Here is a 72,089-nt window from a genome sequence, read left to right on the forward strand (position 1 = left end):
AGGTGCAAACGCTACGAGATATCCAAATGGTTATATCGTTGCAGGATGCAAGAGGGCACATCAATCATGACACATTATGTCAAGATGATTGGCTATATTACCAAACTTTCTAGTATTGGATTCGCGATGGATAACGAACTAAGTGTAGACTTAATTCTTCAATCCCTCCCAAAGAGTCATTCATAGTTCATCATGAACTATCAGATGAATGACTTGCAAACCTCTCTTGAAGAGCTTGCAAATATGCTCAAGTCAGTTGAGCCCAATATTCAGAAAGGCAAGGCAATACCGGCTATTGTCATATAGGGATCAAAGAAGAGGAAAGGGAATTTTCCCAATCCTAAACATCCCAAGAAAGGTAAGAAAGTTGTGTCCAAGGGAAAGGAAGTGAAGAAGCCCAAAGGAGAGTGCCACTTCTGTGGTAAAGATGGGCATTTGAAGAGAAACTGCAAGGAGTATCTAGCCACCCTCAAGAAGGGAAAGGGCGATGCTTCTACATCTGGTATGTTCTATATTGAAATAAATACAGTTTCATTGTCTGAATCTTGGGTACTTGATACCGGATGTGGATCTCATATTTGTACAAATATGCAGAAGCTAAAACAGACTAGGGAACTTAAGAAAGGAAGCATAAACTTGCGAGTGGGAAATGGAGCAAGAGTTGCCGCCATCGCAATTGGAGATTATGTTTTACTTTTGCCCTCTGGGCTTATAATAGAATTAAGGAATTGTTTATACGTTCCTGAGATGTCTCGTAACATTATTTCTATTAGCCATCTTGTTGACGACGGTTTTCATATTTCAATAAAGAACAATAGTTGCAATTTTTATAAAGATTCGATCTTTTATTTTTCAGGAATATCACAAAATGGGATTTATGTGTTAGATGATAAAACTCCTGTTTTTGCAATTGATACCAAAAGACATAAACTAGATAATTCAACTTACTTGTGGCATTGTCGTTTAGGCCATATAAACAAGAGACGCATGCTAAAGCTTCATTCAGATGGGCTTATAGATTCAATTGATTCGGAATCATTGGAAACATGCGAATCATGTTTAAAAGGTAAAATGACAAAGACACCCTTTAGCAATAAAGGTGAGTGTGTATCAGACACTCTAGGACTCATTCATTCGGATGTATGTGGTCCTATGTCAGTCCAAGCAAGAGGAGGATTCAGATACTTCATTAGCTTCATAGATGACCATACTCGATATGGTTATGTCTACTTGATGAAGCACAAGTCAGAAGCTTTTGACAAGTTCAAATGCTTCAAGAATGAAGTAGAAAATCAATTAGGAAAGAAAATAAAGACGCTTCGATCCGATCGAGGTGGCGAATATCTTTCTGATAATTTTCTGAATTATCTAACTGAATGTGGGATATGCTCGCAATGGACACCTCCCTATACACCACAACACAATGGTGTATCCGAGAGGAGAAACCGTACCCTATTAGATATGGTACGGTCCATGATGAGCATGGCCTTACTTCCAAAGATGTTCTGGGGCTATGCCTTAGAAACTGCCCTCTTCACCCTAAATCGAGTACCAACTAAATCCGCTAGTTCCACACCGTATGAATTGTTCGTTTGTAGGAAACCTGTGTTCTCATTTATGAGAGTATGGGGTTGTTCGGCATATGTCAAACGCATTGCGTCCGACAAATTAGATTCTAAATCTGATAAATGTTTCTTCATTGGATATTCCAAAGAAACCGTAGGGTATTACTTCTATCATCCAGATGATCAGAAAGTCATAGTATCCAGATACGCAACCTTCTTAGAGAAAGAGTTTCTCGAAGAAACACAAAAGGGAAGCGTGATTGAACTCGACGAAGTTCAAGAGGAAGAGACGCCGGCTGAAACAACAGAAGCGGTTGAAGTACCCGAAGAAGTCCCATTAGATGAGACTCCAGTGGCACCTATTCGTAGATCACGAAGAGTTCGTGAACTCCCAGTTAGATATGGTTTTCTAGTGGGAGATGATGACGAGGTTCCCGTGCTAGACGACGAACCCAAAAACTACGAAGAGGCTCTTACTAGTCCAGATTCTAAAGCATGGCTTGAGGCCATGGATTCTGAAATGGATTCCATGTGTACTAACCAAGTGTGGACTTTGGTTGATCCACCCGAAGGAATAAAACCCATCGGGTGCAGGTGGATCTTCAAAAGGAAGACTGACATGGATGGAAAGGCTAGCACCTACAAGGCTAGGTTGGTAGCGAAAGGATATCGTCAAAAACAAGGCGTTGATTATGACAAAACCTTCTCTCCCGTTGCTATGTCCAAATCAATCAGAATCATGCTTGCAATTGCCGCTCATTTTGATTATGAGATTTGGCAAATGGATGTGAAAACAGCTTTCCTAAACGGAAACCTGCTTGAGGATGTATACATGATGCAACCTGGAGGTTTCATATCAAATGATGCAAATAAAGTTTGCAAACTTCAGAGATCCATTTATGGACTCAAGCAAGCATCTAGAAGCTGGAATAAGCGTTTTGACGAAACCATAAAACAATTTGGTTTCGAACAAAATTGCGAGGAAGCTTGCATTTACAAGAAAGCAAGTGGGAGCTCTATAGCATTTCTCATACTATATGTGGACGATATACTATTAATGGGAAATGACATTGCTCTATTACAATCGGTAAAAGTATGGTTATCCGGTAACTTCTCAATGAAAGACCTTGGTGAAGCAGCTTATATACTTGGTATAAAGATCTATAGAGATAGATCGCGTAGACTGCTTGGTCTTTCACAGGCTACATACATTGAAAAGGTGCTAAATCGGTTTAGCATGCTTGAATCGAAACGAGGTAACTTACCCATGGTACATGGAGTGAAGTTAAACAATCATCAATGTCCTAAAACTGATGATGACAAACGACGCATGGCTGTAGTCCCGTATGCCAGCGCGATCGGTTCGATTATGTATGCTATGCTATGCACTAGACCTGACGTAGCGTTCGCGTTATCAGTAACGAGTCGTTACCAAGGGAATCCGGGAGACGAGCATTGGATTGCCGTCAAGAACATTCTTAAGTACTTGAGAAGGACTAAAGATATGTTCCTAGTGTACGGAGAAGGAGATCTGAAAATTGAAGGATTTTCAGACGCTAGTCATCTCACAGATGAGAATGATTTTAAATCCCAATCAGGATACCTGTTTATCTTGAATGGGGACGCGGTCAGTTGGAAGAGTTCCAAGCAGGGAAGTGTGGCTTTCTCTACGACCGAGTCAGAGTACATCGCTGCTGCGGAAGCGGCAAAGGAAGCGGTTTGGATTAGAAAGTTCATTACAGAACTAGGAGTGGTGCCTGACATTGTCAATCCCATTACTCTGTACTGTGATAACAATGGAGCCATTGCGCAAGCAAAGGAACCACGGTCTCATAATGCATCCAAACACTACCTAAAGCGATACCACATCATCAGAGAGATTGTGGCTAGAGGAGATTTGAGAATAGAAAGAGTACCTACCGAGGACAACGTTGCAGATCCGTTGACAAAGCCGTTAGCCCAGAAAGTACATGATCATCATTTGACTTCTACTGGGATAAGTTTTAGAAACAATTGGCTTTAGTCCAAGTGGGAGTATGTTGGGGTTTAGTGTCCTAAAGACAATGGTTGTAGGATGCAAACTTATTGTAAATGAATTGTTCTTTATATCATTTGTTTTAATAAGATATATGTTTGATAACTATATAAAGGCAAACCCTTTTACAGCACTAAATAAAGTCTAATAAAAGGAAATTCGTAAGTTTGTTTAAAGTGATTATAAAGTGTTCATACAAGCATGAAGTGAGACAAGACTTTATAATAAACTAATAAACTTAAAACCACCCCAAGTCAAGTGAGATGTTTAGGATTGACATATCACTGTTGAGACTTGTATGTAACAATGTCTTCTGTCCGACAGAAAGCTGATCTCACAAGCTTCACATATATAGATATCTGGACAGTTACATAGATCCGATGAAACGTCGTTCATTAGGATTGGGGATCCGATTTGAGATAACAGGATGGGTAGATTCGTCCTTGTCACCTGTTCATCTCATTGGTATTAATAGGTATAAATAATCCTCAGACTCAAAGGAATGTTAATTGGTCATCCTGAATTACTGAATGTGAGACTTTGATCGCGTGGTCCCACGATCCTTAACAGAGATGACTCTGGGGTGTGAACTGCAAAGGTTGGGTGTCACATGAGGTAATGTCAGGGTAGTTATACATTGGATTGAGCATTTATCACTCCCGACGAATGGGAGATACGTCCAAGGATCGCTTGTGGAAGACTCGACTCTAAATCCTTGCAAGGTGATAGCTTAAGAGTAGAAATACAGATTTCACTTAACCTATCTATTTGAGTTGACTCGGCCTGTACAAGTAAAACGAACGTCTCGCTATATATGACTTGACATTATCCATAGTCATAAGATTCAGTTCAAGGATGTAGTTGATAAAGGATCGAATTATACTGTAACTAATACGGAAGGGTTAACGGCAGAATCAACCTGTCTTCTTAACGGACTCTGGGGGAATGATTACGGACATGCCGATAACATGCTCTGTTCATCATTCCGTTATGCAAGGATTAAATATAATTCTTGGAGAAATTAATTTAATAGTTGCATACGGCCAGAAGTAGTAAGGACCTAATGGATCACACATAAGACTTAGAAACAAAAGAGAGATGGATCTGATTAATAGATGGAAGCCCAGTTGAGCCCAGTAAGGCCCATGGATAAGGGGGGTCGAAATTATGTGTATTAAAGGAAGGGAATTAATTTATTCCACTCTTCCTAATTGGATTAGGATTGTGAAATTAAATTAATTAAGAGATAATCAAGTTAGGAGTTATTAATTGGATTAATGTCCTCCTATTATTATCTAACTAGGTTACTTATTATTATCCTAATTATATTAGATATATAGTAAGATAATAATTAGAAATCCTATTCCGAATTGGATTGCTATTAAGTAACCTAATCCTATCTAACTAGGGTTTAGAGACAAGATAATATATATACCCCTTACCTAGTGAATTTCGACACACACTCTAGCCCCACCCCTTGTGATTTTCGAAATCTAGTAGCTAGAGAGAGAAAGTGAATTCCATCCCCAAGTTCGTGGACAAGAATTCATTCGGCATTCCATCGATTGATTAATCTAATTCATCCCTCTTTCTCCTTGATCTTGTGTTGGTTAATTAGAGGTAATCTATTTTGGTTACATCTCATAAGGGTTGATTCTAATTTAACCTCACCGTGTTCACGAAAGAAGAAAAACAATCAAAATGGAGAAATTCGTTTTTCTTCGCCTACATCAGGTCAGTTCACTATTTCGAGGATTTCCGGAGATTGAACCATCGGATCGTCGCGATTTTTGAACAGTAGCTTCTAGACACATTCTTCCACGTTTCCACCGAAGGGATCGTCGTTCGGAGGTCTGGAAGGTCTATTTCGAATAGGGGCAGATTGGTAAACAGTTTACATCTCCTTTGAAGTTGTGGGCACTTCGTTTGCAACGGTAGATTGATCATCGAAAGGTATATCTTCTTATCCCTCTTTATATGAAATAACGATTAACGGATCCTATGGTTAAAAGGAAGTAGGCTAAAATTTTTATATTTCCGCTGCTATACCTTAGCCCTATTTCCAACATGAGGGTCTAGATGTTCAAACTGATACGTCACCGCAAAAAACCAAGTCCCTCAGAAGAGTTAAGAAGAAGGCTAACAAACCTCTCCTTATCGATCTCTTGGCAGATTCTCCCTCTGAGCCAACTACGGATCCCTCCACTATCCAGTTTGAGTATTTTTCTCATCACACTGAGTCTCCTTCCACTAATATGGATAAAAATCAAGCCACTGTTACTCAGATTGAGGAACATGCCAAGACTCCACCCAATCCAAACTCTGCCGAGCAAGATCTCGAAGACCCAGTGACTCAACATGAGAAAACTGCTATGGAACCACCTGTGCACACTCCACACCCTCATCAAGACCAAACTCTACCACCATCCAGCTCCACCCCCATTCTTGTGTCTGAACCAGTTTCAGATAAGCACCAAGCCCATTTTACAGCAACTCAGGCTGGACGTCGCCTCGTGGACACGGCCCAATCTCTTCTGCAGGAGTTCACCACTTCTGATGCTGTTAAACCTGCCAATGCTGAGTCCACTCCCACCCCTTCCATTACTCAGCTTCTCACAGAACTTAAGGGCCTCAAAGATCTTATCAGTATTATGACAACTGTCCAATCCCAGCAGCCCACTCAAGAGCACATTACCAAGCTGACTGAACTATTCCTGCTCATGATCAATCATATCAACTCCATTGAAGACAAAATCAACAATATCTCTGTCCCTACTCCTGGTTATGCCACTTCGGCAGAGTTGAATCAACAATTTGCCAATCTCCAAGCAAATCTGCCCAACTTTGGGACACCGGCACATCCTGCATATGCCACATCTACTGAGTTGAAGGCATGCTTTGACAAGCTGACTACTGATTTCATCTGTACTCGAGAGCTTATTTCCTCCACCTCTCAATGTCAAATTGACCAACTCAGTGAAGCTGTGAGTCTTCTTAGTGTCCACAAAGCCCAGATGGAGATTGACCCAGTCAGTGACCACTCTTCACCAAGCACTCGCCAGGCTGTTCGTTATGACCTTGGTCAACGCATCTTCTATGATTCTGCTCTCTTGAAGATGTTTCATCAATCCTTTGCTCAAATAACCAGCTCCCTCACTTGGCTCAGCAAGTCCCATGAGTGTATAATCAACCTGATTACTGGATCTATCCCTGTACCTCGAACCGTTCGTGATGATTGTGTTCCTGTCATAGATGGCTTGAGTGAGAGCACGAAGCGCTTACAGCGTTATTCCAATGTTCTATCCTCAGCTGCACGCAATGACACCTTCATCTATAAGGGTGATGCCGGCAAAACGGGGGAGAGACCTCAAGATGGAACTCCAAAAGAGACAGGTGCATCTGGAAGCAGAGTAAAAGGAAAAGGTAAGGTTACACAGTGAAGACAAGAAGAAGAGGTTAAGGCTAGGGGAACTAGCACAAGTGACATCTGTTTCTTTTGGTGAAGGAAAAAGGTTAAGGCCAGTGGTTCTAGCACAACTGAAATCTAAGTTTTTGTTTAGGAAATCTATTTGGTAGGCACTGATATTTTACATTGTATTTGTATTTTGTGTATGCCTTAATGAACTATTTTTCTTTTCGAATGTCACACCTCTCAAAATTGAACAAACTGATACTCAGCATTTGCATATAAATGAATGAACCAATCTGAGTATTCAAATATTTCTAAAAACTGACTGAAACTCAAGATACACTAGAACTAAATCCAGTTAGCTACACATCCTGAGTCTATTTCAAAACTAAAACATGGAAAGTTCAAAAACAGTTGCAACCCTTACGGGGGAGTAATTTCCATATGAAAAATAATTCAATCATGGGGTAACTTATAACTGAGTTCCATAATTATGTATTTTGCCAACATCAAAATGGGAGAGTTTGTTGAAACACCTTTCCACAAGATTTTTATTTGAAAAAATCATCCATGATTAAGAGGCAATTAAATTTAGATGCTTTGATTTAATTGTACTAATATGTTTGTTAAATATTGAGTGCAAAAATATATAAAGAAAAGACAGGACAAAAGACAGCACAAACGAAGCTGAGTAGAAAGGAACTCAGCATGACAGAATAGAAGCTGAGTGGAGTTAAAATTCTGAAACAAAACGAAGCTGACTAAAGCTGAAGACTTCTTCAGGAGCGGTTAAACAAAACGGAGCTGACCTTGAAGGAACTCAGCATGAACCGTGAACATTTGAAAAGAACAAACGAAGCTGAGTAATAGTCAGGACAGCATGAAGGATTCGTTCAAAGACAAAGTCTGCAAATCTTCTGCACCAATAATTAGAACCTCGAAGACACCTAAAATACTAATTCTGAGAGTCATGGGACGTTGGATTATTGGAAACAGACAACTGGCACAAACAGACAAACCAGACGCTAGAAGACAAACCTGACGCCTGAAGAAAACAGAAATAGGGAATGGAGGTGCAGTCTAAAGCTTTCCAGAAATTGTTCCCCAAAAGAGCCGTTTTGATGTTAACGGTTAGGACAATTCAAAACGATCAAATCTACAGATTTCCCTCTATAAAAGGACAATCGAAAAACATGGATACACACTGAAGCATAAAAATAAAAAATACAAGAGAGAAAGTTTCAAAAGCACTCAAATACAAAAAGAATCTTACACCAACGTTTCTATTCTTTGTGTAAAAGCTAGATTAAGTTGTAATCATCTAAAGTGTTCTCTAGTTCAAAAAGGAACAAGTCTGTGATCAATAGGAATATTGAAAGTGTAAAGCTGAGTGCTTGGTTGTAAGCATTTCAGTGGTAGAGAAATCTAGGTGCTGGGTTGTAGCACTTAGTAGGAGTTGAGTAGACGAATAGAGGAAGGTACTCTTGCATATTCAACTGCCTTGTAATTGGTTTGTGCTCTACCTCTAAAGAGCCCAGTATTGGATTCAAAAAGCCCGGAGGACTCTGGGGACTGGACGTAGGCAGAGAGGCCGAACTAGGATAAGTGATACTGAGTAATCTCTAAACTCTCTCTTATAACTGCATGTGTTGTTTGCTTTATTTACTCAGCATATAAATTGCCTAATATGATCCTGAGTAAGTAAGTGGTGCTGAGTTAGAAGCTGACCTCGAAGAGTGTCAATTCCTAACTATCAAGGAAACAACTTTGGTCAACATCTGACTGAAGCTGTCCTGTGATATATCTCACCAAGCTGACCAAAGGCTGAATTAACAAACTCTCAAAAATAACTTCAGTCAGCCTAATTAAAAAGAAAAAAAGTTATATTAGTTCCTAACCCCCCCTTGGAACTAATTACCAGGGACCAACACCATGAAGCTCTACTAAGAACAAAGTCTACCCTAGATAAGTAATTGATGAAGTCAAATTATATAGTTTTACTAATAGTATGGAACTTCCCTCCCTCAGCTGTAAAACAGAGAACCATGAAAAAAAGAAACAATATATATAAATATATATATAAAACTTATGTTTATAAGTATCCATCCCAGAACTGCCACCCCTGAAAATAGAACTTAATGCCATCGGGCTACATAGAAGCATCATCCATAAGCGTTTGTCTGACCTTCGTTGGGCGAGTTTCATCCCTGCACCACCAATAATTGTTGAAAAAAAACTTATACTTCATGTATGCTTACAGAAATCCTCAAATCCCTTTACAAAGCACCAATATCAGTAATAACAAATAAAGCATATACGCATCCACTAGACAGCATCAGGATACAAATTTACTCTCCAATTAGATAGACAACACATGAATCACTTCTAATAGCTCAACCAACCCACAAATCAAGTTAGAAAAATCTAAAAAAAATAAAAAATCAACAAACGCAACTCTAGAACATGTTGTGACTAGGAATTGACGAGGTAGAGAAAAAACACGAATCTATAAAAGAGTTCAAATCTAAAAAAATTAAAGATCGGCTTACCAACAATTCCTTTACAAGAGCTACATTTCCAGCTGTAACGGTAGTTTAAACTCATAATAAACATGAACTTCAAAAGGAGATCCATCTCGTATAACAATCTCACTCTTCCTGCATTTCAAGGAAATCACTCCCAGAAAGGTAACATCGATATACTCATCCGTGATGCATTTTAGAGCTGATCTAAGATCGGCCGTAAGAGAAGCACTGGGAGACTTCAGCCTCTTGATCCAGCCGGACAACCTGCTTGACGGAGAAAACCGCCATGTTCGGCCACCGGACGAAGCCTCGGTGGGATAAAAACTTTGTTCTACAAGTTTCAGGTAAGATTCGACTCCTTGATTTTGTAATTCTCGAGAGGTAAGAGTCAGGGACGAGAAAGAAAAAGGAGGGCAATATGGTTTATTTATTGAAAAAGAAAAGGCAGCCATGGAAGGGAGCTAGTTCGGTCTCGTGAGAAGGAGAAGAGGGAGATCGGAGGCGTATGAAGATTCACAATACAAGCAATAGATTGACTAAAAAAAACTACTTACTTCAAATCCCTTTCGAGCGCCGTCAATGGAATGATTCCTGCTTGAAGAGAAAAAATGATCGACTGAGTCCTTAGGTTTTCATTTAAAAGTAATTTTTTAATTTGCATCGGCCTCATAAGAAGGCCGATGCAAATAATAAAAAAATAATTTTTCATTTGCATCGGCCTCGAGAAAAAGACCGATGCAAATGATAACCGTATTTTCGTATGGTCTTTTGCATCGGTCCTTAATAAGAGCCCGATGCAAATAACATAAGTATTTGCATCGGTCGTTGTTAAGTGGCCAATGCAAAAACATAAGTAGGCTTTTGCATCGGCCTATAATAAGCGGCCGATGCAAATGATAAACATATTTGCATCGGTCCCTTGTAAGGGACCGATGCAAATGTTTATCTCAGGACAATTGCATCAGCCTCTAGTAAAGGGTCGATGCAAATGTGTTATTTGCATCACGTGTCAAAAGGGGCCGATGCAAATGCAGCGATGCAAATAAACGTTTTTCTACTAGTGATTTCTCGTCTCACTCAGCCCACCAACATATCTAACCATTTCAAGAAGTGCACCAAATGTTTACCGATTAATATGAAGAAAGTTTCACTTTCTCTAATCATTTTATTTAAGTTATGCAATCTCATTTTTCTTCTAAAAGGACCAAAGCCATGCTAAGGTCATAAGCATAAATTCTTTTATCGTAAAGTTATGAAATTCAAAATAATTTTGTAAAATATTTATGTAGCTATCAGTGTACACATTTCGGTTATAATCATAATAGTTGTAGGAATTAATTTGGTTTCATTTAGTTAATGATGTTTAATGGATAAATTAAATCAATGGCTGCTTAACTTTGCTCATTTCACAGTGTGACCATTAAACTTCAAAATATAGTATAAAAGTTATTCAATTTTATATTTTTTAATATTATGACCACTAAACTTCAATCAACGTCATAAAATGACCGTTAACGACCTCAAAATAAAATAAAAAATTAAAGAATTGATGATATTCTAATAAATTTTAATTCTTCAAAAAATTCGTTTTGAGGTCATTTAGGCGTTGTTTGGTTAGGAGAGAGAAAATTAATTTTTAGAGAGAGAAAGCTCTAAAAATGGCGATTTTGGAAAATAAAAACATGGTTTTATGGTAAATATCATTCAAAACAATTTTAATTCTTGAATATTTCCATTTTGAAGTATAGTGGTCATAACATTAAAAAGTGTAAAGTTTAGTGACTTTTATATTATGTTTTAAAGTTTAGTGATCATACTGTGAAAATGAGTAAGTCATTGGTGTAATTTACCTAATGTTTAATAAGTGAATTATTAGATAGTTAGCTATTAAAATATTTGTTTAAAATATTTGATGTTTTTAACCAAAAAAAATATTTGATGTTTTATATTTAGTTAACAATATATTTAATTTGCTGGTATGGTAATTAATAGATTGTAGAATGTCTAATTTGATATTTAAAAACAATTAATGATATTTAATTGAATCACTTTTACAAGACTACTTTACATTTACATTTATTTATAAGAAAAACAAGAAAGATACGTTTTAGCAGCAAACTTTACAAGATTAGTAATTTAATCTATAAAAATATGAAAAATTGAAATTGAAAAGGTTATTAAAATTTGCTATATTAAAAAATGGGATATGATATTGAAAATAAAATAAATTAAATTATTTAATCTAATTAAAAGAATATGTAATAGATTTCGTGACATTAATTTATGGATTGGTTGATATTAACCGATTCAAACCAAAACCAATCCAATTTTATAGAGTATTTATGGATTGGATTAGTTATTTATAAACAATCCATGAATTCCTTCCTTAATTAGATTGATTAGCTTTTTTATCCAATAACCATGATTGACCTATTAGAATAGAAACAGGGAAAACACAAATTTATACGGAACACAGTAATGGGATGACTCACGGATGATGTCGCTCTTTTTAAGAAGTTCGTGGAACTGCCAGAAAGTGCAAGAAGTATGTATTTTGATCGCCTCAAGGATAAAACAGCTCACTCTATTAGAGAAATACGAGTCGTATTGCACAGTACGAACTCCGTCTGACTACACTCAATTTGTTGCTCAATTTCAAATTTCAGAAAGCAGAAGTATTTTTAAGTGTCTCAAAAACAAAAATCACAACAACTATTTATAGAAGAAAATATGGTTGTTGTATACTGGTTTGGCGGAGAAGAAGGTAGGAGAGAAATCAGTGAAGTGGGGAACATGAAAGACTAGTTCAGGGAATACTAAATAATTCTGAAATTAAATTAATTATAGAGTCCAGACCAACCCAACATGGATCGGACGGACAGCGGCGCGTGTGTGGTGGTCAAGCATCAAGTAGGTCCTCACCATTTCATAAAAGTGGGTACCCTTTGGGATACACAAGTATGTGAGGACCTTCTTTATAAATATTATTACAAAAGTGATTTCATAAGCATATGAAAAGCCTTTAACTCTTTTAAAGCTTTTTTATGACAAAATTTTTAAAGGATTTTTCATAAATTCAATTTGAGCTTAAATGGCCTACCCAACAAATGAATACTCTTAGCATACAAGTGACATTTTTTTATTGAACGGGTGTATTACAGCGAGATTGTAGAATTTCTCATACAATATTACAAATTCACAATAAGAATTACCAAACTAGCTTACAATTACAACTTGAAATATAGCAACATATATACGTATGTATAAAAACAGAGAGAAAGACAAAGTAAACCATTAAATGGCTAACTAATTGATAAGTTGTTGGATATTTTTGACAAATTTATCAATGTAACCAATCAAAAATCCTTCATCAACCAAAACCTCTCTCCATTTTGTATGATTCTTGTTCAATGTTGAACCTAATTCACTATCTTTATCCATCATAGTTTTAATAGCTTTGCCTACATTTTCCTTAGAATACCATCCATTTTCATCCTTTTCAACCTCCACAGCAATCTTCAACTCATCAACTAGCAATCTGGTGTTCAATATTTGATCACCCAAATGAGGAATCAGAACTATTTGACAATCATTCATCAAAGATTCCCACATCGACCCGAACCCGCAATGGCTAACGAAACACCCAACCGAAGGGTGATTTAGTATTTTCACCTGTTCTACCCATCCTCCCCAAACCACCCCTCTTCCTTTAACCCTATCTTCAAACCCATCAGGCAATGCTTCTTCGATACTCGCTGCACCCTGTGGCGCTTTCAGTGCAAGGAAAAATGGTAAACCTGTTGTTTCAAACCCTAAAACCAGTTCTTGAAATTGATCTTTTTCGAGATTAACTTGGGTTCCAAATGCACAAAAAACCACTGAATTCTTCTCAAACCCACTTAGCCATTTGTCCCATTTATCTTCTAATGGTGTTTTGGGTGGATCTGGTAAAATGGGTCCTGTTAAAAAGACTGGCTTGTTATACTCACTTCCGATAAAATCGCAAAATTTCCCTTCCGTTTCGTCGCAAGTTCTCACCGCGATAGCGTCGGAGTTTTTTAACGCCGTTGTGATTCTGTCGTAGAAAGTAATTCCGTCGCCAAAAGGTAGAGAAACGAACGACAAAGAGTGAATTTCAGATCCGCGAAACAATACTGTTGATGAAGGATAACCAGTGGGTAAAACTGAGAGATCATTTAAATTAACTGAAGGGACTGTTCCTATTGCAATGGAAGCTGCACAAACAACGATGAAATCTATAGCGACAATCCCTAAATCTCTCGTTATTTCTGGTAGCCAATGGGAAAAATCATAGAAAACGAGTTTTGGTTTAGTTTGTTGTATAATTTTTTGAACTTGATCGCGGGTTTGATCGAAGGCTATTGATAGTAAATGGGTGAGTTGAATTGGGATGTCAGAGGCAGTCTCGGTCCCCGGAGGAAGGCCTTCGACGGGAGGAATTGTGAGAGGGTGAAATGTGATTTGATTGGGGTAAAGATTGAGGTTTTGTAATTGTTGAATAGCTTTATTGGGTAGAAGGAAAGTGATGGTGTAGCCTTTTTGTGCAAATTTATTTGAAAGTTGAAGAAATGGAGTGATATGTCCCATTGCAATCCATGGGAACATTACTATGTGATCTGCCATTTCTCTGATAAATTCCAAAAACAAAAAAAAAAAAATTGCAGATTATAATTTTATGATGAAGATGATAGATTTGACAAATGAAAAGGAATAATTCTTAGTATAATGATAAAATTAGAGAATACATGAGGAGTTAACAGTTTTGTTCTATTTTTAGTTTAATGATAAAATTAAAGTGGACTAATTCTTGCACATGGTATATATAAATGACATTTAACAAATTTGTCAAGCAAAACTGTAATAAATAAAAACTATGATATGTTTTTACATTTTTTCCGGTTGGGGCATAATTTTTAATTATAATAAAAAGAGATAATAAAATAAATATAATTTATATTTTATAAATGAGGTTGGCAAAGTTATGATTTATTATTTTAAAAATCATAAAAGTAAATTAGTAAATTTTAAAGAGGGTGTTTAGGGATTTAAAGGAAGAATAGATCAATTTTGGAAGGTTATTTTGTTGGGAAATTTTGAAATAAAATTATATATTAATTTAAATACCAAACACCTCCTTTTATGAACAGTCGCGTCCGTCGTGAATAGTCGTGTTCGTACGTGAACAGTCGTATTTGTTCGTGAAAAGACATATCCTTTCGAGTTCTATTTATATAGAATCGCTTGTCAAATTCACAAGTGGCTGATAAAGTTGTTAATAAAATAAATATTATCTGAATATTTATGTTCTGTATCTGTTCATAGTGTTCTTGTTTTCCTACTCCGGTGATAACGAGCCTACACACGGTTTGACTTCGCTTGCGTAATCTGTTGTATCGTGGGAGACAATCGTCAATAGCGACGACATCGTCTTAGGAAAACTGCTAATACATGCCTCATATTTGTCTAACTTTTTTCTTTTGATTTCTAATTTTATTGTTCATATGTTAACTCTGTGTTCGATCTGTTTTTTGATTAATCACTTCTAACATTCTTAAGACAGATTTTTATTGTTTCGTGATTTTCAAAAATACACAGAAAAAATTCATGCAAGGTTTAAAACATTAAATAGATCTTTACTTTAATTGTGTAAATAGAAACATGCATCTAAACTCTATAAGTTTTGGTTCATGAATTCTAAATTTGTTTAATAGTTCGTGTGTGCTGCTATGAACTTGAAAATTTATATGTTTTGTTTAATAAACTTTTTAGATGCATATATCATTTTGATATTTTGTTGGTGTTGTTAATGATATTTAAGTTTAGCATGTATGGTGTGCTTTTCTTTTTTCCACATGTTTTAGATTTATGTGATGGGAAATTTTCTCTACCCCTCTATTCGTGGTTGGTGCTGTATTTTTGCAGCAGTTCCTAATATTGAGCATTGGTTTTTTTTTTATTCAATATTATTTGTGAAGATATTTATTTATTTGAACAACATAAAAATTATATATATAGTATTTTCTCTCTAGATTTCTTCTCCACCCACTTCTTTCTTCATTTTTCTTCTCCTTTCTGTTTTCTTTCTTTCTTTTTTCTTCTAAACTTTGATTCTTTTACAACTTTAAAACAAGTTTAACCAGGACTAGATCTATTCGGAGGAGGGAGAAGGAATGTTGTCTTCCTTCTTCCTCCTCCCATCTATGGCTTTATCTCTCTTTTTTTTTAGTTTTTATCTATGTTTTTCTTTTGTTTGAGTTGAAATCCATAACTTTCATCAGATTTCCCGTCTGATTCGCACTTATCGGCCATAACTCTTTCGTTTATGTTTTTTTCGGGTTTAACAAGAGCGGAAATGTATTATATTATACGTAGATCTATAGATCTACGGGGTTGGGCTAGTAGAAAAAACTCAGATCCGATTGGCTGGAAGAAACAAAATGATGACGATTGGTTTGCAGTTGCTTTCATAGACTTTTAGTGTGGCTTACCAATCGTCATACCAGTGACAATGTGTAAGCCACGCTAAAAGTCTATGAAAATTCATTGGTATGCATTTTAAAGACTTGGTGATAAAAGAAAATATGTTTTCTTTAGAGATGATTATGATATGCGAAAATTCCATATTTGATATTCTCGCGTGTTAGGTTGATTACATTAGAAATATGCTAGATTTAATTTATGAAAGTCACTAAAAATGTAGAAATCAAATCGCCTTAAAATAAGTACATCACAATGATGGAATCGAAGAAAAATATCATATCAATTGGTGAATATGCAGTATAAAATGCTTCTGAATGATGAACTCGGATAGAAAAGCTTCTGTGTGATAACACCATTAGTCAATTGATCTGAACGAGTGTCATTCTAATTGATTTTGTAGAATCAAAGGATAACACAGCGGATCTACTAACCTAGAGGTTAAACTGAGATTAAATTGAAAAATCATCGAAAGGAATGGGACTAAAGCCCATTAGAAGAGGCGTTATGTGAAGGAAAACCCTACCTAGTTGACTGGAGATCCCAAGATCTAGGTTCAAAGGGACAACCTAATTGTATAAACCTTATGTGTTCACTGTGGGGATTAAACCCTAGTCCATTCCTAGATGTAAACAGTGACACAAACGGGAAAAAGGTTAAGCTATATGCTTTTAATGATACATTGTGCGTCAGAAATTCTGAGCAAATAAATCACCTATGTTGGAGTGAAGTGGGGTCGCTTCGAAGGAGACTAGTGGGGCCTAGTTCTCTTAAACTCTCGCAGAACCAGTCGATGTTCATGACCATAACGAACATAACCATGAGAACCAATACCGTGTTATGTTGGTATTTGTGTGGGGTATATCATCGTGTACACAAACGATAGAATAGTTCAAAGGCACCGCGTCTAGTAGTCGCACATTAGCTACCTATCCTATGCAGATATCTCCTATAGAAAGTTATCACCACGTCGTAATCGTCTCGTTTCTACTTTTATTCATGTGGGGGATTGTTGGAAAATTTTGAATAAAATTATATATTAATTTAAATACCAACAAACACCTCCTTTCATGAATAGTCGTGTCTGTTCGTGTACAGTCGTGTTCGTTCGTGAAAAGACATATCCTTTCAAGTTCTATTTATATAGAATGGTTTGTCAAATGCACAAGTGGCTGATAAAGTTGTTAATAAAATAAATATTCTCTGAATGTTTACATTCTCTATCTGTTCATAGTGTGCTTGTTTTCCTACTCCAGTGATAACGAGCCTACACACGGTTTGAGTTCGTTTGCGTAATCTGTTGTATCCTGAGAGACTCTAACTCTTTTCTTTTAATTTCTAGTTTTATTGTTCATATGTTTTTCTGTGCTCGATTTGTTTTTTGGTTAATCACTTCTAACATGTTTTTCAATATCATGTTTCTTTTATAAATTACTTTTTTAGAGTAAATTTTGTTGAAATCTTAGTGAGCTACATTGGAATCCTAGTTCTTTGGTTCGTTACGAGTTCAAGGACAACTCATGGAGCCAAAACGGCGCAATATTGCAGGAGGTATGAGCATTTTTCTAACAGTTGTGCAATAAAGTTGCGAAAAACATCTCTCACTGGAAATTAATTTTTACAACAGCCCAAACTGTTTCCAACCGATGTTCTAAGGTAAAATCCTACTTCTCCAAGATAAGGAGGATCTACCGTAAAAAAATTAGTCATAGTGAAATTGTGGAAAAAGATTCAAACAAATTTGTGTCAACAACAAGTATAAAAAAAAGCTTGGTTTTTTGTAAAAAAAAAGCTTGATTTTCACTTAAAACTTACAATACAACATATCAAAACTCTAAATTCAAAAAGTTTTCAATTCGTTTATTCAAGCTTCAAGTTCGTTTTTGTTTAACTGCAATTTCTTTACATAATTGTTTCCTTCTGTTTGCATTTTCCAACTTTTGTTTTGCATTTTCCAACTTTTGTTATTTTCATTCTTGTAATAAAATAAAATAAATCAACATAAACAAAATAAAAAGAAATTTGATTCCTTGAGTTGATTTAAGGTTTGGATTTGCTTTAATTTGGAATTCTGTATATAACATATACATATATATAATTATATTTATAGAATTAAAATCCAATTTTATTTTACGTACATGGCATATACAATAAATATGATAATTAATAAGAAATATTTTTAATGTATTATTAAATTCAAATGACATTTTCATATCTACTAACATCCCAAGTCGGTTTATTTTTTATTTGGAGATACGTGTATAACATACATGTAATTGTACTTACCAAATTAAAATCTAATTTTATTTTACGTATATCACATATACGATAAATAAAATATTAATTTCAATAAGAACTATTTTTAAGTATATTATAAATTCGAATGACATTTATTTTGGAATCGTATATATAACGTATACATCGTTTATTAAATAACTAAAATTTTGTTTAATCTACGTATATAACATACGTCGTTAACATCGATGATATTAATAACATATGTTTTAGATATTATTTTTATAAATTCAAACGACGTTTTCACATCAATTTCAACCAGATTTGATTTATTAAAGTTCAAGATCACATCTTAACCCAATTTATTTTAGTTTGAAATCGTGTAAATCACATACACACGATGCACTTGTTTATATAACATGTATGCTAAGAAAATGAATTTTAATACAATGGTAATTTTATATAAATCATGGGTTAATTAAATGATATTTTAATAGTAATTTAAATTAATGGGAGGTTAAATTAATTACACTAAGAAGGGATCAAATTAAAATGAATCGAAAGTGTTTTGAGGGTCAAATTAAAATTTAAACATGGTGAGTGAGTGTAATACAAGGGGCTTAATTGAACTTAACTTAAACAGTTAGGTCTCGTTTGGTACACCGTAATGAATATTGTAATGGAATGCCCATTATAATAAAGGCTCATTACCATGTTTGGATTAGCCATATTATTTTGTTATAATGGAATCACAAATACATCATTCAATTTTTCTTTACAAATTGATGTAATGACCATTACATAAATAATAGGGATGAATCTCCATTATGACTAACTCTTGTATTTTTATTATTAATATTTATTATGCACAATTCTTATTAAATGATAAAAGAAAAAACATGAAAAACATGAAAAATGGAAAAAAACATGCAAATTGAAAAACATGAAAAAATGAAAAACCTGAAAAACGGAAAAATCATTAGAAAACACATTACAATAGAGGCTCATTACCATATTTGGATTAGCCATATTATTTTGTTGTAATGGAATCACAAATACATCATTCAATTTTTCTTTACAAATTGATGTAATGACCATTACATAAATAATAGCGATGAATCTCCATTACGACTAACCCTTGTATTTTTATTATTAATATTTATTATGCACAATTCTTATTAAATGATAAAACAAAAAAAAACTAGAAAAACATGAAAAATGAAAAAAAAACATGCAAATTGAAAAAAATTAAAAAACCGAAAAAAAACGTAAGAAAACACAAAATAACAGAGCTTGAAATTCATATTTTTCAGGTTTTTCTCAATTTCACGTTTGTTTTTTTTTTTTTTTGTTGATTTTCATTGTATAAATAACATTATGGTTATATTTAATTAAACAAATATAAGTATTGTAATGGTAATTGTATTTCATAATTTTTTTTTAATTTATCAACCAAACATGATAATGGAATCATTATTCTACTCCATTACAACCATTTATAAAATAATTCTTATTTTTTGGAAAAAGTGCAAAAATACTTCTCACATTTACTGTCAGGAGCAATTTTACCACCAACGTTTAAAATGGTGTAATATTACTCCTAGTGTTGGCAGTTAAGAGCAATTTTACTTCTAAAATTGACAAGTTGGGTTAATTTCAGAAATTATTATAAAACACGGATATTTTTTTCTTTATTCTGCACAAATTGCATATTAGCTCGTTTTAAAAAAATCATATTTTTTGTGATTTAATAATAAAATCAATCATCTCACAGCTTCTATTTGCTGACGACAGCATTCTGTTTTTTCATGCCTCCCCGGATGAAGCTGGGATAATACAGTCTATTTTACATCAATATGATATTGATTCAGGTCAAAGTGTCAACTTCCAAAAGTCGGGGATGATGTTCAGTGCAAATGTGAGAATGGACCTTCAAGTTGAGCTCAGGATGCTTCTTGGTGTCCATGGCCCTCTAAATTGAGGGAAATATCTGGGATTACCTTCTCTGATTGGGAGAAAAAAGAGGGAAATCTTCGCCTATCTGAAAGAAAGAGACTGGAAGCGAGTAAACTCATGGCAAAATACAATGCTATCGCAAGCCGGGAAAGAGATTCTTATCAAATCAGTTCTCCAAGCCATCCCGTCTTACACAATGAGTGCTTTTCTCTTACCTATATCCTTATGTGATGAAATACAGAAGCAATTAAATTCTTTCTGGTGGGAGAAGAAAGCAAATGGGTAGCGGAGGCTGCATTAGGCGTCTTGGGAATATCTATGTAGAAGGAAGGAGGAAGGTGGTGTTGAAACACCTTTCCACATAATTTTGATTTGACAAAATTGTTTAAGTATAAATTAGAATACATATTCTAAACACACTAAGTTTAAATGCGTTGATTTATTCTACTAATGTGTTTGTTCAATGTTGAGTATAAATGTTATAAGTCATAAGGATTGGAAGGCCCAAGCCCAATACGGAAGCCAAGGCCCAAGTCAAACAACTCAGTACACTCGGCCCGCGTATGTCAAGACGTTGTCGTTTTGGACAAAAACGCAACTCAGCAAACGGAAGGATCTAGAAGACCTTCAGGAACAACTTCACAATGAAGCTGCTGAGTAGTCTCGACAAAGCGTACAAGACAGCAGACCGGCAGAGGAAAACTTCCAGACAAAGTGTTTCTTCTTTTAGCAAAGTTCAGACGACACAGTATGCTGTCCATTTGACTTTACCATAAAAGGAGAGACCATCTGCTGTGCTGACCGAGGACAGAAGATACACGATTGTGATTGGCCAAGAGCTCTGTGCAAGTCAGGATGACAACGACACATAGCTGTTTCCCTCCAACGGTTATTTCGAAATTCGAAATGACCGAATGGCCAGACGTCTCTATAAATAGTGCCATCACAAGCTTCACTAAACACAGAACTTGATCAAGCCATTACGCTGTCCAAATCTCTACAAGTTCTGCAAGCAAGAAGCAAAGCAAAATTCTTACACTACATTTTCATATCTGTGTAAAAGTCTAGAGTGATTGTTTTTCAATCATCTAAGGTGTTCTAGCAATTATTGTTTAGGACAAAATCTTTATCATTTCTAGAAGTAGAAAGGAGAGGCTGAGTACTCGGTTTTAAGTACTCAGCGGAGAGATTAGGATTGAGTAGAAGTATAGAGGAAGGTACTCTTATCATACTCAATTGCTGATATTGTAAAAGGTTTGAGGCTCTACCTTTAAAGAGCTCAGTAGAGGATTTGAAATCTCGGAAGTGTTCCGGGGACAGGACGTAGGCTTAGAAGAAGCCGAACCTGGATAAATCTGCTGAGTGAAGTATTTCTAAACCTTAACTCCTTATTTACATTGCTTGCTTAAAACAAACTAAAACTGACCAAGTAAAAGAGGTCAAGCTGAGTTGTGCGCTACCAACGAGAAGGTTCAGGAATAGACTCTAAGTGCTATTTCCTGACTTAAGCAACGAAGCTGTCCTAGTCACTAGTTGACTAAGCCAGTGTCTTGCTGAGTGCTAAGCGCCGCTGTTAGATAAACTTTTCTTAAAGAAAAGAAATCTGCCTAAATTATTTTAAAAAGGTAAAATAGTTCCTAACCCCCCCCCCCCCTTGGAACTATATTTGCAACCTTACAAGGGACCAACAAGTGGTATCAGAGCCTAAAAGCTCATTACTAAAGGTCTAACAACCTTGAGTTGATCCATTCCATGGCGAAAACAGCACTCGGTTTCTCCCTGGAAACCAGACAACTCAGATATTACCTGAGGGGCTGTCCATTACCAGGCCTCCCCTATTCTTCGGGTCAAACTATACCTTTTGGAAGAATAGGATGAAAAACTTCATTCAAGCTACAAACATGAGTGCCTGGCTATCTATAGTCCAAGGCCCGTTTGTACCTGTGAAAGTTGTTGCTGGCCAGTCAGTTGTTAAAGCTGAGGTTGAATGGACAGAGGATGATCTTAAGAAGCTTCAAAACCATGCTTCGGCTATCAATATGCTTCACTGTGCGCTCGATGCTGCAGAATATAACAAAATCTCAGGTTGTGAGTCGGCACAAGAGATCTGGAAAAAGCTGGAAGTCACCTACGAGGGAACAAACAAAGTAAAAGAATCCAAGGTGAATCAGCAGATGAGACTGTACGAGCTGTTCGAGATGAACAATGATGAGGGCATTTCAGACATGAACGCAAGGTTCACCAACATCATTAATGAGCTCAAGAGACTTGGGAAAATCTTCACTGAGGAAGAACAAGTCAAAAAGATACTCAGGAGTCTTCCAAAAGACTGGCAAGCAAAGAAGACAGCAGTTGAGGAAGCTCAGGATTTAACCACCTACAAATATGACGAACTCATCGGTTCATTGCTGACCCATGAGATATCAATGAAGAACTTTGAGGTGAAGGAAAAATCTGATGACAAGAAGCAGAAGTCACTTGTCATGAAGGCTGACTCCACTGACGGGAGTTCAACTGATGATGAGGAGATGGCTATGTTCACAAGAAAGATGAAGAGGTTGTTCAGGAAGAACGACAAATATTCCAAAAAGCCTTACAAAAAGTTTGATAAGTATAAGGCTGACTCAAGCGACAGCAAATACAGAAAGGACAGCTCAAAGCCCATTACATGCTTTGAGTGCCACCAAGATGGCCATATTAAGTCAAACTGCCCCACGCTGAGGAAAGACAAGAAAAGTGGGAAGAAGGCAATGGTGGCTACTTGGAGTGACAGTGATGAATCTTCATCAACAGAAACTGAGGCCACCGAGTCAGCGAAGATATGCTTTATGGCTGACAAACTTGCTGAGCCATGCATTTCTGAGCATGCTGACCAATCTGATGAGTCAGATAATGAGGAGCAATCTAATGAGGTAATCTCACTCTCTCAACTCAGAAATGAAATGGGTAACGCCCTGAGTGATCTCTATACACTTGTTAAAAAGTGTAATAGGAAGATTAAAGCACTCAGCCGGCGCTGTGATGAAGTAGAAGAGGTCAAACTGAGTGACCTCAGATACCTTCTTCAAGACAACTCAGTTTTGCATGAAAATATGAAAATTATTCATGAGTCTATCTCTGAAGTCCAGTCAGTTTCAAAGAAACTGAGGAAGGATGTCACAACCATTCAGAACCAATTAAAGGTTCCAAACAAAAATAATTTTCCGCTGAGAACTCAGTATCAAGGTACACAGTACCAAGGTACTCAGCAGAGAAGAAATCCCCAGCGAAAAGTCCAATGTGATTTTTATGGGAAGTTAGGACACACTACTAAAGTGTGCTGGCACGCTCAGCACTGGGGTGCTGACAAATCAGTAAAAAATCCTAAACAGAAGGTCAGTTGTGACTTCTGTGAAAAGAATGGCCATACTGTCCATGTATGCCGCCATAAAATAAAATATGATGCTTTACCTGTTGAACCTAACAAGTCAGGACCCAAAAAGAATTGGGTACCTAAAGGAAACTGATTACAATGCAGGTAAGCCTGAGATGTGCCGAGAAGTAAAAAATGTGGTATATTGACAGCGCATGCTCAAGGCATATGACGGGTGATGAAACTCAATTCATCACGTTCGAACGTAAACGAGGAGGAAGCGTAAGTTTTGGAGACAACAAAAAGGGTAAAATAGTAGGATCAGGCACCGTTGGAGGTAATCCCACTATTGAATCTGTCTCCCTAGTCAGCGGACTCAAATATAACTTACTCAGCGTAGCTCAGCTATGTGATAATGGAAGAAAAGTTATATTTGACGAAACTGGATGTAAAATATATGAGGGAAAATCAAATGAGTTAATTTTAACTGCCCCTCGGATAGACAATGTCTTTATGCTAAACCTCGAAAAGAAGTTTTCAAAAACTGTATGCTTAGTCACAAAGGAAGAAAATTTCTGGCTATGGCACAGGAGACTTGGTCATGTAAGCATGGACCTCCTGGCCAAATTAGCAAGAAAGCAATTGGTTGAGGGACTGCCTAAACTTAAATTTCAAAGAGATCAATTATGCCATGCCTGCCAAGCTGGAAAACAAACCAAGCAATCTTTTCAAAGTAAAAACATTGTCTCAACTAAACGTCCGTTAGAAATGCTACACTTGGATCTCTTTGGTCCAGTCCAGCCGCTGAGTCTGGGTGGAAGAAGGTTTTCCTTGGTTGTTGTAGATGATTTCTCTCGGTACACATGGGTTATCCTGCTGACCAGTAAGGATGAGACTTTTGAGACATTTTCAAACTTGGTTAGAAAAATTGAAAATGAGAAAGACCTAAAATTAGCTCATATCCGTAGTGATAATGGTGGAGAATTCAAGAACCAAAAGTTTGTTGAATTCTGTGAAGCCAGCGGCATTGACCACAATTTCTCTGCTCCTCGAACGCCTCAGCAAAATGGGGTTATTGAAAGGAAGAACAGAACTCTGGTTGAGATTGCTAGGACAATGCTAGATGAGCATAGGCTTCCAAAGTATTTTTGGGGAGAAGCTATCAACACAGCATGCTATATTCTGAATAGGGTTTTAGTTAGACCTATAATTAAGAAAACCCCATATGAACTTTGGAAAGGACGAAAGCCCAACATTGGATACTTTCGTGCCTTTGGCTGTAGGTGTTTTATTTTAAATACCAAAGATAGCTTAGCCAAATTTGATTCAAAAGCTGATGAGGCTATCTTTCTAGGCTACTCAACAAACAGCAAAGCATACAGAGTTTTTAATAAGAGAACTCAAGTATTAGAAGAATCTATACATGTGCAATTCGATGAAACTAACCCTGCAGGAAGATACCAGCCGCTGACAGAAGATGAACTAAACTCAGCACCTGCTGATCAAGAACCAGCCACTGAGTCCTTCATAAAACGGCTGACCAAAAGTAAGAGTGAACCTAAAATTACTTTCACTGACCCATCTACTTCTGCAAAGAATGTTGAAACACAGATAGATCAAGACACAAGTCTACCAAAGGAGATAAGAGTCCCAAGAGGGCATTCAGAAAATGCAATTCTTGACTCAGCTGGAAATACGCTGATGACAAGAAATCAACTAAGGAAATATCTCGGCAATGTAGCTTTTGTCTCAGTACTTGAGCCGAAGAACTTTGCCGAAGCTGAGGATGACGAATTCTAGATGAATGCTATGCAAGAGTGTTGGGGTTTAGTGTCCTAAAGACAATGGTTGTAGGATGCAAACTTATTGTAAATGAATTGTTCTTTATATCATTTGTTTTAATAAGATATATGTTTGATAACTATATAAAGGCAAACCCTTTTACAGCACTAAATAAAGTCTAATAAAAGGAAATCCGTAAGTTTGTTTAAAGTGATTATAAAGTGTTCATACAAGCATGAAGTGAGACAAGACTTTATAATAAACTAATAAACTTAAAACCACCCCAAGTCAAGTGAGATGTTTAGGATTGACATATCACTGTTGAGACTTGTATGTAACAATGTCTTCTGTCCGACAGAAAGCTGATCTCACAAGCTTCACATATATAGATATCTGGACAGTTACATAGATCCGATGAAACGTCGTTCATTAGGATTGGAGATCCGATTTGAGATAACAAGATGGGTAGATTCGTCCTTGTCACTTGTTCATCTCATTGGTATTAATAGGTATAAATAATCCTCAGACTCAAAGGAATGTTAATTGGTCATCCTGAATTACTGAATGTGAGACTTTGATCGCGTGGTCCCACGATCCTTAACAGAGATGACTCTGGGGTGTGAACTGTAAAGGTTGGGTGTCACAAGAGGTAATGTCAGGGTAGTTATACATTGGATTGAGCATTTATCACTCCCGACGAATGGGAGATACGTCCAAGGATCGCTTGTGGAAGACTCGACTCTAAATCCTTGCAAGGTGATAGCTTAAGAGTAGAAATACAGATTTCACTTAACCTATCTATTTGAGTTGACTCGGCCTGTACAAGTAAAACGAACGTCTCGCTATATATGACTTGACATCATCCATAGTCATAAGATTCAGTTCAAGGATGTAGTTGATAAAGGATCGAATTATACTGTAACTAATACGGAAGGGTTAACGGCAGAATCAACCTGTCTTCTTAACGGACTCTGGGGGAATGATTACGGACATGCCGATAACATGCTCTGTTCATCATTCCGTTATGCAAGGATTAAATATAATTCTTGGAGAAATTAATTTAATAGTTGCATACGGCCAGAAGTAGTAAGGACCTAATGGATCACACATAAGACTTGGAAATAAAAGAGAGATGGATCTGATTAATAGATGGAAGCCCAGTTGAGCCCAGTAAGGCCCATGGATAAGGGGGGTCGAAATTATATGTATTAAAGGAATGGAATTAATTTATTCCACTCTTCCTAATTGGATTAGGATTGTGAAATTAAATTAATTAAGAGATAATCAAGTTAGGAGTTATTAATTGGATTAATGTCCTCCTATTATTATCTAACTAGGTTACTTATTATTATCCTAATTATATTAGATATATAGTAAGATAATAATTAGAAATCCTATTCTGAATTGGATTGCTATTAAGTAACCTAATCCTATCTAACTAGGGTTTAGAGACAAGATAATATATATACCCCTTACCTAGTGAATTTCGACACACACTCTAGCCCCACCCCTTGTGATTTTCGAAATCTACTAGCTAGAGAGAGATAGTGAATTCCATCCCCAAGTTCGTGGACAAGAATTCATTCGGCATTCCATCGATTGATTAATCTAATTCATCCATCTTTCTCCTTGATCTTGTGTTGGTTAATTAGAGGTAATCTATTTTGGTTACATCTCATAAGGGTTGATTCTAATTTAACCTCACCGTGTTCACGAAAGAAGAAAAACAATCAAAAGGGAGAAATTCATTTTTCTCCACCTACATCAGGTCAGTTCACTATTTCGAGGATTCCCGGAGATTGAACCGTCGGATCGTCGCGATTTTTGGACAGTAGCTTCTAGACACATTCTTCCACGTTTCCACAGAAGGGATCGTCGTTCGGAGGTCTGGAAGGTCTATTTCGAATAGGGCAGATTGGTAAACAGTTTACATCTCTTTTGAAGTTGTGGGCACTTCGTTTACAACGGTAGATTGATCATCGAAAGGTATATCTTCTTATCCCTCTTTATATGAAATAACGATTAACGGATCCTATGGTTAAAAGGAAGTAGGCTAAAATTTTTATATTTCCGCTGCTATACCTTAGCCCTATTTCCACCAGTGGTATCAGAGCCATCGTTAAATCCGTTATTTCATATATGAAATTTAGAAGCTTTCAATAGGATTGAATGAATATTTATGGTTAGGATTAATTAACAAATTGTTTGGTTAATTAATTCTAAAGATAAATAAGTGAAATAGATTATGCGTATGTTCCTAATTATTTCGGTTAATAATCATTATAACAAAATCTATTAGTTTTATGGTTAGATTAATAAAATTAGTTTTATTGATTCTAAAGATAAAATGGAAAGCTATTGTAGTTTTTCCTATTTCTGAAAATCGCTTTTCAACCGTATTGAAAATCTGATATATATATGAAATTTAAAATTAGTTTTGAATATAAAATATATATATACATGTTTCGAAAATTAATAGTTTTCTGTTTTGATTATCGAATGAAAATTCGTTTAAAAGTTTGTTTTTACCAAGTTGTAAATCAAAGCGTTAAATGAATTGAAATCAAAATAATTGGGACATGCATAATTGAAGTTTTGTATGGTTATATTAATCTAAGAATTAATATAAAGATGCAAAACGGTTAGAAGTAAAATTAGATGGGAATTAATTTGATGAGTTAATTTGATTAACATAAATATTACATAAATAAGTTATGTAATCAACCAATTAAATTTATTTAATTGAGTCTTTGCATGTTTGGAGTTATGGACATATTTGGACCCTCTTTTATTCTTTTGGTATTTTTGAAATAGGGCCTGCGCGTCCTGCCTTTCTACTATCTATTGTAATTTCTCTTCTCATCTATTCCCTTCAATTTTCAATTGAAGTTTTCTTTAGTAGTATAGAAAATTAATGTGTAATTTTCAAGGCGCCATGGAGAAGACGGAGGACCTAAAGAGAAATATGTAATAGTTAGTATTTCCTTAGGTTTGCCCTTTTATTCCGTCTCTGGCTCGACGGAATAATTTAGATGATATGTCCATAACGCCAATGTATGTGTGAATATATGTCTGATGTATGCTAAAGCAAATCAAGACTAAGTTAGATTATGAGACTTAAATAAAAATCCTTCATTAAAAAGTTAAGTAAATAAATAAGTTATTAAAATCGGTTGCCCCTCCCTAATATTATAATTCAGCCGGCAGTACTGGGGGCCTTTGGGTTGTTGGCAAAAGTCAAGCTCGGGGTCTTATGGTAACACCTGGATTATCGAAAATAGTTCTTTCATGAATATGGGGTAATACTTAAATTAGAGTATGACAATTGGTTGGAAAAAGTCATGTTGTTCATACACTAATGGGCAAAATGGTTGGGATTAATATGAATGACATATTAGTTACTAATGTGGTTAGTAACCCAATAACCTAGGAGTCACATTCGAGATGTGATTGATTGAATGAATCTACCTAATGAATGAGACTAGTTTGTTGGCTAAAGTTAAGGCGAAATCTCAGGAGTTAGGATCCTAGCTCACTAAAGGATTTGTGAAATTCTTCGAATTAATATGGAGGGTTATTAATTTGGCAAAATAGTGGGAGCAATCTGAAATAAATTAAAAGGCCTATAATTTTAGATTGCTACACTTTAAAACAAATGAATAACATACGTTTACTCTTTCTCACTCTCAGGTTTTTGTTTAAACATATACTCTTAAAATCATGACTAAAACCAATCTGCAAAACATTCTTACCGATAACAAGTTGAATGGTTCAAACTTCACCGACTGGTTTCGTAACCTCAAAATTGTTTTGAAGTTCGAGAAAATTGGGTATGTACTTGATACACTGATACCCCCTATCCCGGAAGATGATGCTCCCATCGAGGAAATTGATGCTTACCAGAAGCACAAGGCTGATGATGATCATGCCGGTTGCATCATACTTGCATCGATGACGTCGGAATTACAAAGGCAACATGAGGAGATGGATGCCTATTCCGTCATCATGCACCTAAAGGAACTGTTTGGGAAACAGACCAGGTGTGAACGCTACGAGATATCCAAATTGCTATATCGTTGCCGGATGCAAGAGGGCACATCAGTCATGACACATTGTGTCAAGATGATTGGCTACATTACCAAACTTTCTAGTATTGGATTTGTGATGGACAACGAATTAAGTATAGACTTGATTCTTCAATCCCTCCTAGAGAGTTATTCACAGTTCATCATGAACTATCAGATGAATGACTTGCAAACTTCTCTTGAAGAGCTTGCAAACATGCTCAAGTCAGTTGAGCCCAATATGAAGAAAGACAAGGCCATACCGGCTCTTGTAATTGAGGGATCAAAGAAGAGGAAAGGGAATTTTCCCAATCCTAAACATCCCAAGAAAGGTAAGAAAGCTGTGTCCAAGGGAAAGGAAGTGAAGAAGCCCAAAGGAGAGTGCCACTTCTGTGGTAAAGATGGGCATTGGAAGAGAAACTGCAAGGAGTATCTAGCCACCCTCAAGAAGGGAAATGGCGATGCTTCTACATCTGGTATGTTCTATATTGAAATAAATACAGTTTCATTGTCTGAATCTTGGGTACTTGATACCGGATGTGGATCTCATATTTGTACAAATATGCAGGAGCTAAAACAGACTAGGGAACTTAAGAAAGGAAGCATAAACTTGCGAGTGGGAAATGGAGCAAGAGTTGCCGCCATCGCAATTGGAGATTATGTTTTACTTTTGCCCTCTGGGCTTGTAATAGAATTAAGGAATTGTTTATACGTTCCTGAGATGTCTCGTAACATTATTTCTATTAGCCGTCTTGTTGACGACGGTTTTCATATTTCAATAAAGAACAATAGTTGCAATTTTTATAAAGATTCGATCTTTTATTTTTCAGGAATATCACAAAATGGGATTTATGTGTTAGATGATAAAACTCCTGTTTTTGCAATTGATACCAAAAGACATAAACTAGATAATTCAACTTACTTGTGGCATTGTCGTTTAGGCCATATAAACAAGAGACGCATGCTAAAGCTTCATTCAGATGGGCTTATAGATTCAATTGATTCGGAATCATTGGAAACATGCGAATCATGTTTAAAAGGTAAAATGACAAAGACACCCTTTAGCAATAAAGGTGAGCATGTATCAGACACTCTAGGACTCATTCATTCGGATGTATGTGGTCCTATATCAGTCCAAGCAAGAGGAGGATTCAGATACTTCATTAGCTTCATAGATGACCATACTCGATATGGTTATGTCTACTTGATGAAGCACAAGTCAGAAGCTTTTGACAAGTTCAAATGCTTCAAGAATGAAGTAGAAAATCAATTAGGAAAGAAAATAAGACGCTTCGATCCGAGCGAGGTGGCGAATATCTTTCTGATAATTTTCTGAATTATCTAACTGAATGTGGGATATGCTCGCAATGGACACCTCCCTATACACCACAACACAATGGTGTATCCGAGAGGAGAAACCGTACCCTATTAGATATGGTACGGTCCATGATGAGCATGGCCTTACTTCCAAAGATGTTCTGGGGCTATGCCTTAGAAACTGCCCTCTTCACCCTAAATCGAGTACCAACTAAATCCGCTAGTTCCACACCGTATGAATTGTTCGTTGGTAGGAAACCTGTGTTCTCATTTATGAGAGTATGGGGTTGTTCGGCATATGTCAAACGCATTGCGTCCGACAAATTAGATTCTAAATCTGATAAATGTTTCTTCATTGGATATCCCAAAGAAACCGTAGGGTATTACTTCTATCATCCAGATGATCAGAAAGTAATAGTATCCAGATACGCAACCTTCTTAGAGAAAGAGTTTCTCGAAGAAACACAAAAGGGAAGCGTGATTGAACTCGATGAAGTTCAAGAGGAAGAGACGCCGGCTGAAACAACAGAAGCGGTTGAAGTACCCGAAGAAGTCCCATTAGATGAGACTCCAGTGGCACCTATTCATAGATCACGAAGAGTTCGTGAACTCCCAGTTAGATATGGTTTTCTAGTGGGAGATGATGATGAGGTTCCCGTGCTAGATGACGAACCCGAAAACTATGAAGAGGCTCTTACTAGTCCAAATTCTAAAGCATGGCTTGAGGCCATGGATTCTGAAATGGATTCCATGTATACTAACCAAGTGTGGACTTTGGTTGATCCACCCGAAGGAATAAAACCCATCGGGTGCAGGTGGATCTTCAAAAGGAAGACTGACATGGATGGAAAGGTTAGCACCTACAAGGCTAGGTTGGTAGCGAAAGGATATCGTCAAAAACAAGGTGTTGATTATGACGAAACCTTCTCTCCAGTTGCTATGTCCAAATCAATCAGAATCATGCTTGCAATTGCCGCTCATTTTGATTATGAGATTTGGCAAATGGATGTGAAAACAGCTTTCCTAAACGGAAACCTGCTTGAGGATGTATACATGATGCAGCCTGAAGGTTTCATATCAAAGGATGCAAATAAAGTTTGCAAAGTTCAGAGATCCATTTATGGACTCAAGCAAGCATCTAGAAGCTGGAATAAGCGTTTTGACGAAACCATAAAACAATTTGGTTTCGAACAAAATTGCGAGGAAGCTTGCATTTACAAAAAAGCAAGTGGGAGCTCTATAGCATTTCTCATACTATATGTGGACGATATACTATTAATGGGAAATGACATTGCTCTATTACAATCGGTAAAAGTATGGTTATCCGGTAACTTCTCAATGAAAGACCTTGGTGAAGCAGCCTATATACTTGGTATAAAGATCTATAGAGATAGATCGCGTAGACTGCTTGGTCTTTCACAGGCTACATACATTGAAAAGGTGCTAAATCGGTTTAGCATGCTTGAATCGAAACGAGGTAACTTACCCATGGTACATGGAGTGAAGTTAAACAATCATCAATGTCCTAAAACTGATGATGACAAACGACGCATGGCTGTAGTCCCGTATGCCAGCGCGATCGGTTCGATTATGTATGCTATGCTATGCACTAGACCTGACGTAGCGTTCGCGTTATCAGTAACGAGTCGTTACCAAGGGAATCCGGGAGACGAGCATTGGATTGCCGTCAAGAACATTCTTAAGTACTTGAGAAGGACTAAAGATATGTTCCTAGTGTACGGAGAAGGAGATCTGAAAATTGAAGGATTTTCAGACGCTAGTCATCTCACAAATGAGAATGATTTTAAATCCCAATCAGGATACCTGTTTATCTTGAATGGGGGCGCGGTCAGTTGGAAGAGTTCCAAGCAGGGAAGCGTGGCTTTCTCTACGACCGAGTCAGAGTACATCGCTGCTGCGGAAGCGGTAAAGGAAGCGGTTTGGATTAGAAAGTTCATTACAGAACTAGGAGTGGTGCCTGACATTGTCAATCCCATTACTCTGTACTGTGATAACAATGGAGCCATTGCGCAAGCAAAGGAACCACGGTCTCATAATGCATCCAAACACTACCTAAAGCGATACCACATCATCAGAGAGATTGTAGCTAGAGGAGATGTGAGAATAGAAAGAGTACCTACCGAGGACAACGTTGCAGATCCGTTGACAAAGCCGTTAGCCCAGAAAGTACATGATCATCATTTGACTTCTAGTGGGATAAGTTTTAGAAACAATTGGCTTTAGTCCAAGTGGGAGTATGTTGGGGTTTAGTGTCCTAAAGACAATGGTTATAGGATGCAAACTTATTGTAAATGAATTGTTCTTTATATCATTTGTTTTAATAAGATATATGTTTGATAACTATATAAAGGCAACCCCTTTTACAGCACTAAATAAAGTCTAATAAAAGGAAATCCGTAAGTTTGTTTAAAGTGATTATAAAGTGTTCATACAAGCATGAAGTGAGATAAGACTTTATAATAAACTAATAAACTTAAAACCACCCCAAGTCAAGTGAGATGTTTAGGATTGACATATCACTGTTGAGACTTGTATGTAACAATGTCTTCTGTCCGACAGAAAGCTGATCTCACAAGCTTCACATATATAGATATCTGGACAGTTACATAGATCCGATGAAACGTCGTTCATTAGGATTGGGGATCCGATTTGAGATAACAGGATGGGTAGATTCGTCCTTGTCACCTGTTCATCTCATTGGTATTAATAGGTATAAATAATCCTCAGACTCAAAGGAATGTTAATTGGTCATCCTGAATTACTGAATGTGAGACTTTGATCGCGTGGTCCCACGATCCTTAACAGAGATGACTCTGGGGTGTGAACTGCAAAGGTTGGGTATCACAGGAGGTAATGTCAGGGTAGTTATACATTGGATTGAGCATTTATCACTCCCGACGAATGGGAGATACGTCCAAGGATCGCTTGTGGAAGACTCGATTCTAAATCCTTGCAAGGTGATAGCTTAAGAGTAGAAATACAGATTTCACTTAACCTATCTATTTGAGTTGACTCGGCCTGTACAAGTAAAACGAACGTCTCGCTATATATGACTTGACATCATCCATAGTCATAAGATTCAGTTCAAGGATGTAGTTGATAAAGGATCGAATTATACTGTAACTAATACGGAAGGGTTAACGGCAGAATCAACCTGTCTTCTTAACGGACTCTGGGGGAATGATTACGGACATGCCGATAACATGCTCTGTTCATCATTCCGTTATGCAAGGATTAAATATAATTCTTGGAGAAATTAATTTAATAGTTGCATACGGCCAGAAGTAGTAAGGACCTAATGGATCACACATAAGACTTGGAAACAAAAGAGAGATGGATCTGATTAATAGATGGAAGCCCAGTTGAGCCCAGTAAGGCCCATGGATAAGGGGGGTCGAAATTATATGTATTAAAGGAAGGGAATTAATTTATTCCACTCTTCCTAATTGGATTAGGATTGTGAAATTAAATTAATTAAGAGATAATCAAGTTATGAGTTATTAATTGGATTAATGTCCTCCTATTATTATCTAACTAGATTACTTATTATTATCCTAATTATATTAGATATATAGTAAGATAATAATTAGAAATCCTCTTTCTCCTTGATCTTGTGTTGGTTAATTAGAGGTAATCTATTTTGGTTACATCTCATAAGGGTTGATTCTAATTTAACCTCACCGTGTTCACGAAAGAAGAAAAACAATCAAAAGGGAGAAATTCGTTTTTCTTCACCTACATCAGGTCAGTTCACTATTTCGAGGATTCCCGGAGATTGAACCGTCGGATCGTCGCGATTTTTGGACAGTAGCTTCTAGACACAGTCTTCCACGTTTCCACAGAAGGGATCGTCGTTCGGAGGTCTGGAAGGTCTATTTCAAATAGGGGCAGATTGGTAAACAGTTTACATCTCTTTTGAAGTTGTGGGCACTTCGTTTGCAACGGTAGATTGATCATCAAAAGGTATATCTTCTTATCCCTCTTTATATGAAATAACGATTAACGGATCTTATGGTTAAAAGGAAGGAGGCTAAAATTTTTATATTTCCGCTGCTATACCTTAGCCCTATTTCCAACAAAGTGGAACTCAATCAGTTCAGGAGGAATAATGTATGGGAGCTAGTGCCACATCCTAGGAGCCAAAAGACCATTGGAACAAGATGGGTCTTCAGGAACAAGCTAGATGAGCAAGGAAACGTAGTCAAAAACAAGGCAAGACTTGTAGCTCAGGGCTACAGTCAGTAAGAATGTATAGACTACGGTGAGACCTTTGCCCCAGTGGCAAGGCTAGAAGCTATTAGGATTTTATGTGCATATGCATCTTACATGAACTTTAAACTGTTTCAAATGGATGTCAAAAGTGCCTTTCTTAATGGAGTAATAGACGAGGAGGTCTATGTAAATCAGCCTCCGGGGTTTGAGGACCCTAAGTTCCCAAATCATGTTTACAAACTCAAAAAGGCTCTGTACGGACTCAAGCAAGCACCACGTGCTTGGTATGAGAGGCTGACCAACTTCTTACTGACTAGAGGTTACGTCAGGGGTCAAGATGATACAACCTTATTCATTAAGAGAAAGGGTAAAGATACCCTGCTGGCACAAATATATGTGGATGATATTATATTTGGTGCTACTAATGAATCTATGTGCAAGGAATTTAGCAAACAAATGCAGACTGAATTCGAAATGTCAATGATGGGAGAACTCAACTTCTTCCTCGGACTTCAAATTAAGCAAGGAAAGAATGGCATATTCATAAGTCAAGCTAAATATGCCAAGGAGATATTGAAGAAATATGAACTAGAACATTGTAAGCCAATATCCACTCCTATGGGCACTGACACTGTCCTTTGTGCCGATGAAAATGGTAAGTCAGTAGACAGCAAGTTATACCGAGGTATGATTGGCTCTTTACTTTACTTAACAGCAAGTAGACCGGACATTCAGTTCTCAGTATATTATTGTGCGAGATATCAAGCTAACCCTAAGGAATCCCATTACATAGCTGTAAAAAGGATCCTTAGATATTTGCAAAGCTCAGTAAATGCAGGTCTGTGGTATCCAAATACTCATGACTTTACACTCATCGGATACACTGATGCTGACTATGGACGAGACAAGCTAGAAAGAAAAAGCACCTCTGGAGGATGCCAATTCCTAGGAAGCTGTCTTGTATCTTGGTTCAGCAAGAAGCAGGCGTCAGTAGCCCTGTCCACAACTGAAGCTGAGTACATTGCTGCTGGAAGCTGTGTTGCTCAAGTCCTTTGGATTAAGCAACAGCTTGAAGATTATGGTGTTCAAACAAAGACAATTAAAGTCAAATGCGACAACAAGAGTGCAATTGACCTCTCAAAGAACCCAATCCAGCACAGCAGGATGAAGCATGTCAGCATAAGACATTATTTCATCAGAGATCATGTACTTAAGAAAGAAATTAAGCTGACTTATGTCCCAACGGACGAACAGCTGGCGGATATCTTCACGAAGCCACTGGCTCGTGAGCAGTTCAGCATACTGAGAGAAGCAATTGGTATGTTTAATCCTCTTCAGTAAATTCCTGTGCTAAATGAATATTGAATGCTGAGTGAATTACATGCTGAATGATTTATTGTTTGCTGAGTATCTCTTGAAACTGACTGAATATACAATACTGAGTAAACTTGCACACTGAGTAAATTAGTTTAGAACTTGAACTTAAAATCATCCTTAAATAATGCACTGACCTCTCAGAATATCAAACGCTTGACATTCTAAATACTGAGTGATTAATCCGTTAGCATAAATTCCAAGCACGCGTATAACCTAGGATGACATATTCGCCGTAATGTGTCATAAATGCCAGGATCCCTGTCGGTACATGATCCCAAGGCAACTGACACATGGATTTGGTTAAGATCCACACCGTTCAACTCGTCTATAAATCATGGGCAATTCCCCATCTTTTACTCCTTACGCTCAACAAATCTTTAAGGCTACGAAATCACCCAAATTTCTCTCTCTAAAATACCTCTATTCTCTCCATCTTAGAAGCATGACTAAGCTATCCTTCAACGTCTCCGGTGCCGGCCAAAATAAGTCTAGCTCCGATGAACCTTCACGAAACCCTTCCACCTCTAGCAAGGGTAAAACTGATCAAAACTCTAAAAAAGAGAAAGCTGTGAAAATACGAACCTACTCCAAAGTCTTCAAAAGTGTTCTCGAATGGAAAGTTGAGCCCTCCAGATGGGTTTCTGAGCACTTCGTCCAACATGAACAACCGTTTGCCGAATGGATTGCAAAGAACGAATGGACTGGGCTGTTCTCCGTCAGAGATGAAACGTATCCTGACCTGGTAAGGGAGTTTTACCATAATCTCATGGTTGCCAATGACTCCCCTGACTATCTAAGCACTAAAGTAAAAGGAAAGACGATCTGCATCAACCCTCTGTACTTGGGAAATCTCCTCCAACTTAAAACTGAGGGAGTGAGGCTGAGGAAGTCTGGAGATCAGGACAAGACCGACTACGTCCATACTTTCTGCAAACCTGAGGGTCACTCAGACGAGATCTCAGCATCTTCAATGGGACAGCACCAAAAGATGGCTCACTACCTGCTGAGCTACTTCATTTACCCTAAGATAAACTGCACGACCTCAGCAACGAACTTTGAACAGTGCTTCATATGGCACATGCTGACGTACACCCCCATCAACATGCTCGTCTTCCTAGTTGCTGGGTTCCTACGCAGCACGGGTACAATGAGGTTGGGATCAATCATTACCAGGATCCTCATCGACCACAAGATTGACCTTGAAGGTGAGGAATCTTTCAGAGGAACCGAAATCACAGCGGCCTCGCTGAGGGCACTGAAATATGGGCAGCCTTTGAAGAAAGGAAAAGCTGCTGCTGCTGCTGGCCAAGCTGATCAGACTGAGGAGACTATAGCTGAGCCTAAGAAAGGGCAAAGAACTAAGGCCCCAGCTTCTCGCAAGAGAAAATCTGCTGAGACACCTAATGTTGTGTCTCCAGCAAAGAGGCAGAGGTCAGCTGGAAAGTCAGCTGAGAAGAGAAGCAGGCAAGATGAGCCTAACACTGAGGCAGCTGCTGAGCTCCCTCAGAAGAAGCAGAAGTCTTCAACACTGGCCCCTCTCGACGTCATACCGACGGATTTTATTGTACCGGGTGATTCTCACTTCACTCAATGTCAAGGCACTGATGCTGAGGGAACTGAGGTCCAGTTAGATGACCACTTCATCTCCCAAGTTGAGGAAGAACTTGATGGAGATAATACTGAGGAAGAAGAAGATGATGATGAAACCAGCGGTCAGAATGACGCTGAGGAGTCTGAAGAATATGCCAGCGAAATTGAAGCTGAGGACGCTGACGCTGGGTTAGCAGGTGGTGCTGTGCAGACTGACACTGAGTTGGCTGCGGGAGTTGAACAAGTTTAAAAGCAAGCTGACCAGATTCAGACTGAGCAAAAGGAACCTTCTCCTACTCACTCAATAGAACCTGCTCATCATACCACTCCACCACGTAGAAGGCGAAAACTGGTTAAGGCCAGTGAGGTAATAGTCAGTGACCCTCCTGTGCAACCACCATCCATTCCTCAACTTGTCCTCTCCAAGACAACAAAGGATCCTTCTACCGTCCAATTAAAATTTTTCAAACGACCCTCAACTTCCTCTACTACAACGCCGTTGGAAAAACAAGCCTCTGTTTCTTCTCAACAGGAACATGCCGAGCATAACACTTCAACCACTTCTACAAGTCAGGTTGAACCAAGCACTGCCCATGCTGTTTCCTCAAGCATAATGCTGACTCCTCATCCCTCTGCCGTCAGCACAGACAGTGTTCGGGTTATGACTTCCATCATCAACAACCTCTCTGCTGATCAATCAAACTTACCTCCAACTCAAGTGCAGATTGAGCCAAGTCATCCAGTCACTGACCAGGGTATTCCTTTCACCCCACTTTCTTCTGGTCATACTGATGTACATCGGGATACCACTGAGTCCGGCAAAAAGCTCCTTGACTCAGTGCAAGCACTCATCCAGGATCTTCAACATTCCGCTTCGCCTGCTGCTGGATCTTCAATTCCTGCCGCAACTCAGCTCTCTCAAGTCACTCTACTTCTCAACGAAGTCAAGGGACTCAAGGATTTGTTGAATGTCGTCCTGTCATTACAAGCCCAGCAAGCTAAGCAGGATTCCATTACTAAGTTGGCAGAGATACAGCTGTCAACAATTCAACATCTGAACTCACTCCATCAGCAAGTTCAGAAGTTATCTGCTGTGAACACTGACTATGCCACTTCCTCAGAACTCAAGATGCTCTTTGCTCAGCTTCATACTGAGCAACTTAAGACAAATGAGCAAATGGTATCCTATAGTCAGTGCTCAGTCGAGCAAATTGGTGAGGCCATTCGGCTCCTTAATCTCAACAAGCAAGAGATGGATACTGACTCGATGAAGCAAAATGAGTTGCTATCTCTTGCACGGCAATCCTTCACTCACATCCGTCATAACAATATCCAGCGTCATCATTATGACTCAGCACTCTTAAAAACCTTCCACCAAGTCTTTGCTGGTCTCACTGAAGCTCTCATTTGGCAAGCCAAAGCACAAGCCTTCAGTGTGAATATGCTCAGTGCTGCTGATCTTCATATACCAGTCGAAGTATCCGCTGATGGCGTTGGCATTTTTGATGGGGTAAATGAAAGTGCTGACAAACTCAAAGAGCTTTCACAGGAACTGACTCATGCTGTCTTAACCGATGCGTTTAAGCTCCCTGAAGTTGACAAAACGGGGGAGAAAGCGCAAGCTGCTAGAGCTCAGCATGAGCAACGTCAGTACAAGAGAAGTCAGTCACAGGGCAAGAAAAAGAAATAGTTAGGCTAGGTCTTAATTTTTGCTAATTTATTTCTTTTGCTGTGCAACTGCTGACTTCTATCAATATATCATACTTCCTTTTCTTATTCAAATGCTGAGTTATGATATATGCTATTAAGTACTGAGTTATTATGTATCTTTGTTTATATCAGCTATGCTTAACACTTATAATATTTATTGACTAAATAATATGCTGATAACATGTTTGACATCATACTATGATCTTATGATACATTCTGATAAAGAACTCATTGAACAATAATTTGCTCAGCGCGCTCTGTCACTATACATTACTTCCGCTGAATTCTGAGTAAAATAGAATATGACCCATAAGCTGACCTATACCTGAAATCTGATCTTAGACTTATTCAGTTAAACCTTAGAATGTTTAGAATAAAACTAAGTCAGTAGTTCAGTCCTTACGGGGGAGTTCACTTAATTGAAAAGGTCAACTATCATGGGGGAGCTCATACTGAGTTCCTTGTTGAACAGTTTTGCCAACATCAAAATGGGGGAGTTTGTTGAAACACCTTTCCACATAATTTTGATTTGACAAAATTGTTTAAGTATAAATTAGAATACATATTCTAAACACACTAAGTTTAAATGCGTTGATTTATTCTACTAATGTGTTTGTTCAATGTTGAGTATAAATGTTATAAGTCATAAGGATTGGAAGGCCCAAGCCCAATACGGAAGCCAAGGCCCAAGTCAAACAACTCAGTACACTCGGCCCGTGTATGTCAAGACGTTGTCGTTTTGGACAAAAACGCAACTCAGCAAACGGAAGGATCTAGAAGACCTTCAGGAACAACTTCACAATGAAGCTGCTGAGTAGTCTCGACAAAGCGTACAAAACAGCAGACCGGCAGAGGAAAACTTCCAGACAAAGTGTTTCTTCTTTTAGCAAAGTTCAGACGACACAGTATGCTGTCCAGTTGACTTTACCATAAAAGGAGAGACCATCTGCTGTGCTGACCGAGGACAGAAGATACACGATTATGATTGGCCAAGAGCTCTGTGCAAGTCAGGATGACAACGACACATAGCCGTTTCCCTCCAACGGTTATTTCGAAATTCGAAATGACCGAATGGCCAGACGTCTCTATAAATAGTGCCATCACAAGCTTCACTAAACACAGAACTTGATCAAGCCATTACGCTGTCCAAATCTCTACAAGTTCTGCAAGCAAGAAGCAAAGCAAAATTCTTACACTACATTTTCATATCTGTGTAAAAGTCTAGAGTGATTGTTTTTCAATCATCTAAGGTGTTCTAGCAATTGTTGTTTAGGAAAAAATCTTTATCATTTCTAGAAGTAGAAAGGAGAGGCTGAGTACTCGGTTTTAAGTACTCAGCAGAGAGATTAGGATTGAGTAGAAGTATAGAGGAAGGTACTCTTGTCATACTCAATTGCTGATATTGTAAAAGGTTTGAGGCTCTACCTTTAAAGAGCTCAGTAGAGGATTTGAAATCTCGGAAGTGTTCCGGGGACAGGACGTAGGCTTAGAAGAAGCCGAACCTGGATAAATCTGCTGAGTGAAGTATTTCTAAACCTTAACTCCTTATTTACATTGCTTGCTTAAAACAAACTAAAACTGACCAAGTAAAAGAGGTCAAGCTGAGTTGTGCGCTACCAACGAGAAGGTTCAGGAATAGACTCTAAGTGTTATTTCCTGACTTAAGCAACGAAGTTGTCCTAGTCACTAGTTGACTAAGCCAGTGTCTTGCTGAGTGCCGCTGTTAGATAAACTTTTCTTAAAGAAAAGAAATCTGCCTAAATTATTTTAAAAAGGTAAAATAGTTCCTAACCCCCCCTTGGAACTATATTTGCAACCTTACAAGGGACCAACAGGTGGTATGGGATTCCGTCATTTACGGTCTTTTAACTTGGCTCTTCTTGGTAAACATGTTTGGAATATAGTGCAAAATCTGAATGCTCTCCTAAGCAGGCTTCTCAAAGCAAAATACTTCCCAAGGGGGGACGTCTTCTCGGCATCCTTAGGTACTAACCCGAGTCAGACATGGAGGAGCATTCACAGTGCTATTGACAACGTTCGAGAGGGTTATAGATGGAGGATCGGGGATGGATCGGTGGTGTGAGTATGGAATGATCATTGGCTTCCTAAAGATGATTTTTATGTTAGTCCACAAACTGTTGTGCCTGAAGGAATTCGGGTGGTAAGAGATTTATGGTTGCCTGGAACTACGGATTGGAATTTGAATGTTCTTAATTCGGTTATGTTGTCGGAGGATGTGGAAGTCATTCTCAGTCTGCCAGGAGAGGATTTAAATAGGCCGAACGTGTTAAAATGGCACTTTGAGCCAAAAGGGTGATACTCTGTTAAGTTAGGCTACCGTGTTATTTTTAACTAGTGTCTTTTAGATGCAGGTACAGCTTCCACCGAGAGTGAAGATGTTCCTTTGGAAGCCAGGAACCGACTTCTTACCAACTCGTGACCGGTTATGCAGAAGGTCTGGATGTCACGAACACCTGCGGATCGTATGGCGAGCTAGGTGAGCACGACCTTCATATTTTTGCAGACTGTCAATATGTGATTAGATGCTGGTCGGAGACGTCAATTATGCTTAACATTCCGCATGTTGACTTCTTCAAGGACTGGTTTGAGTTCCTAGTTTCTCGACATTCTGAACAGGAACTAGGAAACATCTGCATAATTTTATGGTGTATATGGAGGAATAGGAACTACAGAATCTGGGAACGCCCAACTCTCCCACCATCATTGGATGTGCGCTCAGCGTTGGACTTTTTATTTCAATATGTCACAGCACAGGCAATGGAGGAACATGTGGAGGCAAGCATGCAAGTAGGAAATCGCAGGAAGAACTGGGAAAGGCCTATTGCTGGTCTCCACAAAGTAAACACTGATGCGGCTATTTTCAGAGAGGTTTAACAAATTGACATTAGAGCTGTGGCAAGAGATTCCCAAGGGCAATTTCTATGGTGCTATACGAACACAAAGGCCAGTTCGGTTGATCCTACGATGGCTGAAGCGATTGGACTAAAAGAGGTTCTATCATGGTTGGTTCTACAGCAAACATCAACAGTTCAAATTGAGATGGATTCAAGGCTAGTTGTGGAAAGCATGAGGAAGGAAACTATAAATCTCAATGAGTTTGATTTAGTTATTTTGCAATGTCAACATCTCGCTCAACAGCTACCCGTTGTTAGCTTTTCTTTTGCGTACAGGGAAGCGAATTGTGTCGCCCACGCTCTTGCTAGGGGGTCACGTTCATATGCTAGCCCGTCTTCATTCTTTAGGATCTCTTCGATCCTTGTTACTTGATGATATTCTTGGTCTAAATTCTGAATAAAAGTTCATTCTTTGATTGATTCAAAAAAAATTTGAAGATTAATATTTACAAATTCGGTGAAATTTTTTGAAATTTTTTTACCAACAAGTACAATAGCTAGTTTTTTTTTTTTGAAATTTTTTTACGTGTAATCATATGTTTATAATTTGTTACTAATGACTGATAAAATGACTCACATGTGAAGTATAGATGACAAGATTCATGACCGAGAAAACAGTTTAATGAATTATTTTTCAAATTGACCCAACTTAACAACGATAGGGGTAACATTGCTCTTGTTGCCAACTTTAGGGGTAAAATTGCACCATTTTAGATGTTAGGGGTAAAATTGCTCCTGGCTATAAACTTTACGGATATTTTTGCACCTTATCCTTATACTTTTTTTTAAATTAAATTTATCTTAAAAGAAAATGAATTTCCTGAAAAAGGAAATTAAATGTTAATAATTTAGGAAAGTTAATTAAAAGGAAATGGATAGAGAAGAAAGCTAAAAGGGGCAAAATCAATCTCATGATTTTAGTTTTGGCATTTATTAGTTTTGGAAAGAAAATAAATTGAAAAGCTTTTTTGATAACACTAGTGAAACTTCTGATCGGATCACGTCCCTGTGAGGCGCCGTTGGGATCGGCCGGGGACACTCCGATGCCAAAGTCAGTAACAAATATGGAGAATAAACTGAATGGAAAAAGCTTAGCGAAGAGTAAGTATGAGTGAATGTACCTTGATAGCCTAGACGTGGGCTATTTATAGTAGGTGGATTTGTAACTTCTAGGTAACTAGAGAGTCTCCATTAATGCTCATTTAATGGCGGTTACAAGTTACTCTTGACCTGGCGGGTTAAGACTATTAATGATTCATTTAATGATCATTATGGCCGAGTTGACGGTTAGCCGTTACTTAAGTAAATGGAGAGATTCGCCTTAGAGATCCGCCAGCGGATCTCTTAGAGCTAACCCAGGGGGATCCGCCAGGCGGCTTCTTATGCCACATGGCATACTTGAGGCGATTATCTCTTTTGGTCCTTGCGATAATATCCCGATGTTATCAGAAGCCCCCCCCCCCCAAAATGCCTTTAAAGTCCTTTAGGGCTTTTAGACTTCTGCGCGCCGTCACACGTTTCCACATTAATGAGCACTCTGTTCGAGGTTCTTTGATGGTTGACACGTGTAATCACACTGCCCTAGGAGCGTTTTAAAAAGCCGTCTTCTTTCTCCGGAGTTCTCTTTCTCCCTTGCTTTCCATTTTCTTCTGCTTTTCGGAGCTTTTTCTCAGAAACCTCAAGCTTCTGCGTTTCCATGTAAGTGTTCTTTATATCATTTTTTGAATGTTTAGAAGTTCATCTTCGTCTTCGGGGTCAACTTCAGAACTTTTTAATTTGCCATCTTCTCCTCGCATTGACGTAGATTTTAGTTGGTCCTCGTCTTCGTCTTCGTCTTCGTCGGAGGATTCCCAATCTCTCGCCGGAGAAATTAATTCCGGTTTAGCTGAGTTCAATAACTCGGTGCGGAGCCATTAGCGAACTCGTTCTTCTAGAAATCCTTCTTTTCCTTCTAGTTTCGCTCCGGCCGGTGCCCGTAACCGGTTTCTGGGTTCAATGGTTTCTTCTTCCGTTCCTGTTAGGAAGAAGAAGCCTCGAGCAGAATCCACTTCGTCTCGCATGAGTGCCGCGGATTTGGCGAACCTATCGGATCGCTTTCCGTGGATTAAAAACTACGAAACCCAACTCCCTGCTTCACATCAACGCCCTTCCAATCCGCCGACAGGCTTTTTTACTGTTTTTTGTAGTCATGTTGAGAGAGGGTTTCTCCTTCCTCTTCCCAAGATGTTGGCGGATATCCTCTCGTATTTTGACATCGCTGTCAGCCAACTACATCCTAATGGTTGGCTTGATATGGCCTTGGATTGTTATCTGGCGTCGAATTTAGGCGTAGCGTATAATGGCCGTATCTTCAGAGCCCTTCATAAACCTTCTAAGAGGAAGTCAGAGTCCTATCTTACATTCGCCAAATTTGGTGTTTATTCGCCCTTCTACCATAAAATGTCTAACGTGCACAGCTGGGATGAGAGTTTCTTCTATGTGAGGATAAAGGAGGACGAGCCATTGGACTTTCCTTTAGTCTGGAACTCTCGTCCACTACACATGGCGGGAGACATGCGAATCTTAACGCTTGGTGATGAGACTGTGGCGGATCTCATGAAGCAAATTAAGGCGGATGCCTGGACCTATGAGGATGCCTTAGCCTTCATGATGAGCGACGTTCCTTTGATCCGCCGAGTGGAGGATCAACTTGTTTACTCGAAAATAACTCAATTTGATCAAGGTACCTTATTTATTTTTGGAGCTTTAATTTATTTTGATATCTTCTTTTGGCAGGGCTGCATCTAAGGCAAATCGTGCTCTTGCAGAGACGCGCAGGCAGTTTCGAGAAGAGGAAGCCCGCAAGAAAAATCAAGAGGCTATCCCTCAAACTGATACGGGCAAACGCCCTATGGAGACGACTGTTGACCCGCCACTAAAGAAGAGGCGGCCCAATACCGCTGGGAGTACCAAGATAATGGCGGATGCCATTAAATCTGCCAAGACTACTGAAAAAACGGTTCAGGTAATGCATCTCTTAATTCTTTTTCCTGCTCGTCGGATTTTGAAGTGGCGTATGGTCTTTCTTACTTGTGCAGACGGTGAAGCCCAGTACTGGCGAGTCTTGGTCCGCCAAGTTTGCTGGACGAACTTTCGAGGATGAATCACTTTTGAATAACCTGGACGAAGCTCTAGGACAAGTAGGAGAAGTACAAAGGGGCTATGACCAAATCCCCGGATCGATCCACGTCCAAAAGGGAAAATCGGAGCTTCTTTCAGTAAGTTTTTGGAAGAGTGTGATGATTTCTTTGTTTCTGCTTTTTGACTAACTTATTTTGCTTTTCTCAGCTGTACGCCCGCCTACGTACCTTGGAGAACGGGCTGCTTCAGGATAGGGCTACTGTTGAGAAGCTGGAGAAAGAGTTGGCAAATGCCAATTCTTCTTTTGCCGTCGCCAATGCCAACCTTGCTTCTGCTAATGCGAACTTAGCCTCTGCCACAGCTGCTTTGATCCTCCGAGACGAGGAGATACAGAAGCTAAAGGCAAAGATAGCCTCCGATGCTAAAAATCATGAAGATGCTCTCGGGGAGGCGGAATACACGGCAGGCGAACAAGCATTCTTTTATGGAGAGATGCTTATGGCGTACTTCTCCTTAGCTCATCCCAGAATCGATTTCACAGATCCTGAGTTCGCCGTTCCTGAGTCGGAGGATGTAGTGAGGTTCAAGAAGATGCTTGATGCCAAGGGGTATCTCCGCGATTATGTAAGAAGATGGATGAAAGGAACCTTGCCTGAGGCTAAGCCTTCTACCATAGTTGTGGAGGATGATCCTCAGGAGATACCGTCTAAGGCTGATTCAGAACCAAAAGGGGACAAGGAGGTATCTCTTGGTGGCGAATCTACAACTGTGGAGAAAAAGGATCCTCTGGTGAGCCCTGCGGGTGAGGGAAGCGCAAAAGGGGATGCCCCTGCTATCATTTAGTTTTTGTTTGTATAAGTTTTTGTAAAAACCAGTATGATTCCAAACATTGTTATTTAATTCACTTTTACACTTTGTGCCCGATAGTGTTTTGAATGTGAATATGTTCAGGATTTTTGTTTGAATTAGGTGGCCAGCCATACTTCACCGTATGAACCTTTGTGAAGGTTTGAAGCTATTCTATTCCTCCTTAGAGGAAGTAAAGCTGCCCAAGGGTTCGTTTTGCCACCTATCTTTGAGGTGAAACGATCCGCCCGCAGGACTTGTAAGTCCTTCTTAGGGAAGGACAAGAGAGTGTAAAGACCTTGCGTCCAAGGATCGTTTTAACTCTATTGGTGACCATGATCTGCCAAGTGGCGGATCTGTTATGATTGTGAGGAGCGTTGGATGCCTCCTTTTTATGACTGGAATATTGATATTGCAGTAGTGAATCATAAAAAAGAAAATGGATAATAAAACCAACAATCTTTATTAATGGAAGAAACACCTTATTACAGGAAATAGGTCTTTGCAAATGAGCCTCATTAAAAACCTTTAACAAGAAAAACCTCGTGGGAAAAAGCTTGTTAAAGAAAAAAGAGTACTCAAGACCATAGGTGTATTTCATTCTCTGACCAAGTGTTTATGTCGGCTCGAGAGATTCGCCATGTGTGGTAACGTATTGTCCTCCGCATCATCCTCATCCACTGCTATTGTGGTGCATTCCTCTTCTGTTTCCTTTTTAGATTGAGGGCGAATCATTAACGAAGCCGAATAAGTTTCTTGAGCCACTTTTTGACAACCTCTAACCATCACTCCCCCCTTGACCGTAGGAATGTAAAATGTTAGATGGCGAATAGAGATAAGGGCTGCAACTTCGGAGATAAATGGTCGTCCGAGGATAATATTGTAGGCCAATTGTCTATCTAGGACTGAGAATTCAGATCTCCTTTCCAAACTTGATCATCCCCAGCAAGTTCGCACTCCAAAATAACTTGGCCTTTCGTCTGAATGGTATGACCAGTGACTCCCAGAATATCGACCATAGTTGGTTCCACTTGGATAGGATCAACTTTGAGTTTGATGAATGCTTCTCGAGTGATGACGTTACATGAACTTCCCGTATCAATCATCACCCGCCTAATTTCCCAGCCTTCAACTATCATTGTGACGACCAGTGCATCCGCATGGGGTGCAATCTCCAGACCTGCGTCTGAGAAAGGGCGATTTAACGATATCCTATCAAGGTTGATCATTTCTACCTTTTTTTATGCTGGCTGATAACCAGGTCCGCCAGCTATGACATTAATAGTGCCCTTTCCTTTCTTCTTTGAATCCTCCTTGGATCTATCATCGTCTTTTCCTTCCGTTTGGATGAACCGATCCAATTTACCTCTTTCAATGAGTCGTTCAATTTCTCGAGCTAACTCCCAGCAAGCATCCGTATCATGACCATTTTTCCTGTGATATTTGCAATAATTTTTAGGATCCTTGCCTTTATTGGTATACTCCCCCCCTTTTGGCTCGGGGTATGAAATGCTCCGTTTGTGCTGGCTATTCTCGATCCACATAAGAACCTCACTTTTAGAAGCATTAAGAGGTGTGAAGGAAGTGACAAATGTTGATTTGTTCCTGGAATCTCTTCGTTTGTTTCGAGGAGAATCCTGATGTTTGTCTCTGTCCCGATCTCGGTCTCGGGAGCGGGATTCGCCCCGATCCTTCTTTGGCGATGATGGTGAGCCTCGGCGAATATCATCTACCTCTATAAAATCTTTGCAACGTTCCATTAACTCCGCCATGCTGGTTGGTTTCTTGCGGATGAGGTCTTCTTGCAAACTTTTACAAGTAGTGTTTCTCACAAAGCATTCCACAGCTACGGAGATATCTACGTCAACAATCTGTATACACAATTGATTAAAAGTGTCTACATAGTCTCGGAGGGATTCATTCGCCTTTTGTTTTAACTCAAAAAGCTTTTCGGATTTCACCACTGCAGGAATGCAACCGGCGAATTTAGCACAAAATTCCCTGCTCAATTGATCGAAGCTGTTTATTGAGCCTGGAGGTAGGGATTGAAACCATAAATAAGCCGGGCCTCCTAACGTGGTGACAAACATTTTGCAAAGCACAGGTTCGGTGGCTCGATTGAGTCTGGCCATGATTCTGTATTTTCGAACATGAGCCTCCGGGTTGTCTTTACCTGTATAAATTGCCAGATTAGGGATTTTAAACGCCCTTTCGGTTTCCTCTGCTTCAATCCAAGCCGCAAAAGGCGAATCCCTGTTGGCGAATGGATTATGCCTAGCATTTTCTTCATTCATTTGAAGCACTAGGGCTCTGACTCTGTCATCGAAATTCTCCGGCTCCGCCCTGGGACGATCTCTTCGTGGCGATCTGCTCGGAGAAGATGAAGAACTTGATTCGGACGATGAATCCGATGGCGAATGTCCTCCTCGCCCGCCTCCCCTTCCTCCTCCATTGCCTCCTCCCCCACTTCCTTTGTTTGGAGGATTCAGCTCGTTTCCTCCTTGTTGACCTCCTGTCAGAGTGTGTCCAACAGTTCCCGAAGATGGATGGGGTGGCGGTCCTCCTAAATGAGACGTTTTTTCCGGTCTACTACGCCTTTTACGACCAGTAGATGGAGGAGATCTGCCACGGCGTGAAGATTTCGTTCGCCGGGGCGAAGGAGATCTTGGCTGCTTATCTTTGTTCTTTCTGTGCTTTTTGCGAATGGGCTCTTTAAATCCCCCAAGGGACGAATTCGTCCGTGGTCGTCTGGGTACATTCGGCCCATCAAGATTAAACCTTGGAACTTCTGATCCGCCAGGAAACAGCTCCCTCATAACTGGTCGTGATCCACTTGGCGCCGTGGTAGTTACCGTAGAGTCAACGTTATGAGCTTGAAGGAATGAAGAGCTACGAGCCCCTGGTCCCAGACCAAAGTTTAACGGAGGTAGAGACGAGACCACTAACGTAGAAACCGTACTACTATAAGGAATAGTTGTGAACGCTCGAAGGCGGTCTCCAATTTCAATCCCATATCGCGCCTCGATATCCAGAACGCACATATCAAGGAAGGATGCTGGGGGCATATTTCCATCGATATTTATTGTGGGAGCGGTCGTACTTGTGTGCCCAGCACTGGATGGTGTGATTACTGGCGACTCGATCCCTGAGGAGGGATTTAGTATTTCATCGTTCATGATGTTTCAATGTGATCGAAAAATCCTTTATTGGGTTAAGGATTCCACGTTCACCGCACCAATTGATAACACTAGTGAAACTTCTGATCGGATCACGTCCCTGTGAGGCGCCGTTGGGATCGGCCGGGGACACTCCGATGCCAAAGTCAGTAACAAATATGGAGAATAAACTGAATGGACAAACCTTAGCGAAGAGTAAGTATGAGTGAATGTACCTTGATAGCCTAGACGTGGGCTATTTATAGTAGGTGGATTTGTAACTTCTAGGTAACTAGAGAGTCTCCATTAATGCTCATTTAATGGCGGTTACAAGTTACTCTTGACCTGGCGGGTTAAGACTATTAATGATTCATTTAATGATCATTATGGCCGAGTTGACGGTTAGCCGTTACTTAAGTAAATGGAGAGATTCGCCTTAGAGATCCGTCAGCGGATCTCTTAGAGCTAACCCAGGGGGATCCGCCAGGCGGCTTCTTATGCCACATGGCATACTTGAGGCGATTATCTCTTTTGGTCCTTGCGATAATATCTCGATGTTATCATTTTTTAAGAAAGAAAGTGCAAAAAGAAGCAAAATCAATCTCATGATTTAAGTAAATTTCCTAGGAAATTTAGCTAAAAATGAGTAGAAAACAATATTAATAGAAATTAACAAAAAAAAAAAGTGGGTATAAAGTAGTTGTATGATTTTAAAGCTAGAGAAATTTGAATAATGAAAAATAATAATTGTTGTTGGCTAATTGAGAAGGATTTTCCTCCACCGTTTCTATTCTTTTAGTTTTTTTTCTTCTTTATTCGTTAAGTTTTTTTCTCGCCAGATTTCATATATCTTGTTGTATCTCTTAATCCGTTTGATCTATATCTATTGTTCATCATTTTTTCATTAGTAATTTTACGAGATTGCAAAAGAAATGATTCAGATCCGAAAATTCCGAATGGTTTAAATGAAGAAGTCGGGGCTATAATTCCTTCTTGCCTTCATGTATTATGTATTAGACATAGCCTATATTTATTTAAGATTTCTTATCTAATGAAATTTTAGCATTATGATAATAAAAAATCTACAAATTACAATATAGAAATTTAATAACAGGAGCAAAATTAAAATGTAGAACTCTAATTGTAATAAAGATAACAGAGAAATAGATTATGATAAACAAAAAAAGAACCTGCTTACAACCAGCTCCAGCTCTATAAAAACTCTTTCTGAGAACTCTCTCAGATCTCTCTAAAGCTTTCTTTTATCTCTGAAATTAAGGGCTCCTTGGGCCTCTTATTTATAGGAAAATATAGGGAAACATTTGGACAGAAAGACCATTCTGTCCTTTTTTTATAATCTGATTTGAGAAAGATGCCTTTGCAAGGTTTGGGAATTATTATTAATTTTTTTTTTTGTTGAATGGACTGTTGGGCTTGCTGTGCTGGTATTTTATTAAGTGGGCCTGTTGGAAATGATATGAATTTGGCCCAGTGTGTCTGGATTTGGCTTATTGGGCCTGTTGGGCTCAGTTTGGCCCCTTCAATTGGATCTAACCTGAATTTGATGTGGACCCTGACCGGTTTTTTTATGTGGATCCTAACCTGATATTAAAATTGTTTTGGTCCATAATTAATTTGATTTTGCTTCGGTTAATGAGCTTGGACCCAAATTAAAATGGATGTTTCTTCGCTGAAACTTTTCAATCGAATTTGGTCTTTGACCCAGCTTTTCGGAAGCGGTAAGCATCGGTTACGTCACTTTAACGTTGGATCTCTGGTCACTTTGTTACTTATTTTCGGATTGCCTTGTCACTTTAGACCACGAAGATCTCAACGATTGCCGAAGAGGAACCCACGATTTATTGATTAGGAACTGCCACGTTTACAAGGAATTGAAGTGGGTCAATGAACTTAGAGTTCTAAAAGAAGTGGGGTTTATGGTTTGAATAAATTAAATCAGCAGCAACTGATTTTGTTTTGCTGAATAATAGGTCAAGTAGAATATCTTTATGTAACGTGCATTTGTTATTGTTTTCCTATTTTTTAGAGATATCTGCTAGAAAATAGGGATAGTAGTTTAAATTTTATGTGATATTTATAAATGTAATCTTATTATTTATTAATAAAATTTTATTTTAAACGTTCGATTGTCTTTTATTCGTTTATTTTTGAATTTATTTGTTATAAACTATTAATTAGAAATCAAATATTCTAAACGTTTAATTATAATATAAATCTCAATCAAAATTGGTCTTTAACTTTAATATGTGATATATAATTCACAATTTAGATTATAGGCGTTGTTAAATATAATTTACAATAAATTAAAAAAACTGAGATATTAATCTGATTATTAACATTTGAATTTTAATTAATAAATCATAACTCAAATTTAGAGAAATTCAATTTTATTCAAAATAATAGAAATATATCTCGAATAAAATTCACAACAAGTTAAAATTATACATTAATTCTATTAAGTCATATTTTGTATATAATTCAGTATTTTTACCGGTTTATATCAAAATACGATAAATTAGCTTTAGTAGTATGAGTTTTCCTTAATAAATTATTCTCAAGATAATATCGCATATTCTGAATAATTTATGAATTGTTGAAATTTTTTAAAATTTATTAAAAACTTAAAAATTAGTACATACAAAAATGTGTATCAACATCTTGTATTTGGATCCACCTCCTCCGATATTATTCCTAAACGTGTTGATTAGACCTGGCAATTATCGTGTTCGAGTCGTGTTCGTGTCGTGTCATTTCGGGTTCGTGTCAAAAAGAGTAAATCCAAACCCAACCCAAAAACTTTCGTGTCAAAGTCGTGTTAACCTGTTCGGGTTAGTGTCGATTTCGTGTCGTGTTTTCGGGTTACATGTAATTTTTTTATGCATATATATTAATAATAACTCTTAAAAATATAAGAAGATATGATACTGTTTTTAAACATTTTATATCATTTTTAGATTAGTATGTAAACAATAATTATCGAAAAGTTCGATAATATCATATTAGAGGGTCATGTAATGTGTTTATAACAATTTAGGAAATTCAAATTAATATTTGCAATTAATAATTATAATTTTATTATCTTTATTAATAAAGTGACATAAAAAACATGAGAGAATATAACAATAATTTTCAATATCCGTGTCATTTCGTGTCATTTTCGGGTTCACATATCAACACTAACCCAACCCAAAAATTAGCGTGTCAGTTTCGTGTCAACCCAAAAATGACCCATTACCTATTAAGCTCAACACTAACACTAAAAATCCGTGTCGTGTTCGTATCGTGTAATCGGGTCGTGTGTCATTTTGCCACCTCTAGTGTTGATGTCATGATGGAACCTCACGTCCATGTTATTGCACTGATGGTGTTTAAAGCAAAAATTATGTTCACTGGAGTGGTTCCTTACTGCTCAAAATAACTGTAATATGCAAAACAAATGAGGTGTTGGAAATCGGAGGATTCGACCCCTTAGCATCCAAAACTAGCTCCATTCCATAGACCGGAGTCACCATGTCGATCGAGTAGATAACATTATCAGTAGTATCTGGATATGTTAATTAAATAATAATTTTAGTCCATTAATAGGGATAATTACAAAACTAGCCCTATTTTAAAACTCATTCACATATCTAGCCTAATTCTCCAACTTCTTACAAATCTAGGCAGTTTCACTACAGTTGGACAAAAATACTTCTGTCTTTCCAAATTCAAGTATATGGATATAGTCCGTCGTACCTGTCGTATTTTGTTAAAATACGACAAACGGCAGAATATAGAGTCTGTTGTACCTATCGTATTTTGTTAAAATGCGACAGACGACATAATATATAGTCTGTCGCACCTGTCGTATTTTTAAAAAATACGACAAATAACAGATTATATTGTCTGTCGTACCTGTCGTATTTTCAAAAAATACGACAGGCGGCAGAGTATATAGTCTATCGCACCTGTCGTATTTTCAGAAAATGCAAATGATAAACCTAACAAATAATGGAAGACTTAGGATGACGTCCATACAAAATTTCTTCAAGTAAATTATTCAGAATATACGGTATTGTCTCGGAAATAATTTGTCAAGGAGAAAATTGTGATATTAAAGCTAATTTATCATGTTTTGATATAAATCGGTAAAAATACCAAATTATATTCAAAACGTGACTTAATAGAATTAATGTATAATTGTAACCTACTATGAATTTTATTCGAGATATGTTCCTTGTATTTTCAGAATATTTATGAAAATACGACAGGTACGACAAAATATATTTTCTGTCGTATTTTAAAAAAATACGACAGGTACGACAGCCAATATATTCTGTCGTCTGTCGTATTTTTTTAAAATACTACAGATACGACAAACTATATCCATATACTTGAATTTGGAAAGACAAATGTATTTTTGTCCAAATGTAATGAAACTGCCTAGATTTGTAAGAAGTTTGAGAACTAGGTTAGATATGTAAATGAGTTTTAAAATATGGCTAGTTTTATAATTATCTCCCATTACTAATTATTTAATTAAATTTTTTAGGGATAATTACTAATCTGACCCAATCAAGGACCCCAATTTACATATCTAACCCACCTTACCTCAAAGTTACCAAATTAGACACTTTCACCCTTTTTGGACAAAACTAACCTTAGTTCTATTCGATGAATCGGTCGATCTTCTTCTTCTTCTTCTTCCTCCTCCTCCTCCTCCGCTTCATCCGCTTCTTCTTCTTCTTCTTCTTCTTCTTCTTCTTGTTCTTCTTCTCCGTTTCAACTTCTTCTTCGGTTCATCTTCTTCAATTTCTGATACCAATCGTTAGCGATTTTTGAGATTTTTGACATATTATGTTCAATTTCCCGTACAAATGGTATATTTTTTGCTTATACGCTTGCTTTTCTCGTTGGTTTTGCCTCTTTCTTCATTAAAGATGGTATCGTTTCAATTTCCTCTATTTTCCATAATTTTTTTCATTTTCATCCATTGTTGTCGCATTTGTGACGAAATTGTCGCATTTCGTCACAAATGCGACAAGAACTGTCGCATTTCGTCGCAAATGCGACAAGAACTGTCGCATTTGTCAATGCGACAACTCTTGTCGCATTTGCGACGAAATGCGACAGTTCTTGTCGCATTTGCGACGAAATGCGACAGTTCTTGTCGCATTTATGACGAATTGCGATAATTTCGTCACAAATGCGACAACAATGGAGGAAAATGGAAAAAAATTATGGAAAATAGAGGAAATTGAAACGATACCATTACAGATGATGAAAGAGGCAAAACCAATGAGAAAAGCAAGCGTATATCAAAAAATATACCATTTGTACGGAAAATTGAACATAATATGTCAAAAATCTCAAAAATCGCTAACGATTGGTATCAGAAATTGAAGAAGATGAACCGAAGAAGAAGTTGAAACGGAGAAGAAGAAGACGAACAAGAACAAGAAGAACAAGAAGAAGAAGAAGCAGATGAAGCGGAGGAGGAGGAGGAAGAAGAAGAAGAAGAAGAAGAAGATGAAGCGGAGGAGGAAGAAGAAGAAGAAGAAGAAGAAGAAGAAGAAGAAGAAGAAGAAGAAGATCGATCGATTCATCGAATAGAACTAAGGTTAGTTTTGTCCAAAATGGGTGAAAGTGTCTAATTTGGTAACTTTGAGGCAAGGTGGGTTAGATATGTAAATTGGGGTCCTTGATTGGGTCAAATTAGTAATTATCCCAATTTTTTATTATGGTTAACAATGATTAGTTAGCAAGTAACGATATTCTAATAATTAAGAATGTTGTTTTTTTACACTAAATTACTGCATCAAAGCCTGATTCACTGTGTTATATTACACAGAGCTCAAGTCGAGCCGGGCCAGGGCAAATGAACTAATTCCTAAGTCCAACTGAACCCAACCAATTAATGCATTTATATTAAAAAAAGTAAAGTAAATATTTAATTTATCAAACATTTAAGTTGTATATGTTTAACTATATAATATACTAGAAAGAAACCCTTGCTTCGCTTCCGGAAAAGATGACTTCCAATTTTTATTAAAATTGATTTGTATTTTAACCACTTAGACCACATATTTAGTGGTAGTTATTTTTGTAGTTACAATAGATTATAATAACTAAAAATACAAAGATTTTTCTCCATTAAATGCCTATTCAACCAAATCAATATCCGAACTTAAAAACTTGACAATCCAAAAATTAAAAGCAGGCAATTCAAAATTAAAATTTCGTAAATAATTTTGTCTTTGGTCAAGGGATTGAGGCTAGGTTGAGAAAGTTTTTAAAGTAGAAAAATTCTAGTAAGACCAAAGAACTGGAGGTAGTAATAATAAAAAAAATTTCCAATTTGAGTCATAAAATTATAATGAAATTAAGGAGTGCATTCATATAAAAGTAGATTATTAATATTATCAGTAGTGTTTTTATGTATCCTGAATGATTAAATACATGAATTTAGTTATTTATCGGTAATGTAAGAGTGTTAATGAGGATGGGGTAAATTACACTCATGGTCACTGCACTTTACCTATTTTAATATTATGGTCATTGAATTTCAATTCTTAACGATATGACCACTGAACTTGACACTTTTTAATATCGGTGGCCACTCAATTTTAACTAACTCCTCAAAATGACCGTTAACGACTTCAAAACAAAAATATTCAAGAATTAAAGCTGTTCAAAACGATATTTACCATGAAAAATATTTTTTGGAGCTTTCTCGCTCTAAAAATTTAATTTCTCTTTCCTAACCAGCTAATAAAAATCGTTATTTTGGACGATCTTCAAATTTTTTTATTTTGAGGCCGTTAACGGTCGTTTTGAAGTGTTGAGTGGCCACCAGTGTTAAAAAGTGTAAAATTTGGTGACCATACTGTTAAGAATTGAAGTTCAGTGGCAATAATATTAAAATGGTAAAGTCCAATGGCCATGGGTGTAATTTACCCATGAGAATGGAAATGAACCAATGGAGAAAACGGTACCGTTTTGCTCACATGTAGATGGGTGCCACAAAAGCTGGGAAGGAAAAAAGGAGTGCAAAATGGAATATGGAGGGCAAAATTGTAAGTGGAGAGTAAAAGGGTATGATTGGGATAAATTGAACAAAAATTGAAATTAGTACTGTTCACAATGCTCCACTTTTATAAGTATATACAATTACAGTAAAACCTCTATATAGGAATACACTTGGGACCGAACTATTTGTATAACAATTAGGAGGTTATTACTAAATAGAGTTTAGTATAATAAAAATTTTCAACACATATAATTTTAGATTTTAAATAATACCACTTGAAATTGGTTAAGATTATCATAAGCATACATGGTTTATATATAATGTATAACAATAGACATTAATGGAATAAATTAAATATTTAGAATTTCAATTTAGAGTTTAGGTTTTCAATATATAGATAATTGAAAGAGTTTTATGGGAAAAATATAAACATCAATGAGAATACTAAATATTTATAATTTCAAGTTGTAGTTTGGGTTTCCAACTCGTAAATAATTTCAATAATTTTTTTTAATATAGTTTATGATTTAGTTTGAATTCTTAATATATACATATAAATATATAATTATTACTATATGGAGGCATAATTTCTAAAGGTGAGACTTGAAAAGTGTATAACAAATAACGTTTGGGAGGTTATTCCTATTTATAACTGGCCCAAGTTGGGACCGAGTTTTTTTTATAACAAAATAGAAGTTATTCCTATATAGAGTATTCCTATATAGAGGTTTTACTGTAGCAGAAATATAAATTATTCTCTTATAATCTAAAAATATACTCAAATTTCTTTAGTTTTTGGTTTTAGGTATCAACAATAGACTCAAATCATACTCTCTAACAGTTGAGATTAGGACTTAGAAATTATGACTTAACCCAATTAATATGAATACGTCTCTTGAATACCAATTAAATTTTTATATCCTTTTCATTTAGGAAATGATAGGTAGCTGTTTTTTTAAGAAGCAATTTCAATCTAGATAAGAAGATAAAATATATAAAAAGAATGGATCCGACTGAGTCAAACGTCAAATGAACATGTTCAAACCCAACCCATAAAGAACGTATTTGGACGGGTTAGACGGGATGATGCCTTATGAATATGTCTAATTTAGAAGAAACCAAGAAATGAAAAACAAAGCCGAAAAGGTTACTTAGAGAAAATTTTATAAAAGCTAAGCTTTTATTTATTTCAAGATTTCACCCAATAAATCCAAAACATAAGGTAAACTTTTGCAATTTTTCTTTTCCAATGATAATCTACTACACCTTTTTCCTTTATTTTTTTCGGGTAGAAGGAAGACTAAAAAGCTCAGGGAAAACAACAGAAGAAAAAGAAAACAAAGAGAGTAGCAAAAAAGAGAAAGAGAAACAAAACTAAGGAGGCTCCATGTGAGCCACGACCATCCTTGATAAAACTCGACCATGCCAGTCATCATGAAGAATGTGCTGGAGGCCTGCAGGAGGCGCATCACACTCGTGATGATCCAGAGCTAAAATGCCTGCGAAATTTTCCAACAAGTCTGCTGCTTGATTACCTTCCCGATATACATGCTAAAAATTGATCTCCCACTCTCTATCCTTTAATTTCCGACATTCACGAATCAGCCAACCTAACGGGTGTCGGACTCCTATGTCTTTCTGCACTAATGTTAAAGCTGTCATGGAATCCACTTCCAAAATTACCTGACGAAAGCCTTTCTCCCAGGCACTTTTTAAACTGAAATAGAGTCCCCATAATTCTGCTAAAAGAGCATTACAGACACCCAGATTTACCATGAATCCTCCAATCCACTAAGATGTCCCGAATCAAACCTCCAGTGGTAGCCATTCCCGGGTTGTCCTTGCTTGCTTTGTCAGTATTGACCTTCACCCAATTACCAACAGGCGGAGTCCATCCTATCAAGCATTTCGATTTCTGGAATCTCGGTTTTGTAGTCACTGAAGAGGCAATAGAATGAGTTTCCCGTGCACGGCTCATGATGAAATCCGCTGAGATGTTTAGCCTACAGCCATCTTTAAAAATAGTCTCATTTCGCTCCTTCCACAGCCACCATAAAGCCATCCTAAAAATGACGCACCACGATATTCTTTGCACTGTAAGTTGAATCTCCAAATTTCCATTGAGCCAATCTTTCCTGCTGGAATCAAAAAACCTCCGCCTATCAGTTCTATTTGGAATTAGGAGCTGCCATAATAATTTCGCACATCTGCAGTCTCGTAGAGCATGCAACACATCCTCGCAATCCTCACAAATAGCACACCTACTATCTGTCATCATGTGTCGCCGAACACGATTATCGTTGACCAGCACTACATTCTGCCCGACGAGCCAGATGAACGCTCAAATTCGTTCCGGGACTTGGAGATTCCATATTTGCATCCAAAAGTTGTGATCCTCAGTCTGTAAAAGTCTGTTCGTGGCTTTACTGATATTATACCTAGACTGTACCGTGTATTCCCTCGTGTTCGCCTCTCTCCAATACCAGGTGTCTTTACTCTAATCTCATGGGAACATCGCCATGGAAGCCAGGTCGTGAATCGCTGAGACATTTAAATACTGCTTCAAAATCTGCCAATCCCACCCTAAATATTCTATCCAATAATCTCTAACATGTCGGGTCTGCCAACTCATAGGAATCGGTGCAGTTGTGCGAGAGATTAAAGGGGAATTGCCGCACTAGGTTTCGATCCAAAAAAGCGTATCACCACCATCTTCAATTAGACGACTCACCCCTAATTTAATGATATCATCACTCGTGATTATTCCCTTCCAAATTGAGGATTGCCCAGCTTTCTTCTGAAAGATATCCAGCCCAGAGCGCGTTCCTCCATACTTAGCTTTAACAACTTGTACCCAAAGTGCGCCGGTTTTCGTGAGAGTTTTCCAGCACAATTTCCCCATCATTGCTTTGTTAAAGTCATGAGTTCTCCGGATGCCCAATCCTCCTTCCTTTTTTGTCCGGCACACTTTGTCCCATTTGAGTAAATGAGTTCTTCTATGGGTTTCAGAGGAACCCCAAAGAAAGTTGCGGGTGCAGGTAACAAGTCTTTTGCAGATCGGTATAATGATGACTATAGTTTGCATTGCATACGTCGAAAGAGAAGTAATTACTGATTTAATGAGAGTAATTCTACTTGCAAGGGATAAATGTTTTGCTTTCCATCCTGCTAGGCGCGTTTGGACCCGATCAACCACATACTTGAAGGTTTGTTTAGAGACCTTTCATGGAGTAGAGGCATGCCTAGATAGGTCCCTAGGTTGTCTATTTTCTGGATACCCAGGATGTCACAAATGCCAATACTGACCACATCAGAAACATTTGCTGAGAAGAACACTCGGGATTTAGAAAGGTTTACCTTTTGTCCTGAACACTCGCAAAATTGGTGCATGATGTGTTTAATTACCAATGCTTGCTCAGTATCAGCTTTGGCCATTAGGACTATGTCATCAGCAAAGAAGACATGGGACAGTCGAGGGCCACTTCGTGATAGTTGAATCGGTCTCCAATTTTTAAATAGGATGGCGTCTTCAATCATATGGCTCAGTTTCTCAAGACATAAGACAAACATATATTGTGAGAGGGGATCCCCTTGATGGAGCCCTCTAGTAGGTGTGAATCCCTCAAGCTTCTCACCATTCCAAAGCACATTCCTTGTAGAAGTCGCTACACAGTTTAGAATTAGCTGAACCCAATTATCGCTTAGGCCCAATTCGATGAGAGTCGCCTTAAGGAATTGCCAACTTATGCGGTCATAAGATTTCTCCATGTCAAGCTTCAGAATCATGTCACCTTTCCTCCCCCTCCTCTTTTTCATGGAATGAATCGCTTCCTGAACCAAAATAACATTGTCAGAGATGTTTCTCCCTGGTATGAAGCTATTCTATGCGGGACTCACAACAGAGTTCAAGAGCGGTTTTAGACGGTTGACAATGCATGTTGTAGCAACTTTGTATAACACATTACAAAGATTGATAGGGCGAAACCGTGGTATGTACTCAGGCCCTTGTACCTTAGAAATTACTGTAAGTAAAGTTTATGTCAGCTGAGGCGGGATTTCCCTAGAATACAGAATGTTAAGTATAAAGGAGACGACCTGCGGCCCAATATTACACCACTAAGCCTGAAAGAAAATCGCCTGGAATCCATCCAGCGCTGGGGCCTTAAATGGCTTCATCTGGAACAAAGCCTTTCATACTTCCGCTTCTGAAAACTCCAGATCAAGAAGTTTGGAAGAGTCATCAAGAGTAGGGAAGTTAGATAAGGTAAACATGGGGGCTCGACAGTTCTCCTCTTTAGTATACAATTTTTGGATTCCAAAACCATATCCTTTATTTGGTCTCTGTTCCACTGCCAAATGCCGTTGCCATCCCTTAATCCCTCAATCTGATTGTGTTTGCGTCTAATTAGTGTTGAGAGATGAAAAAAAGATGTATTCCGGTCGCCTAGGGTAAGCCACTTCATCCTTGACTTTTGAAACCAGTTAATCTCTTCTTGTTCAAGTATATTATTCATTTCCGTTTGCAGCTTTCCTTCTAAGTGTAGAAGGCCTGATGTAACTGCAGAAGTGAGGGCTCGTTGAACGCCTGCCAGACGAGCATAGCCACGAGACTTCCGCTTATGGATACTGCCAAACACATCAGAATCCCAATTTATCAAAGCTGAAGTGATAGAAGCAATGCCAGAGGGTATATTGCAAGCGGGGTTCTAGATATTTTGGAAGAAATTCTTGAAATCGGCATGTTGCAGCCTTTTTCCTTTATTTTAAGTTCATTCCTTTGTAATTCAATTCAAGAATTTCAGTTTTTGCATTTTACAATGTTAGCCTTCTTATAATTTAAATTTTCTTGTTTTTATTTGGTTTAGTTACTGACAATTCAAACTTTAAGGAATTATTGTATATTTTTGTTCCCAAAAGTAATCTGGAAGTCAAATTTAGTGTATTTAGAAATTAGAAGGTACTATAAACTATTGGCACACTCGGATCGTAATATTAACTTCAAGGTACCCATACTTTTTGGATTCACGTGGTATTCTGAAATACTAATTGGACACACATAATATTATAAATGATTGAAATTGGGTGCAGCCGAACCAAAACCAACAAAAAAATAAATAAATAGTGTATATAATGCGAAAGTGACGGAAAGTGTATAAAAATGATTGTATATAAGAGATCAAAAGTAAATGATTTTGGGCTGAAACTATTCTAAAATATTCACTTCACTATTTATAAAATTACATTTTAGTGACTGAAATTGGACCAGCTAGTTAAAATAAAGAAATTAAAAGGAGAAATTAAATGAAAGAGGATATTGAGTTCAATATTTCTTAAAATGAGAAATTTTATTGTTTAAAAAATAGAGAGAACAAAAAGAAGTAAGATACTCTTTTATTTAAAGAGATCATTGCTGAATTAAGTTTGTTATCTTTATTTCATTCTCTAAAATCTAAAATTAAACAGTTTGAAGGCCACGTCAAGCTGCAGGAGCGCTGGATCGAGCGTGTGGTTTTCACGCGCCAACCATTAGTATTGGATTTGGAATTCACTTTCTCTTGTGATTTATGGGTTAAATTGATATTTTTGATTTTACCTAAAAAAAAATAAAAACTAATAAAAAATTCTATAGGATTTTTAGCTTTTTCTGGCAACCAGTGGGTGCTCAAACCCCTCTAGATCCGTGCCTGCCAGGCGTGGTCTTTGAGTAAATTACGCCAATGGTACCTAAACTATATTTCAATTGACACTTTGATACTTGAATTACATTTTCTTACAAAAATATATCTGAACTGACGATGACTGGACAATTTAATACGTTTTACCGATCACTGACGGTCAAACGTTAATGTTGACCAATTTTAACTAAAATTTGGGACCCACACACTCAAAATAATATAAAAAATACAATATTACCATTGCCTTCTTCTTCATCTTTTCCATCTCTCTTCCATTGCCATCTCTTTCCTTCTTCTTCATCTCTCTTCCATTTCTTCTCTCCAATTTTTTTTTCTCTCCCAAATTTTAATTAAAATTCATTTTCAGAAAAAGAAAGAAATTGAAGACAAATACAAAGAAAATTAGTTTTCAGAGAAAGAAAATTAGTTTTCATTTTGGAATTCTTAAAATTCACCAGCTTCAACTTTTTATAACTAAAAATCATCGTAGTTTAAAAACGCTACCCTCGGTTTCTCCGATATCAGTCTCTCTTTTCCGAAACTCCGACTCCTCCTTCTAATGGCTGATACCGATGGAGCAGCAGCAGCTGCCGACTCTGCTGCCACAGGTGACAGAAGTAAACGAACATAAGTTGCTGAAAGGGTTGTATGTCGACATGAAATTTTAGAAGCCTAGTAACAATCAAGCTTTTAGTCTTCCAATGATACTCAATCCTCCTCAGTCTTCCAAATTTGAAGAAAATTGAAAGCCTTTTGCATAGTTTGAACAAACTCTTACAACAGCTTACCACAAGAATGGAGAAGAAAATATAAGAGAGAGAAAGAAAATTAAAGAGAGAGAAAATCTAAGAGAGAAGAGAAGACAATGAACAATGAAGAGAGAAAATCAAGGAGAGAGAAAAAGAAATTGAAATGAGAGAATGGAACATAAAAAAAATGGTCAATTTCTCGTGTTGACCGCCAGTGACCGATTAAATGAATTAAATTGTCCAATCATTTTTACTTGAAGTATATTTTTATAACAAAATGTAATTTAGATACCAAAATATGAATTAGAGTAGATTTCTAGTACTATTGGTGTAATTTACTCCGCTGTCTTTAGACAAATTTGCTTTTTAATAGAAAAAATACTCATCCCTAGTTAATTACAACTTCAATCCTCCTTATTAATTAATATTTTATTTTTACCCCATAATATTTTAGAAGACTACAATCCATCTAACATGATGTTATTTAACCTTGTTACTAAATGCACTTAAGTCACAGTGGTTGTCACTAAGACTGCAATCCATCTTAGAGCATCCCTAGTTGATGTCATCTGCTTGTAACTTTAGATGAAATGGTTGTAACCAATCATTAGGAAGATTATGTCCAATTGTACTTTGTTACTTTCTCTGGTGATAACAGTACTTTTTACCCCTAAAATCCAAAAATAAAAGGGTGCAGCACACGAGGTGCAGATGAGGCGTGTTTAGCGCCTCAATCTGCAGTCCGAATTAAGCTGCTTTTGAATGATAAATATAAATTCAGTCCTTTCTGTTTTATTTTTATTTTCTTTTTTACCAAAAAAAATTGTGAAGTTACAAAGCCCCTCAATGGAATATTACTTTGGGTTAAGGTGCAAAAATACTCCTAACATTTTGGGTCATGAGCAATTTTACCCCTAACGTTGGAAGTCAATAGCAATTTTACCCCTAACGTTGATAAATTGGATCAATTTGATAAATAATTCATTAAATTGTCTTCTCGGTCATGAATCTTGTCATCTACACTTCACATGTGCGTCATTTTATCAGTAACAAATTACAAACATATATTAGGATGTGAAAAAAATATACCGTTGTTTTCAAAAATTCACCTAATTTATAAATATTAATCTTCAATCCTATTATTAAATTACAAAAAATATGAAATCCTTTTTTTAGAACGAATTTATATACAATTGGGGCAAAATAAGGAATAAAAATATCTGTGTTTTATAGTAGTGTCTGAAATTGACCCAAATTATCAAAGTTATGGGTAAAATTGTTTTTCGCTACAAACATTAGAAGTAAAATTGTACCATTTTAACTGTTAGTGGTAAAATTGTTTCTTATCCAAAACATTATCAGTATTTTTACACCTTAACCATGTTGTTTTTTTTTGGCTTAATACATCACCAGCTCCCTGAACTTGTCCATAATAATAGATTGGCTCTCTGAACTTTGCAATTGTCTTATCAGCTCCCTAAACTTGTTTATTTCGTATCACCAGCTCCCTAAACTTGTCCATAAAAATTGATTAGCTCCATGACTTTTGCAAATGTGTCACTAGCTCACTAAATTTGCTTATTCCGTAACAACTAAATACAAAAACCATAATACTAACTCGGATTAAGGTGCAAAAATACCCCTAACGATTTGGGTCAGGAGTAATTTTACTCCTAATGTTGGAAGCCATGAGCAATTTGACCCCTAAATTGATAAATTGGGTTAATTTGAGAAATAATTCATCAAACTGTCTTCTCGGCTATGAATCTTGTCATCTACACTTCACACGTGCGTCATTTTATTAGTAACAAATCACAAACATCTATTGGGATGTGAAAAAAAAAATAAAAAAAAATATACTGACTTTTGTATGAATTGGACAAAAAAAATTTAAAAAATTCACCAAATTTATAAATTTCTTGGCTACTAATGTTAGGGGTAAAATTGCACCATTTTAAACGTTAGGGGAAAAATTAAACGTTAAGGGTATTTTTGCACCTTAATCCGAGTTAGTATTATGATTTTTGGATTTAGTTGTTACGGAATAACCAAGTTTATGGAGCTGGTGAGACATTTGCAAAGTTCTGGAAACTAATAAATGTTTATGGACAAGTTTAGGGAGCTGATGATACGAAATAAGCAAGTTTAAGGAGCTGGTGAGACACTTGCAAAGTTTATGAAATCAATCTATTATTATGGACAAGTTCAGGAAGCTGGTGATGTATTAGGTTTTTTTTAATGTGATTAATGCCATGCTTTTAGGGCATTGTTTTATGAACTTGTTCGGTTATTTTAACATTCTGGTTCGATTATCGGTTATACCGATATATTTTTTAGTAACCGAACCGATAACCGATTACTAAACTAAGTTAAAATTAAAACCGAACCAAATCAGAATATTAAAATAACCGAACCAAACTAAAATTTCGGTTTGGTAATACCGGTTGTTTTCCTCACCCTAGCTCTTAGGGCATTGTTTTGTGAATTGACACTTAACACGTGAACATTTATCTTTGCACGTGTCTCCCAATTTCAGGGTTTTGCTCAACCACTATAAAAAGGAAAAGAAAATTGATGCTCTCTTTCCGCTTCTTTGGAGAAAGAGGGAAAACATAGACGAAGCAGAGCCATGGGTGAGTTCTTTCAACACCGTTTCTATTTCGTTCCTTCAATCCAATAATATTTCTTTGCTGATTTTCCATTTTCCTTTCTGTTTTTGTTAAATAAAAAAGCAAGGATCAAAGTTCATGAGTTGAGAAATAAATCGAAGACAGAGCTTTTAAGCCAGCTGAAGGATCTGAAAGCTGAGCTAGCTCTCCTCCGCGTTGCTAAGGTCACCGGCGGCGCACCTAATAAGCTCTCCAAAATGTAGTATTTCTTATCAATTTTGTTGTATTTATGTTTAGAATTGCGCCTTTTGATTATGAATTTGTTAGTTATTGATACTGGTTTGTTTTTGATTGGGGATACAGTAAGGTCGTGAGACTATCGATAGCGCAGGTATTGACTGTAATGTCGCAGAAGCAAAAGGCTGCTTTAAGGGAAGTCTACAAGAACAAGAAGCTTTTGCCTCTCGATTTGCGTCCAAAGAAAACCAGAGCCATTCGCAGACGTCTTACCAAGCACCAGGTACTTTACTTCTCAATTTTTTTATATGCTTGTGAGTTGTGTTCTTTGATTCAATTTGTGGTGGTTTAGTATGTCTGAGTTATGATTTGTTGGCTAATTGTAATTCAGAAAGATGGTGTACAAGCTTAATCAATTAGGAACTATTGTTTGTTCAAATGTTGTTGATAAGTAGAAGTAAATTGGTTTTACTTTGTGAAAACTTGGTTATGCCTTAGTGGACGCAATATATGCAAAGCACTTGATGTTTCTGTCTTTTTCTGATCTAAAGCAATGGTTTTGTTGGTGTGCATTTGTGAAGAATATGTTGGATAGTTTACCAATTACTAGCCAGTTACCTTAGCCTTTGTTTGGGAGTTTAGAGGTTAATGAGGCGAGAGTTAAAGGAGCTAATGGAAAGGAAAGTGAGTAATGGAAATGAAAGTTAAAAATTAACTTTGTTTGGAAGTTTATATAACGTAAATGAGAGTTAAAAATATATAGGGGAAGTAGGTTAAATTTACTCTACAGAGGTAAAAAAAAATTTAATGAACTTTACGGTACTTCCTTTAACTCCCAATTTTGAGGTTAGAGTTTGGAGGTTAAAGGAAGTAAACATTTAACTTCCATTAACCTTCATTTACTCTCCAAAAACAACTCCCAAACAAGGTTAATGTGATATTTAACCTTCCATTACTCCCATTTAGCTCCACTAACTCCCTCCCAAACAAGAGCTTAGTTGAATGTATCAGAAGTTTGAAATCCTTCTCTAAATTAATCTTGAATTGTCACTGATCTAACAAGAAAACAGGAATTTATTTCTTCCTAAAAAATCAAGTGGACTGTTTATTTATTTATTTATATTGTTTTCATTAAAATAAAAGATTGATTAATTTCAACCAGTGATCTAATCTGAGTAAACTTATTAATCTATGTAAAAGTGTAAAACTAAACAAGTATAAGAAGATACGTAAATAGAAGGGAGGTTAAGGCTAAGCAAAAACAACTCCTCCTGTGAGAGCTGTGCTATTTATGTCTCTTATAAATGAGGAGGAGGAAATTAGAGATGAAAATGATAATGGAGACTACTATATTATCTTGAGGATGGTCTTGATGATGATGTTTAGTTTTTTTTCTTTTTGATTGACAATGACTGCTTATTAAACTGTCTGTAAGTGTTTGTTTTGGTTCATCACGACTTATACTTTAATTAGTAATAGAGTATTAGTGACATTTGTATCAAATATTGATATTTAGATTTTATGTCTATTTTTGAAAAATTTCTGCGCCTCCTGTTCATCAGGTGCGTGCCTTGCGCCTAGGCTCCAGGACCCCTTAGCGCCTCATTGCGCCTTTAATAACTATGTTTAGATTTGTGGTTATCTGCAGCTGTTGGGTCAAGTAATTAATTGTTTTGATGATAGAAGAGCGATACAATACGAAATTACATGCATTAGTCCTTACAAATAAGGATTATACCCTTCAACAAAGTTAAGATACACTAGTATACTGATTCTTTCAGTTATTCAGTATGCAGAAAGAAATGGGTATTTGATAGTTACTACTATCTTAGGAACACTGTGCAACGAAAGTAAGCTTGTTTTGATCACTTAATCTGAACTGCATAATGAAATGGGGGCGTACATCATCCTGACTAAGACAAGAAGTTACAAGTGCCATAGTTGTTAAAGGCGCTAAGGGGTCTGGAGCCTAGGCTCAAGGTGCAAGGCGAGGCGTGCGCCTTAGGAACACGAGGTGCATAAAATAAAATATATGTACTCTTCTACTAGTAGTTAAGCATAAACCAAAAAACACACTTATGACCACAGAAAAAAAACAAACAAAACCATATAAAAACATAATAGTAAATTATAAATGTCAAAAACACCAAGTTAAGTTCATACTTCATAGACACATTTACATATACTTACCTCTTAACCTAAGTACCTAACTATAACTAATGCTATTAAACTAATAACCATTCGTTCTTAATCAAAAAGAACACAGACAATTCCAGGCCGCAGGTTCTCTGTTTGTTCTTCATTGTGACTGTCTCAGTTTATTTTTGCGTGGAGTGGAGGAGACTCTTCTTTCTTTATGTGACTTCTCTTAATCCTTCTCTATTCTTTCTATATTTAGTTAGGACTCTTGATATTCTTATTTAGATTAGTGGTTGAGATTAATCAAACAGTTATTTTACAGAAAACAGTAAAAAATAAAAAACCCTAGTGAAAACCCTTAGGCGCCTTGATCCCTGGGGCGCACAAGGCGAGAGGCTTTTGTACATCGCCTCTTTTTCTGCATTCAAGGCTCAAGACCTTGAGCTTTGAGTGAGGCGCGCCTTTAACTACTATGCCAAGTGCATTGTTTTGGAAGTTCTGAAAGTTACCATCTATGTTGCACAGAAACGGATACCGGAAAAAATTAGCTAGGAAACGGTAATGGAAACAGAAAATAAACTGAAATAGAAACAGACATGAAATGCGGAAATGCTAATTAAGAGAGTTTCCGTGCAACATAGGTTACCATCAATTATTTAATTCGTTATTGAACTGTATTTTGGATCTTTTTTTCCACTATTGCAATTTGGTAGTGTTGATTTTTGTTTTTAATTCTAGCTTGTGTTTCAACAAATTGGCCATTTTTACAATGGCATGATATGTTCATTAGCTGCCCTTTTTTTTCTAATCAAGTTTCGAATCAGAAGCATATTATATTGTACATTTTACTTAATGCGTAGCCATTTCCTTATGTTTTTTTCCCTTCCTTTGCGATGTAGGAATTTTCTACTAATTTCGATTTCTTTTATCTTAAGTGATAACTTTTAAAATTAAGAGAAATCCTGCAATTAGAAATTGAAAATCTTGAATCAAATCCTGTTTGGACTTTTTTTGCACTCAATTTTATAGCTCTTGCATTGGTTAAAGAGAACTGTTTGTTTATTGAACGCTGACTAATTGATTTATATGGTATTTTAGAAGAGCACTTTTTTGTCATTCATAACTCAAGAATCATATATGATGAATGTTAATCTCAGATATTCCAACTTATTGTTACTTGAATATTGGGCGATGTGGAAATGGTTACTTAATATTCAACATGGTTCAATGCATGCATAAAAAGTAAAACCTTCACTCCATTGTAATTGATGTGCCTTGTTCTGGTGCTTTACAGGCTTCGTTGAAGACAGAGCGCGAAAAGAAGAAGGAGATGTATTATCCACTGAGGAAGTATGCCATTAAGGTGTAAAGTTTGATCTACAGAGAAGAAGATGGTTTATGTGTTGCTCTCAGAAATGAAAATGATTTACATTATTTCTATGTTTTGGTTTTTAGAGTTGTGTTGTGCATGAATTTGACTTGAATCAGTTTGTTATCCCGAATAGGAATAGTTATAGCTCCTAGATTTGATACCATTTCTTGTTTACAATCATTTTTTAATTACATCGGAAAATCAAAGGCAGACCAGAATTTTGTTCAACATATGAAAGAGCTGCATTGAAAATTAGGATTGTTTGTGCTAAGTTCAGAAATTTAGTGTTTGGATTTAATTTAACAATAAGTCATTTAAAAAATTGTACCTCAACTGAGTTGTTAATTCGAAAATGATACAAATATTTAAAGAACCGTTCTTATATTCAGGGTTTTATATGTCATCTTAATTTATAATTATTACATATAAACATCATTCAAATCTTAAAAGATAGTAAAACTATATTGATTTGTAAACATGTTATATGCATGTTAATTTAAAAATGATATATAACATTTAAAAACATTTTATATCTTTTTAAATGTGATTGTTAACATAGGTATGTAATAAAACTGAATGTGATTAAAAAAAAAATGCAATACGAAATCGATAACAACATGACACTAACACAATAAGTAACATGAACGCAATAATTGACACTCCATGTTATAGATTCATTCGGCCCAATGGTAAAGTTGGGCTCAATCTGAAGGATGATAAACCAAAATCTCAGAGGTAGTTTCTAAGCACTGGTTAAAAACTTCAGTCCGGCCACCCAACGGTTGAGCAACATCAAATTTTGAAAAGATATAAGCTGAATGGGGTCTTTGCAATAGATTTTTCTGTTTTTTTTTTTTTTTTTGAAACAAACGTAACCAAATTCAATTAATGAGGACCAATGTCCTGACTAGGAGCTAATAAATAATCTAAAGGATTAGCATTGGAACTGGAACGTCTAACTAAACTATGCGCTGCCATGTTCACTAATCGCGGTCTAAAAGTCACCTCCAGGACGGCGAAACAAAAGATTCCTACAAGCCTGTATTAGAGTGCCAAACTCCGAGAGATCAACACTATGATTAGTACAGGAATATTCACATGGATCTTAATGACCAAATGAATTCAACGACTCCCTTCGCATCAAGTTCAAAAATGACATTATAACAATCCAGGCTCAGGACCCATTCTATTCCGGACTTCGGTGCCACTGCTTCTGCAAAGGAGACATCTCCGCTACCATCGCACGACCATCTTCGTTTGTTTTTTATATGGTACCTAATTCAAATTAACATCTTTGTTTGTTTTTTCTAGGAACATCTTTGTTTTTTTAGGGTAAATTTCAAAAAAAAACCCCTGTGGTTTCACTTTTTTGCCAAAAAAGGACTGTGGTTTTTTTCGTTTCAAATACAAGACTGTGGTTTATTCCGTTACACTATTTACGGATTTGGTGAAGATGCCGTTAATTTGCTGACGTGGCTGAAGGGCAATTATGGGTTTTTAAAAAAATTAGGGTAAATTTAAAAAAAAAACCCTGTGGTTTCACTTTTTTGCAGAAAAAGGACTATGGTTTTTTTTCTTTTCAAATACAGGACTGTGATTTATTCTTTACACTATTTACGGATTTGGTGAAGATGTCGTTTATTTGCTAACGTGGCTGAAGAGTAAATATGGATTTTTAAAAAAATTGATCAATAAATTTTTTATAACTATTTTGGGTCTACAATATTTACCGATGAATTTTTTATAACTATTTTGTGGCTACAATATTGACTATAAAATCTCACATGAGCGCAATCTCACATGGTTGTTCAAAGCCTTTTATAGTCAATTTTTTTAAAAAACTCATATTTGCCCTTCAGCCACGTCTGCAAATAAACGACATCTTCACCAAATCCGTAAATAGTGTAATGGAATAAATCACAGTCCTGTATTTGAAAAGAAAAAAAAACCACAATCCTTTTTCTGCAAAAAAGTGAAACCACAGGGTTGTTTTTAAAAAAATTTATCCCAATTTTTTTAAAAACCCATAATTGCCCTTCAGCCACGTCAGTAAATTAACGGCATCTTCACCAAATCCGTAAATAGTGTAACGGAATAAACCACAGTCCTGTATTTGAAACGAAAAAAACCACAATCCTTTTTTGGCAAAAAAGTGAAACCACAGGGGTTTTTTTTGAAATTTACCCTTTTTTTTAATATGGTACCTAATTCAAATTAACATCTTTGTTTGTTTTTTTATGTTTTGTTTGTTTTTATATGGTACCTCATTCAAATTAACATCTTGTTAAAGGTTTGTAATTTATTACGAATTAAATACAATAGAACTTCAAGAAAATCTTGACTTCGAAATATGATTTTTGTCTCTTATTCTTGATATATTTTTTCTATAATATTCTTTAAGTCTGGGTTCATTTGAATTGCTCTAGTCTTGATTGGGATTTATTTTTCCTTAAAATTATTATTCATAAGGTAAATCAATATTGTATTTTTTTTTCTATCCCAAAAAGCAATTAGAATATCATAATAAATCCTTTTGTTTTCCTTTCAAAAATATAATAATAATAAATCCTTTTTTCAATTTTGGAATTCGAATT

The 72,089-nt window shown here is 37.0% G+C and overlaps 2 protein-coding genes across 2 annotated transcripts; one reads left to right on the forward strand and one right to left on the reverse strand.

Moving 5' to 3' along the window:
- Positions 1 to 12,674: 12,674 nt before the first annotated feature.
- LOC136224274 (UDP-glycosyltransferase 79B6-like) lies at positions 12,675 to 50,928 on the reverse strand. Its single transcript, XM_066012555.1, has 2 exons — positions 50,875 to 50,928; positions 12,675 to 14,182 (listed from the first exon to the last, which is right to left on the reverse strand). Exon 2 carries the CDS (start codon positions 14,176 to 14,178, stop codon positions 12,841 to 12,843), a length of 1,338 nt encoding a protein of 445 aa, XP_065868627.1. The 5' UTR covers positions 14,179 to 14,182; positions 50,875 to 50,928; the 3' UTR covers positions 12,675 to 12,840.
- A 14,765-nt stretch (positions 50,929 to 65,693) lies between these two features.
- LOC136224797 (large ribosomal subunit protein uL29-like) lies at positions 65,694 to 69,766 on the forward strand. The gene is made up of 4 exons (XM_066013220.1): positions 65,694 to 65,771; positions 65,871 to 66,006; positions 66,111 to 66,267; positions 69,418 to 69,766. Exons 1-4 carry the CDS (start codon positions 65,768 to 65,770, stop codon positions 69,490 to 69,492), a joined length of 372 nt encoding a protein of 123 aa, XP_065869292.1. The 5' UTR covers positions 65,694 to 65,767; the 3' UTR covers positions 69,493 to 69,766.
- The last annotated feature ends 2,323 nt before the right edge of the window (positions 69,767 to 72,089 follow it).

The sequence above is a fragment of the Euphorbia lathyris genome, chromosome 3 (assembly GCF_963576675.1).
Source record: "Euphorbia lathyris chromosome 3, ddEupLath1.1, whole genome shotgun sequence".
Lineage (NCBI taxonomy): Eukaryota > Viridiplantae > Streptophyta > Magnoliopsida > Malpighiales > Euphorbiaceae > Euphorbia > Euphorbia lathyris.

Bases quoted from the DNA above. Each gene is read 5' to 3' on its own strand.
- LOC136224797 (XM_066013220.1), top strand. The intron at 66,007-66,110 runs GTAGTATTTCTT...TTGGGGATACAG, and splicing joins CCTAATAAGCTCTCCAAAAT to TAAGGTCGTGAGACTATCGA. The intron at 66,268-69,417 runs GTACTTTACTTC...GGTGCTTTACAG, and splicing joins GACGTCTTACCAAGCACCAG to GCTTCGTTGAAGACAGAGCG.
- LOC136224274 (XM_066012555.1), bottom strand. From the start codon at position 14,178: ATGGCAGATCACATAGTAATGTTCCCATGGATTGCAATGGGACATATC.